Below are 70,874 nucleotides of genomic sequence, written 5' to 3'. Positions count from 1 at the left end.
TGTTATTTCATGGCCTTACTTACATCGAACTTTGGTAGAATTTGCAATTTTGCCGCCTTGAAATGATTTATTTGACTCAGCATGTTCCAATAATAATAATAATAAAAAAATTAAAAAATTAAAATAAAGCAACCCCAAACCCAAGTAACTGTAACTTTCCAGCTGAAAAAAAAAAAAAAAGAAAGCTTTTCCACTGTGATGTTCTGCTTGTTTTATACAGCAGCACAAAGACCTTGTCTCTGAACTAATTTTATTTTAGGCACAGTTTAGTTTGATTTCAGCTAGCCTCCTCCTGACTGTCTGCACTTAAGCTGCTGGAGAGAAATGGCTGCCTGGAGAGGCTGCTGCCCATCTTTGGGGAAGTGTCTGTGGTCTAGGAAGATCAGTCAGCCCTCAGACCCTGCACTGCGGGTTCCTGGTGCTTCACAAGGCTGCGAGAGGTGGGCAATTACTGGGGTGGGCAGCAAGAGGGGATGCTTCTGGCAGGCTGTCTGTCGAGGCAGAGTATGGCTCACCAGCTCTGCTCCCCATTCTGTCCAGCCTCTCAAGTGGAAGCCACCAGCTTCTGGGCTTGCCTAGGTGGGACTATGCCAGTCAGAAAGGCAGGAGATCCCCAGTGGCAAAGCCTGTGGTATCTGGCGGCAAGGTGGACAGGACAAATTTATTACGCAAAGAAGTATCAGGTCTTTGTCCTTTCTCCTCCTCACCCATCACCACCATCACTACTGTGTATTGAGACTGTGTTGTGGTTCTCCTTTGTTATATCCAGACTTTTGGGTTAAAATCAGCAAATGATTTGTGTGAGATGAGACATCGACAGGGCCAAGATTAATGCCCGGTTCTTGAGCACGAGTCACCTCACAAGCAGACGGAGTCACTGATGCAAGGATGTGTGTTGAGTCAAGGTATGCTCAGTTCTCCAGAGCACAGGCTGATGGAAGGACTGGGGGTCAGCTGTAGTACTGCTTCACACGACCTGAGAGCTGTTTACTCAGTGCTTGCAGCATTGCGGTGCCACTGTCGCCCCCTCTGCTACCCTGCTCCCGTCCTAGGACGACATCGGCTCTACTGCCCGCTGTACTTTAGTGAACTCTCTGAAAGCCGAACAAAAACCTGTCCCGTGTGAGGACACGAGATCTGGAACCGTCTGCTTCACCGTGACATCGGATCTTCAGTAGCCAGGCGGGGGCACTGCGGTATCTGCATCCACACACGGTGCCGTTCCTGCCGAGTTACCCAGAAGGCAGGAAGACACACCGTGAACGATTTTTAAGCTATTCATAGCGTTCGAGTGAGTTCACACCACATCAGTGCTTGGTTTCTTGGTGGTGATCACATTTTTCATCCGACAGCAGGAGCTCTAAAGCCAGATTTACCAAGGTGTCTAGCCCTGGTTCCAGCTACAAGTGGTTTTTTCCAAATCCTGGGACAAGTGGGGTGGGAGGAGGGAAAAGTCCTCTCTCTGCAACTTTCATCATGAGTTTTGCCTTTTTTTGAGTATCATTTGTCTTTATTGTCCGGCAGTACTCTCTAAAAGTGGAATCAACTTTATGGAATGAACAAGGAAACACTGAAAGAAGCTGCATGCTCCTTTACAGGACCCCAGAGATAAAACCCTTGCTAGTGTCTCACCTGATTTCTCTTTCACAGTGCACTCTTCAAATGTAGTCAGCTTTAGGGGCATGTTCTGCCTCCAACTGTGCATACAACACTCACATTGAAATTAATAGAAGCATGATGATACATTTGAAGTGAGAATATTGGGAAAAAAGTTAAATTCTTGCGGGTACAATCGATGGCAAAAAGTTTCTTTAATTCTCAGTTCTCACCTTAGAGACATCTATAGGTCTAAGTATGTGAGGAATCATTTTTATGGGTATATGTGTCTTAGCATAATCCTAAGAAATAAGAAAAAAACCCCATGGACTTGGAAACATACAAGGATTTTAGAAACATGCCTTTGTGGCCTCCCTCTTAACAGAGATTTGTTACTGTGTTTAACCCCACTGTCTCAACCCATCCTACGCTGAGGAATGGGGAATTGTTTGTGCTTGATGGGATCATCACAACACATGTGGACAAGGTGCTGGTCACCAATTTGTATTGGTGACCTTAGATCTGCTATTCAGAAATTCTGCTGGTTTGGTTTTGATGTGTCTTTTGCTGAGAGTCCTTCAGGAGGTCTTCCACGTGCTCATCCTTCCATCATGGTAGCATGATGGGGAAACGACACTTGCTACATTCAGGGCAGAAGGCCAAGGTCAAATTTTCACCATGCCTCGGTAATTGCTCACCCACATACCCAGGTGAATTGCTCTGTGTCATTCAGAAAAAAGAGTCAAACCTGGGCTGTTTCCAGGCAAGGACTCAAACTATAGGGAGTGGTGGAATCACCATGCCTGGAAGTGTTCAAAAAACAAGTAGAGATGGGATTTCATGATATGGTTTAGTGGGCATGGTGGCATTCAGTCGAAGGTTGGACTTGATGATCTCAGAGGTCTTTTCCAACCTATATGACTCTATGATACTGTGCCCTCCTTCCTCTCCCTGTAATGGAGGTGATTTCTGGATAATCCCATGTCTGCAGCCCTCTGCCTTAACTCAGAGGTGACTGCAGGGAGCCAGAGGCTGACAAGCAGCAGCTTCTGCAACACACATCATCTCACACATGAACAGGCTGGGTCCACAGCTGAGCCAGTGGCTCACAGTTACCTTGGCAGTGATGGACACCAGTCCAACCCAGAAAGTACATTGTTCAACCAGCGAGCAGGGGCTAATCACAGCATGGAGTTTCTGGCTCCTTTCCAATTTCCTGAGGAATAACTCTCGTCATTGTGTATCTGTGAGGTGAAGCTAAGCAGCAAAAGATCTCAGAGCTGAAACTGCCCCAATTTCTTTAAGGGTGGAAGTAAGAGGGACTCAGTGGATTGGTGGGAAGCCGAGCAGGGAGACTGTGTGTCCCCTCTTGACTCACTCCTGCAAGGTAGTGGGCAGCACGAATCCCAAGGGACAACAGCAATCGGATGTGGTCCCTGTGGGTGCAGTGCTGTCTTTTCCACTGCTCTGTGCAGTTGCTGTGACCAGTCTCACAGCAGGTGAGCATTGATCCTTGACATCCTTGCTCCCATCCTTGCAAATCTCTCTGCATGCAGAGAGCTGAATAACTTCTTACCTAAGTAGCCTCTCCATCTATTAGAACAGCCTGAGCCCCAGCAAAGCTCTCACCTACATCTGGTTTACAGGACAGAGGGGACCAAACAGGTAGGACAGCTCTTCTGAGCAGCAGCCTGACTCAGAAGGGACACTATTATCAAGGATAAGGTTTAAGATGCCTTCCTGGAGGAGGATGCCCTCTCACCTAGCATTGCTCATCTGCTTAAATGGAAGCCTCTATAGGAAAAAATGAGGAGGGTCAAAATTCCTGGATGCTCTCAGGGCATGAAGTAAGGGGATGCTTGGGATAGGTCTTCACATTCAGACTGTCCTATCCTCCCTGTCACTGACTGAATTGCAAACCAAGCATAGAAGCTCGGTGCAGCCCACACTGGCAGCTGGACTCCAGGATCTCTGTGGATACTCCACTCCAGCACTAATATTTGGCCTGTGCTGCCCTACCAGCTAGATGAAGCAAGCGCAGTTTCCAGGAACAAGCTGCATGCCTGCCACTTCTGCTGTGTAGAATCATCCAGAAACATCTTGCTGCGGAGATTTCATAAGAGGGAGGAAGTCATGGGTTAGCAGCACTTGGTCAAGGGTTTCCCTGGCTGCAGCTACGCCTGGCTGAAACTCACAATCCTTGTCTCAAGAGCTGGACTAGATTTGCAGTCATGGACAGACAGCAGGGGGAACGGGAGCATCTCACTGTCAGGCAGAATGACCTCCTGTCTCCCTCGGCAGGACAGCTGAGATGCAGCTCCCTGCACCCAAATCATCCATCCCCCTGATGCCATGATGATTTTTTGCCTTTTCTTTTATACCCCTGTTATACTTTTTTTAAACTTCTGTATTCTTTTTGCCTACATTCTTGGACTTGTTTGTTAAGCTAGGAGACTAAGCATTTTAGAAGCTTCGTAGGTAGAGCATAGTGTGCCCCAGACCCCAAGGTCCTCTCCAGAACACATTCTGTAAACTGAGATAGAACCATCCAGGGGAAGGTTCCTTGGGGGGGGGGGGGCTCATTCAAGCCTCTCATTGGGGAATATTTGATAGATATGTTAATTAGTAAGACCTATAATGTTAGATCTTTTGGGGGTGTGCATTTCGGTGCATTCGACCTGGACATAGTGCACCTAAGGATCCTTAAAATAAATACCAAGGTAAAATCCCTTTTCCCCTTCTAACAGTATTTGACTCTTGATTTTAAGACCAGGAAAAGGCATCACTCCCATTATACCATGGCCTCCTCCTTAGTGTCCATCTGTTACCCTGGCCAAGGGGAGAAGAAGAGCAAGAGTGGAATGCAATCCTGTCACGTTGTGCTGACAGTGAGCATTCATCCTTTGCAGCTTCCTCTGAGCATCTGTAGCACTGCTTTTCCTGTCTCAGCTCCGTCCAGCTCTGCAGGTGAATCCCTGAAAGGGCTGTGAACTAACTATGCTTTCTAAAGACCTGGAGAATGAGGACATTATTTACTTTGGTGTCGATGGGCATCAAATGGTGTGAAAGAAATGTATGCCTCAACTCCATCACTATCTGGGACCAAAATAACAGATAAAGGGAGGAAATCTGTGGGAGTTATCATTATATGGAGTTGCCATGGAAATAGCATGAGAGAACTTGGAGGAGAGCTGACACACCATGTCTCCAGGAGGGCATAAATCTCCAGCTAGCCTCACTCCTTTTCATCACATTAGCAGGCAATATTTTTTGCTTCAGCAAGAGGTGGGAAAACATCAAAGCACAGTTCTGACATTTTTGTCTATCCCTTGATTTCTCTGATGAAGACCTCCCTGACCCCTCAAGAAATACAAAAGTGAACCTTAATGCTATTGGTAAGTTGCCCTAGAAACCATTTAATAATTTCAGTAAAATGGTAAGAGGGATGTAATTTTTCCCAGAAAATATTACTGAGTTCCGTGAAATCATATGAAAAAAACCCCAACCTTATTAAAAATGTACTATTCTAAGAGTTTTTTTCAAATAAAAAAAATATGCATTTCATTAAAAAAGGTTTTTAAATGCTGATTTCTAAGGAAAAGCATTACAATTTGAAGGATCTCAGCATTTTGGTGAAGTTGCTGTCTTGTGCCATTGCACTGTTCTGGGGAGCCCAAATCTCAGTTGCCAAATCCCACTTTTATTCTACCTCATGCCCCCTGATCAGGACAGGACAACCAAGTCTGCTCATACATTATATCCTGAGACTTCACAAACACAGCTCCGAGGCATGACATTGTATAGGGGTGGCATCTTCCTGCACACAAGTCCAGTTCTCCACCCTGCGCTTCCCAGCAGCCCACGGGTCACTCCTCTGGTGGTCAGTCCCCACTCAGGACTGTCAGTGGTGGCTGTGGCAATCTGACCCAGAGCAAACCACCACTTGGATGCTGGCATCCTGCACCTGAGTACAGGTGTGCAAGTGTCAGTGAACAAAACCGGTTCTGTTCGCTAACAAAATTGTTGTCCATGCCTGTAAGGCCTCACATTTTGTTCTGCTACATTATTGTTCCAATTTTGCAAAATGTTTTCCCAGGATATTGCTTTCCCAGCCCTATCTTCCACCCTTTCCTAGGGCTTAGGCTGCTACAGATTGTGACTGAGCACCTTTAAAAGCAAGAAGGACCCTCAGCCTGCAGCCAGGCTCTACAGGGTAGAGGGTGGACAGGAAAGCATGGAGCAGGGCAGCAGCAAAGCCTTCATATTTTTACCTGCTCCCTTTCAGCAGAGCCCATACATAGAAAAGGAAAGATGCCCAGGAGCCTCCAACGAGACCTTATCCTCCCCACTCACCAGTACCAATGCTGTGGCCCTGCATGAGTACTGCAAGGGCAAGTGAGATGAAAAGAAGCAGAATAACAGGAGAGGAGGACAAAGAGCATGGTCCCCAAATGCTCCTTTAAGAGTCAATTCCAGTTATGTTCCAGCTATTGACCCAGGTATGTCCAAGAGCACCATCTCACCAACTGAATTTCCACCACATTTGTGACTCCACTTGCAAAACCTGGATCTCCAGGAGATATAAAGGCCTGCATTTGAAAACCTCTCTCCTACAGAATAGCTAAAGCCATGGAATTAATATGTGGGGGCTGACAACTTTGGGCCAGGCTTCTTCTTTGGCTTATAGCTATCACATTTGCCATAATGGCAGTAATTTCAAGATTTTTCCCTAAAGCTGTGTTAAAGAAAGAAAGGAGGGAGGGGAGAAGGGAGGAAGGTCTCTTTTGACACCTGCATTTCTAAGACAAATGTCTTACAATTATCTAAGAACAAAACTTGTGTTAAGTTCTTGTTGATTGTTTTGTCTCTTTGCTCAGCATCAATTTAAGATAAAATTATACACACAATTTTATAAATGCTATTTATAAAGCTGTGGATACATATTATGCATATTTTGTGCCAAAATGAATCCATTTTTACCCCTATGAAATGACAAGTCCCAAACACTGAATAATTCCACAGGGGCTATTTTTAAAGCACTTGGTGGTGCATTTGTTGCTGAGTAGCATCTCTCTGTCTATAGCCATGGGAATAGACACCATTTTTAGCTTCTCATAATTCAGGAGCTGGATTCAGTCCAGAAGAGTTTGTCACAACAGTTTGAAAGGCTCTTTATGATAAACGGATTTGTGGATTATGGGATCAAACATTTCAGAAAACAATTGTGCTTACCTTCACATCACAACTGTCTGCCAAGCTCGTGTTCAACCCCTTGCTACATCTCCCTGGAGCAGGAACTGCAGTCACAGGGAAACTCTGTTCGGGTGGCAGTTCCCAGGACATTTTCCTCATCTCCCTGGTGTGCCTGGTTGTACCTTGCTGCTTTCAGCAGTTATTGGGAAGCAGGTGCTTCCATATTGCTTCAGGATTATTATTTTCATGTGTTTCTTTCCAAGGAAAGGGAAAACATCCAGAGCCTTTTCAAATGCTACTGTCTTAGCACCAGGAGTGGGAGTAACTTGAAAGGTGAAACAAAAATCCCTGTCTGTATCTGCAATCTTTTGCTATATTATGTGCATTCTGGGCTTCCATTCAAAATAAACAAATTTTTAAAGGCCAAAAACTAAATCATACGCTTCAGAAATAAACTCTCATTTTTCTCTCTTATTCAGGAATAGCATCATCATGATGAAAAATAAATGAACTCCTGTTTCCCGTTAACAAACCAGCTCTGTGGAGAGCTGTCTCCAGCCAAATGACTCCCCTGGCTCAAGATCTGGCCTTCATTCCTGGCTTCAGAGAGATGTCCTGTGCAGCCATTTAGAAGCTGATACGAACCATGCCTGCACCTGAGAGGCAAAGTGAGGAACAGGGCACTGCCTACCTCACATGTGAGCAGTGCCACTGCCATGCCCGGTGAGATGGGAGAGGTGCAGCATGAAGCTACACAGGGGTCAACACACGAGCAGATCAACAAATACACCTGGCAGGAACAAAACCACACCTGGGCACCCTGTGTGCCCGAACCTGCACCTATTTTTTCCATCTCTATTTGCTCCAAGCCCTGTTACCCCATTTGGATCAAAACAGGACTGCCTTTACCATTTTGAAATCATCTGGGCAGGTTTCCAACTGGAGGGTGTTTTAGACCAGGTTCCCAAGACACAGTATCTCATAAAATCCTAAAATTGTAATTTCTGTTTCCCTCCCTGCCTTGGGACAGGAAGGAGTGCTCAGAACAGTCTCAGCTGCCCTTTGTGCCTCAGGATTTTGCCCCTCCAGGGAAGCAGCGCCAAAGATGTCTTCGGAAGAAGAGCATTGCTGTCCACAAAGGCGTATACCAGAGTATTGTGTAAAGCAGATGGCAACACAGCGGGAGAAGAATCAGGCAGGGAACTTCCAGGGAGATCTTTGTTCCCTGGGCCCTGCCATAGGGAGGAGACATAGTCTGTCTCAAGGCAGGGCTGGAGAAGCTGGGAGGAATCTCCAGTTCCTCTTCTGTGATTAACTGTGCTGCAGCCATCATGGCATAAGCCCTATTGAAAGGGGCTCATCAGTCTCCCTGCCAGCCTCCACCAGGGCAAAGGGCCAGTGCAGGAGGTACGGGGCACCAAAGACACTGCGTTCAACCAACCCACCCTCACACCACCCTCCCCCAAGACAGCACAACCAAGGCATCAACCTTCTCCTTCCTACACCTCCACAGGAGTTCTTCTTCCCCTCCAGCCTGGGTTTCCCACACATAGGTATTGGCATGCAGGTGTGTCATGGTTTAATCCCAGCCAGCAATGAAGCATCACACAGCTGCTCGCTGACTCACCCACCCTGGTGGGATGGGGAAGAGAAGCGGAAGAATTAAAGTAAGAAAACTTGTGGGTTGAGATAGAGACAGTTTAATAGGTAAAGCAAAAGCCACGTATGCAGACAAAGCAAAGCAACTAATTAATTCACCACTTGCTATGTGCAGGTAGGAGTTTCAGCCATCTCCAGGACACCAGGGTTTCATCACATGGAACAGTTCCTTGGCAAGAAAAATGACATCACTCTGAACATCTCCCTTCCGTTCTTCCCCCCACTTTATATGCTGTGTGGCACCATATGGAATGGAGTATCAGCTGGGGTCAGTTGTCCCAGCTGTCTCCCCTCCCAGCTTCTTGTGCACCCCTGCCCTACATGCAACAAGAAGCAGAGAAGACCTTGGCTCTGTGTAAGCACTGCTCAGCAATCACAAAAACATCCTTGTATTATCAACGCTGTTTCCAGCACAAATCGAAAACACAGCCCCACACCAGCTACTATGAAGAAAATGAACTCTATCCCTGCCAAACACACATAAAGTGGAAGCAAGGTACTGGCAAATGAGAGGCATGGTAATTACCCCAAAGAAACACCACTGAAGTAACCATCCCCTTGAAAGTGCCCCGACTAAATACTACTACAGCTCATGAAAGGTACTTCAATGAGCCAACACATGTTGATTTGGAAAGATGTTCCTTCACAAAGCTGAGTCATAAAGAAGATTGCAAAGGTCTACAATCAGTGATTAAACAGCTAGAAAGATCTACCAGCAGGGGAGAGCCCAAAATTGTCGTGCTGTACACTACTTTTTATTTCAATGCTTTGCTTTAAGTAAAAGGCTTCATTTATTTCATTTGTCTGGGTACAATGCATTTCAAATTTCAGATCTCCTCTTACTCACAGCAGCATTCAATTCTGTTGATCTTGTACTTCATCAGTTGTGTGGGAAGGTGTCCTAACTTTTTGTCTAATCAGAGAATTCACTTCAATTGCTTCTTTGGACTCCAATTAAGAAAGGCCTTAAATTAAACACTAGGGATATAAGAAAAAGTGAGTAAGAAACACTGGAAAAACACTCAAGGGAGAATAGTTGCCATGGCAATCCTCTGTTTTCATGTGCTGAAGAAGACACATCCCAAACATGAACGTCTCTTAGAGCCCACCTAACTTCCAAGTCCAGGCATGGGCAGGGTGGGTGGTGTAGCTGTCCACATGGCACAGGCTGGGCTCTGCTGCCCCACCACAAGGAGCCCCAGAGTCAGGTCACACTGCCAGTGTCACATTGCACAACCCAAGGTCACTCAAGTCACAATGCAGATCAGGGTGCTGCAGCACATGGTATATTTCAGGATGTGGTTTCTGGGATCTTTCACTTCCACTGGTACTTTTAAAAACCTGCACCTTAGGCTCCTCAATCCAGTTTTCTCACAGGGACTGCACAGAAGATACATCTCAGATTTCCCCAGGACCTTGATGATCAGTCAGACCTCACACTCAGTCTAAGAACAGTGCAGCTCCTTCCACCCCAGTCACTCAAATTTCTCTTCATGGGAGTGGGCAGCAGTGAGGGGTATTGGAGCGGCATGCACCCAACTCTCACCTAGGTATGGGGTCTGGATGTAGAATTAAGCAGGCAGATTCTCAGGAATGAAGCAGTATTTGCACTGACCCATCTTCTCCAGTAACTCCCACAGAGGACTAGAAAAAAGGCATCTGCCATGGCTGAAACCTGTCTTGTGCAACCGATTCTGCTGAGAGCAAAGCAGAGATTATGAATGAGCTGACAAAACCAGCCTGCTGTTGGCATAGGCACCAAGCAGAGACAGAGTAGCTACGCTGGAAGTGTTTCATCCATTACTGTCAGAGAAGTCACTTTTACCACTGATCCCGCTCTAATAAATCATGTTGCCAAGCAGTTTTATAGAGGCGTTATACATCCAAAGCTACTTATGGTCCTGTTAAAAGAGATGCATTTCTTTTTAGCTCAGTGTGGCTGAAATGCTGTCACAGAAGAAAGAGAGCTGCTGCTCGGAGCGCTGTTCTAAAAGAGGTATTACTGTAACTACAATAGGGAGGGATGATGTGAGCCAGGAGCCACAATCTTCCTCCTCTGACCCGTCGCCTTAGGGCAGCATTGCAAAACTGAAAATTTGTGACCATAAGCACAATAGCTGCTCACACACTCTTTGCCACAGGGATTGATGAAAATGGGGAAATAATGATGTTACTTCCTCATTCACCATAAAACACCCATCCCCTCAAAGTGACTGGAGTATTATAAGGCTGGCAAGATGTACATGGACAACTTAACCAATTAGCTCTTTTATAAAGGCTGTCGTCTTCTTAATGCAGTGTTAGATATATTTAGGCATGTGTCTACAAAATAAACTATTTCTTTCTGAAGCTAACAAAGCTCTCATTCTAGCAGTCTTGAAACTTCAGTCTGCAAAAGTTCACCCTGTGGCTGCATTCACTCTAGTGAGTTATTCAGTGACTACAGAAGCCAAACAATAGATCACAGTAGCTGGTCTACATACACACTACATATACATACATTTATACCCATATGCACGTACATGTATATATATAAAAATATATATGGTTTGCCACCATTAATACCAGCAGGAAAATTCCTTACTAACAAGTGGAGTAGCTTAGGAAGGTTGTATATCCAGCACAGCTAAATCTACATGGCACGTGTATAGTTATGCTTTTAAATTTGGCTCTGTTTAAACGTAGCCCTTGCCGTGGCCCAATCTATCGCTATCATACCACTGCTTTGCACAGCACTGGGAGGGACCTGCCCAGCTGCTAATAACCAGCAAGGGCACTCCTGTCGCTGGCAGGTGGAGATAATTCCCAAGGCCACTCCCCTGCTGAGGCTGTCCAGCCCAGCCCGAAGCACGGGCAGCTGTGGGGCTGTTCCACTGCACTGACAAGTGAGGCGATGGGCAAGGGGCCACGGGCAGCAATGCAGTCTCTGATGCACAAACCCACCACGTCCCAACAACCCCAGCATCCACCTTTCAGTTTCCCCTGCACTGCCTTCTCAAATCAACACACAACAGGCAACATCATGACGCCCATGAACAACTGAAGAGCACCAAAATCTCTCCATTTCAGCATTCACTGGAGACAGAAAAGGACATTGCACAGGCACAGAAGAGAAGCAAGGAGTTCTCTATGCAACCTGCTGCACTCTCTCAGAGAACAAATACTGCAGCGGATGGAGAAAAATTTTGTTTGTTTTAACATCAGTTCAGGAATCAACTGTGTGTAACACAGTGTCTGTGTAACTCATGCTGGCCTTGGTCAAAATCCAGAATGCACCTCTGACTTCTGGCCCTAGCACAAAGAGGTGGCTGGAAATCCTCCAGTGTCAACAGCGACTCTGGCTGTCCAAACAAACATCCACTTGCAGTGATGGAGGCGTATCAAAAAGCTGACTGACCCTGCTGCCTAAGGAGCAGAGAGACAGCCTGCTGGAAACCCTGAGACAAAGAGTATTTCTACCCTTCCATAACCAAGGAAGGACAAAAGGATGCCATGGATAGTAACTTCACCTTATTTTAGAAAGCATCCTGACAAATGCATGGGATAAAATCTACCTGGGTCCACCAAGCACAATAACAAAAATCCCTCAGTGACATTGTTCTAGAGATAGGGAAATATTTAGAGAAGGTCTGAGCCCACAGTTGCACTGTTCCTGTAATCTTGTCTCAGGTATCCACTACTGTCCGTCACAGGGACAGGGCACCAAGCTGGATGGACCTCAACGGGACAAAATGTCTAACATTTCTGGATCATACATCGTGTTGAAAATCAGTCATGAGTATTTGCCTGAACATTCATGTGTTCACTGCCTGTGAACCCCAGCCACAGGAACACGTAATTTTCCTCAGGTGAGCAGGCCCCTTGTTTCTACATTAACACAAACACATTGCTCAAAGCCTCTCAACGGCTGGAACAAATGAAGCAGATTACTCCATCACCTCCCATCTCTCACAGTCAGATAATGCAGGGCCACACCAGGATACCTAAAATAGAGATTTATTGGAAAAAGCATTATGACTATTTATAAATGCTGTGACATGATTAGTACCCCAAACACAAAGATAAACTGGCAACCTACAGTCTAGCAAATCAACAACTCCCACTGAGCTCACAAAGTCAGTGATCAGCACAGAAGTTGTAAATCACAATATTATGTTTGAAATAAATAATTTCAAAACTGCAGAAAATACGGACAAAACCTTGGCATCTTTGTGTGTACAAAAAAGCCAATTCAGTTTGCATACGGCTTTGGCATTTAACAATGTTTATGAAATTCTATCCTGCCTGCCTGATGCAAAAGGCCAGTAGCAGGGCTGCACAGGCAGAGGCTACAGATGTTTGCTCTCACTGTTGGGTCTGAAGCTCTCACTCTCTGTTCAGAGTGTATGCATTTTATAAAAGAACCCCACCATGCTGCTGAGATGTGCAGCTCTGTATATACCAGGTTTATTATTGGCATCCCTAACACCTGAGATTTCACAAGATAAATTTTGAGACATTTCAAGGTTTTGATCATTGAAGGACATTCACCACAGGTCACCAGACTGTATCCAAAAGTTCCAAAAAGAACCTGGGAAGGCTGGACAACACTGTGCTCCTCCATTTCTCACCCATACAGGTTAAAAAAATCTGGGACATGAACGGTCCCTTTGGACTCAGGTACAAGCTTAATCGGGCATTTGCCACTTCAAAAATTCCTTCAAAAGCCTTATTCTTTGTTTGTCTTGATTTCTCTTTTGATTCTTCCCCCCCTGCACTGCAGTCACTAACCACAGCCAATAGCTTTCCCTTGTTGTTGTTGTTGGTTGGTTGGTGCTTAATTAAATGATATCTGCTCTTTTTACCCATCCTGAACTAGCTGCTCTTGCACACAGGGACTGAAACTCTCCTGAAGTCCACAGCAAAGCTCTTACATGGCTCAGCAAGAGAGAAAAGGAAAGTGCATCAAAACTTCAGGTTTTCTGCTTTTACTGCTGAGCTTTGTTCTCAGAAAGCAGGTGCATGTGCAACAGCTTGACCAGCCAGAAGCCAAGATGCCATCTGACAAACGTCTCTTTCAGCTCCAGGGGAAAATGGCTTTTGGAAAGCACCTGAAGGACTGGGGCACTTCACCACCAGAGGACCACACCTCTTTTAGTGCAAGTACCCAAGTATACAGGCACCCACAGTAGCATGGTGTGTGATCGTTCCCCCTGCAGGCATTCTGCTGTCTCCCCCACAGAGCCAGCCAAAATGCTGGTTTGATGCCTGACACATTTCAACATTGCCACTCTTCCTGAAACATGACCCACACTTGCTACTGTATTTGAAGTTTTTGAAAGGCTACTCAATATTTGACCCAAGTCCCTGTTTCCCAGAACACCCATGTTTTCCTTTTCCTCCTCTAAAGAAAGGTGGTCTGAGTAGCCCTTCAAAAACTGACACCTCTTAAGAAGTTTTTTAGGTTGGCACCCATGGTAGTTTCACTATATGTTCACCATTCTTCAAATGCACCCTCAGATCACAAGTAATAAGCATCTGCCTTCTTCCCAGCCTTGCATTTCTCTAATTCAATTAGATAACCACACATATTTCTGCTTTAGCCCTTGTATAGGCTAGTTTTAAAGAAATGTTACACAAAAGTAATAGGAAGGTGAGGAAATGATCTTGAGGTCTCCAGGTCCCATTGTCCAGCTGCTAGCTGAGATCAAGACATAGAACATGCCAAAACATCTCTCCTCAAACAGAAGAAAGCTGCAAACAGAACCTGGACCTTTCTCTAAATGACATTTCTCAGATGACAGAAGCGCTGATCTTCTGCAGGCTCTGAATTAATGTAAAGGATGCTTATTTTCACTATGCTGTGTTGGCAGCAATACCCGTGTCCCTTTAGACTGTGGAATGGCAAAGATAAAAGCAGCATTTTACAGCTGCAGCAAACTGAAGGAGATAAAAAAGTCTCTGTATGCACTTTTGTCATGTTTCCCTGTCCGGCTCAGGTGAGACTAATAGTCTGCCTCCACTTGGACGTGACTCCTGTCAGGCACCAGTCAATTAAGTACTTTTGGCTTTCTCAGCACTGAACTCTGGAAGCACAAAGGTGATAAAAACAAGCCACGGTGAGATCAAGAGAGTCTATGTGGCTGAGGACCTGGTCTGGAATGAAGGAGCAGGACTGTCAGGAGGGTCAGCAAGTATTCTTCTAAAATGACTTTTATGGCCCATAAAAGACTAAGGCATAGGCATGAAGAAAGGCAGTGATAGCTTTTCGCCTCTGCTGGATTATTAGTTTATTTTAAAGAGGACAGGGACATAGTGTGGGGAGGTTATCAGTGCAAGGCAGCACCACAGGGAGCCAGATGTTCACTCCTTCACAAACCAGACCTCATTGCGGCGTCCGTAAGGCTTCATAGGAGGGTCATAACCATTACACAAGTAGAAATCCTTACGGTATGCAGCATCACTCCCCAGAGCAGCCTTCAGCTTGGCAGCATAGCTCACATAATCTGCCTCTTTGGCATAGCCACCAAACTGCCTGCAAAGAAACCAGAGAGGTGTTTCACAGTCCCAGCAAAGCACAGAAAGGAAGAGAGAGAGAACAATAGATAGCCACAGTATATTTAGACATGCATTTCGATCCAGGTCCTGCCAACACGCACTCATGCATGCACTGTTCATTGTGAACCAGCACACTTCATCTGTGACAGATGAAGTCTCACGGGTGACACAGCCAAGGTGCAGTCATCCTTTGGCAGACCCCAAAGGGATCCCCCCAAACAGCCCCATGTATGTCAGCCAGCAGAATGGCCCTGCCCTGTGAATCAACACCGTATCAGAGAAACAACTTTCTAAAACACAAGGTTATCTCCAAATCAGCCCAGCCCATAGTCCTCACTAATGCTGTCAACAACCATGTTCACTGTGGTGTGACCAACCATCTGCTGGAAGCCAGATCATGAAGGAAAGCCAAACTCTAGCTAGCCCAAGAAAAAGGGGAGGTAGGAACAGACAATTGGCAATTACAGAACATGATGCTGTTTAAAAGGGGTGGGCTGAAATGGGTCTGGTTTATGTCGACCTCCCACCAACAGGAACTGTTTCCACATCAGCCTGCACCTCACCACCCTCCCTCAGGGCTGACATTTCAGACAAAACAGGCTGATACTGCAGAAGTGACCCATGCCCAGAGCAAAGGCCAAGCAGCAGCCGGAGGCAAGAAAGAAGCTAGTTAAGAGTCAGCCAAAACAGTTCAAGAAAGTAGGCAGGGGAACCTCCAAGGGGTAAAGACAAGGTGAAGAGCTTATTGCTGTTGTGATGCTAGTTTGAGTCCAGGCTGTCAGTCAACAGCCGAAAACATTCAAAGGTGATTTGAAGCAATGCAATGGCTGCTTGTTTCCATGGTGGGGTCTGGTATGAGTCCATCTGAATGAGGCTTCAGCTGACAGTTTGATGTGAACCACACCAAAGAACATTCTTAATGACTACAAACAATCTGCAGCCCAGAAAGTGGGAAAAACAATAGATTCATACAATAGAAATGGCATCTTTCGAGGCTAGCCTCCACACTTGTTTACCCAGTGGAAAAAAAAATCCATATTCCGAATCAGTGCAGCATGATCAAGGGTAAGAAATGACATAAAATGCCTGTCTTCAGTCTAGACATACCCCTCCATCTCCTTCTACCACATGCACCTCTTGTCCAGCAAGCCACCTGGTAAAACAAACACTGCTCTTCAGAGCACCCTAAAGACCTCAGCACTTGGGACTGGACATCCCAGGACGCATTCCTTACGTGGAATAAATGGTCATCCCCTCTCTTTCTTCAATCTTAATGCTTCCATCGGTAGGACAAGGTGGGTTGGCTTGAAACTGGCTCGGGATCCGCAGAGAGACTTTCACCTTCTGCTGAAAGGAGCCATCTTCAGCAGGAAAAGCAGTGATGGAGACAGGAGCAGTCATGCCCATTCCAACCCCTGAAACAGACACACAGACATTACTAAAGAAGTCTAGGTTCTCAGGAACTCACAAAATTAACAGGGAATTCACAGAAGCTAATTTTAGTTTTGGAAAACTCCTCATATGAGCTCCTTGTCAGGAGTGGGCTCCTCTGGGGAAGTGGAACAGCCATCATCAGGCTTCTGCTTGGGCCAAGCTCTCTCTCCACAACAGGACCCTGGGGAATAAGTGTCCCAAGTGACCTCTGGAATGCTTTTTATTAATGGTGCTGCTTTTGTGGTTCTCTGAGACACTTTGATCTTCTGACAAATCAGCTGTAAGACAGCAGGGTCTGTAGCTCCAGGGCAGCCCAGCAGCATATATAAAGGACATCAGCATTTAAATTAATACTATCTGCACTTAGCCATGAGCCCACAGCCAATACTGGGGGACAGGAGCTTTCTCTTAAACCCTTCCAAATGCTTCCAGACATTCTACAATTTCCAGTGCCTCAAAACTTAGTGCTGTTACGGCTTTCAGCAGGACTGTCCATGCTGTCCACACTCCAGGAACAGCATGCTTTTTTCCCATTCATTACCACCAAGAAGTACCACATGGCACTGAAGACCATTTTTCTTCACTCTTCTTGCAGGAGTAAACCTCAGGATCAGGCAGCCACAAAAACAGTTGAGATCAAGCCATCTTTCTCACTTATCTCTCTTTGATGTCATACCAGTGTTTGTGTCACATGTTATGTAGAAGGCACCCTTTCTACTACAGCAACAGCAATCACCTTTCCAAAACATGTTGCTGCAAATGCCATTTCCCACTGCATCCACCTCCTACTCCCATGGAGACTACACTAGTCCCTCTACTAGAGGCTGGAGAAAGGTGTGCCAAGAACATGTATATGTCTCAGAGCTACTCTGTGGTCTTCTGCTATGAATGGTTAAAATGCGCACACTTTAGTAAAACAAGAATCAGAAGCAATCACCTGGAAGCACTGCCATAAAACATTACAAAATACTATTAAAAAGGAAGCTCATTGTTCATTACTCTTTCATGAATAAAAATAGCCAGATAAAATATCAAGGTCGTAACTGTTATTTCACTGCTCACAAGGGCACATCATAGAACTGAAGTGTCCCAGATACCCTGGATTTCATCAGCTACTGCTCACCCAGGGAGCTGTGATAGATACATGTCTGCCTGTCCTCATGTTATCCCAGCTGCAAGGTAACTCATTCCTGTTTAAACAAATAATTTTTGAGATTTCACCCTGAAACAGAGATGGGTTATAAGCAGACTCATAGCATGAGTTGGCTGGGCACGACTTAACCTATGGCAAGTTTACTTTTCCCAGTGAGGGGCTATCCCCATCAAAGACCCCCAGTGACGGGAGCCACAAGCCAGGCGGGCCTGCAGTGCCATTGCCTCCATCCATCCTGCTTTCACCAAGCCTCAACCACAAGCCCCGCGGGGCAGGCAGCATCTCTCACCCTTGTCATTGCTTCCTCCGACGTACTTCAGGAGCTTGACTGCCCCTTCCTTCGAGGCTTCGTCGAACGGCTTCCCCACCAGCTCCACCGCGGCGAACATCCCGCCCTCGCACGCCCTTTCCTCGTAGCTGACCTGATCCTGGGGAAGGAGATGGGGATGGAGGCGCTGCCAGGAGGAAGGCGCTGCTCGGGGGTCATACCCGCTTTCCCTCGCAGCGCCTCAGCCGGCCCCGCTGGCAGAACCGCCCGGGGAACAGCGCCGGCCGCCCGCCCCGACACACACAGACCTTCTCGCCCTTGCTCAGCAGGCGGTAGGGCCATGCCTCCACCGTGCTCAGCAGCGAGTTCTTCACCATGCCCAGCATGGTGCCGCGCGGCTCAGCTCAGCTCGGCCCGGCTCGGCTCGGCCCTGCTCAGCTCGGCTCTGCCCCGCCTGGCTCGGCTCGGCCCCTCTTGGAGGAGGTGGGAGGGCCGGGGCCGGGGCCGCCCCGCCGCCCGCAGCGCGGCCATCGCCCCCAGGGCGCGCCCGAGGCCGCCTGTGCTGCGGGGCCGGGGCCGTGCGAGGGCACCGGGAGCGGCGGCACCGCGGGGCCGGGGCGCGGCGAGCTCCGAGGGTGGCGAGCCCGCAGGGTGAAGTAAGGGAGGGCGCCGAGAAGTGTGAGGAGCCATGAAGTGCGGGAACAGGCGGTATTATCTCTGGGAGACAGGAAATATGAGAGGGAATATGAAAGGAATGAAATACAGGAAAAGGAAGTACTGGCAAAGTGTGTCATGCATAGCGTGGAAGGGCACCGTGCTCCTGGAGCTGCAAAATCATAACCTCTTGTCTTTTGGGTTTTTTGGGTTTTTTGGGTTTTTTTTAAATAAACAGAACTAAAGGGGAACATAGTTGTTTTTTTAAGGAAGTGATCTGTGTTGCTGGATGTTGTAAGCTTTAGGTGAGAGGTCGATTTTAGAAGCCCCTGATGATATTTGATCTCCCTCCACTGTCCACCCAACTGGTCACCCCTGTTTAAAAGTTCCGTCCAGATCCCTTCCCAGAAATACATGTAAATGAATGCAACAGAGAGCTTAGATGGCTTCTGTAGCTGGATACATTTATGTGCATAGAAGACTTAGACACTTTGTGACAACAAGTGGGTTTTTTGTTGTATAAGCTATGTCAAAGGACAAGTGCCAGCTAGAGGAGGTGCTTTACCCAGGATCTTTTAAGAAGAGGTCAGCAGAGGCAGAAATCAAATACCAGTCCCTAGGATCAGTGCCATGAGTCAGGCCAGCTTCCCCAGCAGATGAGACACCTCAAGGTGGTTGCTCCACTGGACTGCTGCCTCCTCAAACAGAAGGTGAACAGTGCAGAAGTAGGCTGGCACATAACCTTCCTACAGTCTTAAACAGCAAAAAATAAAATTATAAAAGAAATAGGACACTAAAACTTTTCCATCTAGAGAGAGGGCCGTGCAAAGGCAAAGAAATTAAGATGGCTGTTATCATCTGATCAAACAGGCCGTGTTCAGGTCAGGGAGCTGGGCTGGAGCCTGGCATGGGCTTTCACAGAGTGAATGACAGGGGCTGCTATCAGTGGTGACAAGGTCACAGACTAGTAATTTATTAACCATTTATATTACTTGGTTTATTCACCATTATGCAAGAAATTGCAGAATTGTAATATACATTGCATGCTGCAGCTTATCTGTTCTCTTTTAAAGCAAATGGTGAGTTTCTCCATTGTGCTGAGAAGGTTTTGCCAAGACTACAAACTTGAACAAAGCAGCATAGGAATACATGGACTGGGTTAAAACGGGGGTCCATCTTGTCCTGTCTTCTGTCTCTGGCAGAAGCTGGTGGTAGACATCTAGGTACAAAGTAAGAGTTTGCAATGATCTGGTCTGGCCTCCCACCACCATCAGTAACTTGAGGGACTTAGGGAAGTCTCATCTTTCTGTTTCAAGTAGTCCTCAATTTATACAACTTCAGGTTGCCTGATAAAATGCTTGTGTCTAAAATATGACTGTGAAAGCTAACATTTATGTTGTACTCTTCCTCCAGATAGGCCAAAATAACCAGCAGTCCCTGCAGCCCCAGGCAAAGCATCCCTTGGAGGGATCAGCAATCTGTGCAAGGATGCAGCTGTTGCTACAGCACAGCCTAGAAACTCTGAATGCAGAATAACAAGAAGTTAGGGGCCTTTCTCTTCTGTTATTCCTTGTAGTTTATGTAAATATATTCTGAGATCAAAATGCTCTACATTTCCTGAGAAATTATGATGACAACTTCAACAAAGGCACAACTCTATCCTTTTATCAGCCTTTTCACAGTCTTGATTTTTCCCTTCTCTAGCTAAGCAGTGTTTGAAATTCCCAAGCAAAAGCCAAAGAGAGCAAGTTAGAGTTTTGTTATTTTCTGAAAACCCGAACGCAGAGAATTTACATTTGGGAAATATTTATCAGATTGTCTCATACACTGCTCATACCTCCCCCACACAACTAACTCCCAGGTTGCAGCTAAAATTCTTACTGTGTTAATTCTTCTGGTCCATTCTGAAAGATTTCATATGAAACTAGTTTTTTTCCCCTTTTCTTTTGGAGGTTATTGTAGTCTCACTGAATTTCTTTCCATAAACTCAGGCTTTGGGAATCCTTAAATAGCTAGTCTGCATCCTCACTGTAACTGGAGAGTGTTTTCAAAACAACTGTCATGCCAGACACCCCCACAATCATTTAGACGTAATCCATTCTTTATTTGTGTTCTCATAAATTGCTTCATCCAGACCTTAAAGAAAACCTGTTTCTTTTCCTCTCTGGCTCCCCTTCTTATGTTTCAACACATTTCATATACACAGTTGACTGCAATGCTGAATGGAAATCTCTGTATTGGATTTATCTTTAGAGACCTGAAGGGCAAGCCCACTCTATCCTCTGTTCAGTGCATAATTTGATTTATGCACTCTTTTTTATCACCAGCTTCATTGTCAGGAAGACATAGGCAAAGACAAGGTGAAGGCAGGGTATTCTGGGTAATCCCTGAGGGACCAAAGTCTTTGGAGTGCGTGTTTGTTAATTTTCTACAGATCTTAATTGTGCTAAAGGATGTTAGGAAATGTCTGGAGGTCAGTGCAGGCATGTGGAGAAAATAACTCTGAATTAGACACCAGCTGAGTTGTTATCTGTGATTTTGGGGACTGAAGAGTCTCTTAAGCTATTTTGGAAAATCCTTCCAGACACCTATCTTTGCCATTAGGTATCTAAATAGCTTTGAAAAAAAAAATCCATGGGTCTTGGCAAAAATCAGTTCAGTGTGTTTCAGAGTGCTGGAATTTCTGAACATATCTAGTGAATAACACCATTCTGAGTGCACAGTTCCAGGTATCTAGAAAAACACTCCTTGCAGAAGGTGGATGTTAAGATTTGGCCCCTAGCAACTGATATATCTTCAGCGTCGAAGTGTGATGTACAGACCAAGGTTATCCATCCCTACCCACCCTCTGAACATGTGAACATGGACAAGAGGTTAAGGCTATATTTTGAAACATAACTTCCTCTCCCTCTCCCTGCCCAGCTGGAAGTGCCAAGCACTAATCCATCTTTCTGCATTCATCAGTTGTTCAGCACTCTTGAAGTTCAAATTCCCCAGCTGTTTCAGATGGAGTGCTTTACAAATAGGGCAGAGAGAGAAATTCACTTGATCTTTATAGAAAGAGCTTCCTCTGGTAAGCAGAAGGAATGCCTGTATAGACTAAAGGTATTCACGCTCAAGTAGACTGAGCTTGTCAACTTTTTTTCACTTGGGATACCAAACAGCCATCATTAAAGAACAGGGTCAGGTTTCATCTACTGACCTAGGTTTGGATGGCAGCAACAAAATGCAGAATTTCTGGTCTCCTTAGCAAAGCTGACTTGTGTGTGTGCTTTACTTTTTTGTCTCCAGCAATGTCCCATTGAGTAAGGCTTAAGCAGATGAAAAAAAATAAAGATTTCTCTTTTTTTTCTGGTAGAGATTTAAGTGCTCTGAGGTCTCCTGCGAGCATACAACCTTCTCCTGTGCACCGGGAGTCTCCGCAGCTGAGTATTTCCACGCCTCTGGCTCTGCAGAGCATTCAGTCGAAGGGGAAGGACAGTTTTGCTGATGACATTGAGACGTTCGTTCAGTTCTTCCAGCCTTTTCCTTATAGACTGGACTTCCCTCACAAGATTGTCCACAGCTGCAGAGACAGGGCGGAGACTACAAAGAGAGTGATATAGAAGAATTACTTGATTAGGGAGTGTTTATGAGCATGCAAAGTAACTTACCATGACCTTTGTTTCTTGGTGGGTAAGGGCGCTTGATGATGAAAGAGTTGCAAGCAACCATTAAAAGATGCTTCAAAGTTACTGTGCCCTGTCAGTGATGGGAATTTATCTGAGGTGCCCCATCTGAACCCTGGAAACCACAAGGTTCGGGACCAGCATGAGCAACGTGGTCTTTCCACCACCTTATTTTAATTAGTATTAATTAACTAGGAGTACACATGGGCACTAGGCCAGCGATTGCCATGGAGTACTGTTAGTTCTCAACATTTCTGATGAACCAGTCTGTGTCCTTGCCAGCAAACTCATTATTCAAAGCCCAGTACAGGATATATGGCTGGATAGTCTCATTACATCTTCCTGGACTAAAGTTAGAACTCTCCAAATACAAGACTGAATATCACCCCTGAAAATCTGAGGCACCAGTGAATTTCAGCACTGTCAGTGTGAAAGTTGTGATGAATTCTGTGCTGGTAACAACAGCTACCATACAGCCAGGGAGAAATCTACTTGATGCCAAAAGCCAATGTATAATCTGTCAAGTATAGCCTCCTGAACCCCTGATCTGTACAGATACTATGTGACCACATGACTAGTGCCTTTTTTATTCTTCTAGCTTTTCCTCTTGAGTTGGTTCAATGTGTAGCATTTGCAAACATTTTTTTTTCTTGTTCCTAAAGAGAACAATGAGTTAAGGAAGACAGCCACTTTACTTGCTTTATGAACAATTCTGATTTAAGTGATAATTAGGTTTCTAGTAATTCCCAGTATTCCCCTCTCCTTGCTTTCTTTCACTGCCTTTCTTTCACTCTCTTTCACTCTTTCTGGAAATAGGAGATTGAAGTAAATTTTGTGAGTTTGCTCAACAGTTAATATTTCCTGCAATGCAAAGGGGGAATATGATGACATGAACTAATGAATAGCTTTCTCAGTCTAGGTGTTAGAGACTGAAATAAAAAAAATCCATGACAGACCAAATCAGCTTCTTTTCCCTGACCTGTGGCCAAGCCCATGTGTGGATTTGTAGCACAATTCACTTTTTCCAGCCTGCTCTCACGAGTGTGAGCTGCCAAGGGCATTTTCTTTAGGAAGATTCTTGTAATACAGTGATGGCAGTTGAGAATGTTTCACAAAAATTAGGTAGCAGAGTATTCAGTTTACTAATCAGAGCTGGTAGCACAACAGGTACTGAGACAGTGTGTTTTATTTCCCCTCAGCTGAGAAATATGAAAATTAATCTTTAAGAAGATGAATCATGGACACCCAGGAGGACACCCAGGAGAGGACTGAATCCCACCTCCAGATGAGAGGAATTACCTGGAGAACTCAGGCAGGAGAGCATTTGGGTTGTTCAGCAGGGTGTGCTTCATTTGCCAGAAGATGTCGTTTCCCCATTTCTCAAGAGTTTGAGTAATGCTGTTAACACCTTCTATGTTGACCTTGTCAGCTAGGTTAGCAGGATGTCCATGGAAGAGAGGAAAACAAATGTGTCAGAACAAGAAAATATGAGCCAGTGCTCCGAGTTTGATTCCATTCCCCATCACAACTCAGTTGCAATGAAATGCCAAATATTAAACACATGGAGGATATAAATTAAAAAGTAGATAACTGTCCCTCGTGGTGTAATTCTTGGCCTTGGGTGCCCACGTTTTCTGCTGTCACTGGATACCCCAGCTGATCATTTCTAAAACCATTTTTTTCTCCAGAAGTCTCAGCAGCTACCCAGGAATCAAGAAAGAGCAGTCGTGAATGAGCACTGTCTATCTCACTCCAAGGGCAAAGTAAGTGAATCTGCAGCTACAAGTTACTGAATGCCTCCCATGCTGAACCACCACTGTGACCTCCTACCGCCTTCTCTGTAGTTCCATTTCTGATGCTGGTCCAGAAAGTCCTCCTGAGATTTACTGCAGGGCAAAAGGATGAAGAGGAGGAGAAGAGGAAGAGTCATCATGATGGCTGTTGTAGGATCTTGACTTCCCCCTGTCTCTGTGGAGACAAAAAGTCTTGCTAAGTGCTTTATTTCTTTTTTTCTTCTCTTTCTCCAATTACCATCTGTCACCACAACACCAAATTTCTCTTTGGTGATGTTTTTATTTAAAATGTTGTTGAAGTTGCTCAGTCTAGGTTTTACAGAAGCACAAGGACTTTTCTTTTTTACAGGTATGAACTTTACTTCCATTTCAAGCAACAGAGGGGTACTAAGGTGCTTCATCAACTGGCAGCAGCTGGGGAAGTAGCTTTGTTTCATGTGTAGCCATGTTGGGATAGCACATTATAGCTATAATTGTTCTAGCAGTGTCAGGAGGAGGTACTATGAGGTATGAAAATTGCTGCATCCCTACTTTGTATTTGGGAGAAACAGGGTAAACAAAAATTAAAGAATTTATCAAGTGTCTCATATTTATCAAGTTTCTCATCGTGGCCAGAATAAAAAAAAATGTTCTTTTTGATCTGATCCACTAACCAGTGGCAATATCTTAGATGCTGCCCAGTGATGGAGCCTCAAAGGCAACCCCACCCCCATGTACTATCTCCACCTTGCCCTGGTGTCACGGGGTCAGTTCCTCCAGAGCAAAGCTGCAGAGGCTGCAAGACAGGTATATGAACTGATGGGAACATTTACCTCACTCCTTGTTTTCTTTCAAGTTGACAATCATTCCCAAGCCAAGGAAGTCAGCCCTAACCTGCAAGCCCTCCTGGGCAAGTACCATCTCTAAACGCAAGAGGATAGATCAGTCTCACCACAGCTTACTCATGCTAATTTGTTATTCTGTCCTAATAAATTAGTCCCTCTGTGTTGAATCTGGTATTTGAATTTTTTTTTTTCAAATGTCATGAACAGCTGTTCTGCTAGAAATTGGCTGAAAATATCCATAATGCACATATTGCACATAGCAAAAACAAAAAATGCATTGCCAAGTTCATGGGGTTTAGTAATGATTTTGGTCATCTGTAGTCACAGTGATGGAGGGGCTCATGTGAGAAGCAGGCACATCCAGAAAATCCAAATTATTCTCCTATTCAGGTACATGCATCAAAAGCCTGAGATCTCACTGCAAAATATGAGGACATTAAATTTCTTTTTGAATGTAATATAGCCTTCATCTCCTAACCATCTGGGAAGAATTCAGTCACCTCAAAACCTACCAGAAGCTGTAGTAGATAAAGCAGTAAATAAATAATTCTTTTCACTTTGTGCCTTTCTTGCATTTGATCACTAGTGCATTTTAATTGAAACTGCATTTATTTTTCCACTATTTAAAGCAGCAGTATGAATATAGCCATACTAATGGAAAATGTCATGGTACTTTAAAAATATTACTTTCCACCTGTCAGGATGTAATTTGTATTTAGTATTCTTCATCTAATTGGAGTATTCATTTAAAGGAAAAATAAATTACCTTCTTCCTATCTCACACATGCATACACCTTTTTTTCCCCCTAACCCAGAGCTGCCAAAATAAAGATCTTTAAGAAGGTCTGACGATATCACCAAGGCTCATAATGAAAAGGTCTTCATGGGCCTTCTTGAAACTATTTGCATTGGTACCACACCTTCTCCACCTCTCATCTTTTCCAGATGAATGCTCCAGCCTTTACAGCTTTTTTTCGCTTTCTTTGAATGACTGTGCCCTGCACATGCCTTTTTAATCTTCCCTGATGGGAAAGGACTTACCAGACGCCAATGTGTCTAATTGCAAATGATTTGAAAATGCTGCCAACATCAAGGGGACAGTGTGGCTTCCAAGCTGATTGGAAAACTTCCTGAAGAGATTGTCCATTCCTTACTCTTTTCACCTCCCACTTGTTTCAATACCTCACAGCTGGGATACTTTGATCTTTCTGTATTTGTTAAAAGAAGGGTGGTAATAAATTCCACCTACATCTGATACTGAAAATCCACCATACTTGAGTTCAAACTTTTTAAAACATCAGGTGTCCAAATGAATCACAATACTGACATGCTCTATTTGCAGGGCCCCTCACAGACCAGTTTCTTTGTAGCTTTGCTCCCTGCATTCCTGAGGGTCTACTGTAATTTATTATCACAGTAAACATCAGGTTATAATCATCTTTGAAGTAGATTCTCATACCTCAGACACACAGAAAATGAGCAATCTTCCTTCTCTTAAGTGGAATTGTAGACAGAAAATGGATATTCACTAACAAAGTTCCTAGCTGGAAAAGTCTGCAGGGTAATCTGTAACAGGAATCAGATCCCCAGCCGATTCAAATATGTCTTCTGCTCTTTTGCAGAGGTGCACTGGAAAGTACTATCAGGGTAGAACACAGATGGACAAGCAGGGAGAACTCTCTCACATCTGTGGATGGAAACCCTTTTCTGAATACAGAGAATAACAATAGCAACATACTAGCTTTGTCATTGTTACTATTAATTACAATAATATGCAGTGCTGTCAGAAAATTACATCACATTCTGCCCTTGGAGCAGGGTAGGCTCAGTGATTCACTGGACAGTCCCTTCATCTGCAGGCAGTGAAGACCAACATATTTGTCTCATTATTACACAATACTTTTTTCATCTTTTAACCTTTTGATTCCTCACTTCAGCATTATAAAAGAGCTCAGCTAGTTTAATACTCTGAGCACAGCCCTGCTGGGATCCGCAGTTGTGCCATCCAAGCCAGAATCCTTGCCCCAAAGCAAAGGAGTACTGCCAGGATTTGAACTCCCATCACTGTTCCTCTCCCATTAACCCCTTTGGTTTCTTGTTGCTCCATTTCCAGTGCTCATCCCTCCTTACAATGTAGTGGGCAATCACAACAGAACACTGAGATTCCCTTGGTATTTGCCCCAGACTTTGACAACTGAGGTCAAGCATGATGACTGTTCACTACTGCTTGTGGCCTGTGCTGCCTTCCAGGGTCTGGGGGATTTGCCCAGGTTACCTGCTTCTGGTACCAAACACAGCTTCATTACAGAGAGCCCTCTCTCCCCTGAAGCCTGAAGAGAACAGACTCATCCTATTGCAGACATGTGAGTTGTTGCTTTACGATGCAGAGCTTGCCTGCCCCTTGTACATCAAGAGGGCTTGAAACCTTCCCCTGTGCTTCTGACTGCTCTAAACACATGCCCTCTCCTGAGTGCATGAGCATCCTGGTGTGTTAGCTCAAGCCCATGCTTGCTTTGAGAAGAGGATGTTGTTGATTAGAGCTATCAATCACTGTAGTGATACCTAAAATGAAGGAATTTTTTTCTGCATTTGAACATTGAACTGCAAGTAAATGACATTCATGCTTTTCATTTAAGGTCTGTTCTCCTCTCATAACTTTTTCAAGTTCCTTTTGAGCTACTTTCAGACTGAAGCTGAAAAGTGATTCTAGATATTGGGTTGTTTGTAGAGAAATAAAATATACTTTTAAGTGAATCAGGGAGTTTGATCTCAGAGAAATCATAAATACATAAAGTGTAGCTCTCACTCCAATGATAATGGATATTTAAACATCAAAGTATGTTTAAGATTCTCTATTTTGTAAAGGATCTCAATAGATAATAAAACAATTTTTGCAGACTGTTGAAATTCCTCTATCTCTTTTTCCTTCTATCTCTTTTATTTCCATTGCAATATTTTAAGGTTATATTACTTACCCACATCCAACTAAAATGTTCTGGTTTATGTACTAGGTTCAAGAAGGTTTATGTTATATAAACCAAACAGATTCGTATTAAAAAAAAAAAAAGCATATTGTAGCTGCATACAATTTCTAATGCCAGTTCTGTGAGACTCCCAGCCTGGGATCTTGAAAGGTCTCTGAGCTTTTAGAGAAGAAAGCTGCCAAGCCTCTGAGTCCAGAACAATCAAAGTATTTGCAAGCTCTACTTGCAAAGCGGATGGCATTTGTTAGCTCTCCAAGCAAAAAAAAAAAAAAAAAAGGAAATATTAGCATATGCTTGTAGAATTATGTAATGGTGGAAAGATCGTGAAAAAGGCCAAAAATAATTTTAAAAATTAGATCCTACACTATTAACCCAGCCACAGTGGTATAGCTAAAATATCACCTGTTTCAAAAGTCTTTGTTATAAATCCATTGTAATGGAATATTCTTCAATTTATGTGTGTGGGCATAATGCTGTATGTTGGTACACACACACACAGAGCCACAGTTTGGGGTTGGAATAACGATATCTAAGAATAACAATATCCTGAATTTCTCAAGTTTGGTAACAAATTTGAGTTAAATAGTGCTTTTTCATATAACTAAGAGTTACACTGCTCATTTTCTACCTGGATGTTGTGTGAAAGTGAAGAGCATCTGAATCCCTGGAAGAGCCTGACCACCCTGTCAAACAAGGAGATCTGATTGACAGCCCCGATGACAGACAGCTAGGGTGATGCTGTTGCCAGCAGGCAGCCATACTGGTGATAAAGGAGAAAAAAAGCCATCCAGGTGCAAAGCATACATCTACTGCAAGATATCTGCTGCAATTCATAACATTACTAAAGTACTGTTGGTTTTGAGGAGGTAATATTCACCTTCTGCCTCTTCTCCAGGTGTGCCTGCTTTTTCAGGATATGTCTTATGTTCAGCTCTCTCTCATTTAGTGCTTGGTCCTTGCTCTTAGGTAGTTCCCTCTCTCTCTTTACATAGGCACTCACAAACCTTGCACTCTCCATGTCTGTCTGTCTGACGGTCCGCCTGACTCTAAGTAGATTTGCTTTCTCTTTCTTTCTCCCTACTTCTCTCACTCTGCACACCCCTGTTCCCTGGAAATGTAGGTAGCAATCCTCCAACCTCCACGTCCATGTCAGTCTGCACATATTCCCTCCTCTCCTGGCTCTTCCCACAGGTGCCTTTAGGGTCCCTCAACACAACAACCTCTTTCTGAGGTGTATGGATATGTTTCCCCCAAAGGAAGAAACAAAACATTCCTGGGAAAGAAGGCAGAGAATTGTATACAAGCATTACCTTTGCTCTTGAGGCCAGTTCTTCTGTGATGAAGCTTCCAAATCTCTGCCTCCCTGCTCCTTTCTTCCCTTACTACCCCCTCTGCATTTCAGCTTGCAACGAGTGACGTGTCCCTCTTCATTTCCCTGCTTTCCACATTTCCACAGTCTTTCCGTGGAGCCTCCTCCAGCTGTACCTCTCTTACCCCTCCCTCCCACTCCTGCAAACTAGCCATCTCTCCCCACAGATGGGAGCCTTATGGGAAGGAAAGCCTGGGCGATGGAGCCCTTCTCAAAACCAGCTCTGTCTCCAAGAACACCCGTGTTATCTTTGCCCCCGGTTCTTTTGGGCAGCTCTCAACTGCTGGCTCTCTGGCACAGCTGTATGACTTCCCGTACTAGTCACAGTTTCCACTATGCAGTGCTCCTCTCTGGCTGCTTGAACCCTCCAGCCATCCAGTCATGAATTTGTTCACCACGTTCTTCCTGCCTTTTAACTAACACGCCAATTAATTCCCTGCTGATTAGTTCATTCCTGATGCACTCTGCCAAATCTATTTCTAGTGGAATAAACAAGGAGGGATGAATCGGCTGCAGTGTTGTTGTTTTTTTCCTTTGACCCCCTCCCCCAGGTCTGCACTTGCCAAAGCAAACAGGCTTTGGTCTGGTCAGTACTTAATAAAGAGATTTCAAAACAAATGCAAGGCGTTAAAGGGATTAATTCTGTGAAGCAGGGGGTGAACCCCTGATTCTGGTCCCATGTCCATGTCGAACTGATATTTTGCTGTGATTTGAGAGGATGTGCAGCCGACACAGCCCGAAGCTGCAGAATTGCTGCACACATCAGCTCATGACTAGACCCATGGCACTAATTGCGACTGCCTTGGCCAAATCTGCATTCTTCTTGATATTACTTCTCCAGTATCAACTGGCAAGAACACCCTCTCTGTTTCCTGACCAGCCTATTTTTACTTAACTCAGTTTTCCACAGCCAAGATGCTGCACTATACAATGGGAAAAAGATGCTTTTCTCACAGGGTGAAGGACTGTTCAGCCACTCAGAATAAAAGCAAACACCCAGAAGTAAGGAACCAGAGGATATGTGCAAGTGATAACAGATGGAGCAGTTAAAAATGCCGTATTGTGATCACAACGGAGTGATGCTGGTGTAAACCAGTTGAGGAGCTGATTGTGAGGGAAGTTAAGTGGCTTTTAAGCACAGTCCATAAACATCAGCCAGCATCATTATTTAGTCAGCCACTTAAATCCAGTCAAGGAGAAGTTCCACTGAACCAGACTCAGGGATATCTGCTTCTCTGACATCAGAAGCATGTGGTTTTGGCTGCTCCTGCTCCCCCAGTCCCACTGGCTTTGTGGCAGGGAAATTTCTGAGAAAACTGCCTTACTTATGGAGCCTTGCCACTGAAACAGCAGGACACTCATTTGCAAAGTTATAAAACACCAGTTTTAAAAATCAGTGCACAATATATAGGCTTAACACAGACTAGCCTCCAGAGGAACTGAAAACATATTTTTTCAGGGCTCAAACAAGCAAACAAAATGTCCAGGCAACAGGCAAATAACCCAAACAATCATCTGCCTCCAGCTGTTCCCCATTCAGCATGTGGCAAACACAGTCCTGTTATGCCTTTGCATCTCCCTGCTAAGAGGAAGTGAACTGCTGATGGTCAGTGTGAGATGGGGACACCAGCGTGAATGTTCCGAGCAAGAAGCCCTCCACAGGGGCATGACACAGAGACACTGGCTGAGCAAACCTGATGGCACTTCACAGCACACATCAACCCACTGTTGGTAGATCCAACTGCTCAGAGGGAAGAGGGCAATTCCCAGTGGCACATTAAGATGTATGCTTGCTGCTGGGCAGTTTGTGGGATTTTGCAGCAGATGCTGCCTTCCCTCTTGTATAACATATCCCCTTCTTATCTACCCTCTCCTTCTCTTTATTGCTGCTCCAGTTCATACACCACTGGGCACTTCCCTCTGGGCTCTCAGCCAGAGTGCCCAGCACTGGCAGAACAACATTGAGACTAGAGACAGACCCATCAGGAGTTTGGCTGGGGCAGCCCTCTGCAGGAACTCCCTCAACTAACACACTCCATGCCAGCCCCTGTGATGGCAGCATGTGGGCACATCCCACAACCTCAGGTGCTGCACAGCTGAAACTTTTGTACAGTTCTGACCACCTTTTGGCCTTTTCTCATGCTGGGATGAACTGGTGTTGATTTTACTGCATGGGTTCATTAGAAACTCCATGGTCATCTGCACTACTTAAAACTTCCTGAAGTGTCCCCGCTGTTTTCCACCTGATAGAAATGTTATTATCAATTTCCTGAGTTTAATTGCTTTTATTGTTTCTTACTGTTATCCTTCATTGCTTGGTTGTTGTTTGAACAAGCATTTCCTATTTATTGCAATGTCTACTCCTGTGTGACAGCTCTGTCATGGAAGGACTCAGCCAGGCACAGGAGGAAAGAGGATGGTTTTCCTGGCCTTGTCATGTAGCCATGCAAAATAGGAGGATGGGATGAATTAAACAGGTAAAAGTATTAGCTTACTACTAACAGGAATGCAAAGACACAGGTTATTTCTTCCCTCTGGACACCTGGAAAAAGGTACAGCTGAGAACAGCTCCTGCCCCAGCAGCTCGTCAGGAGGTGATTGCCCCTCTGACCTTACAGCAGAGCTGTGTATGCAATCACTCCATTGTGCAGCTCTGCATGAGTGACCTTCTCTAGCTGGAGGACCTTAAATAGCAGTGTTTAATGTGGCTCCTTTCAGGGTCAAGGAGCAACCAGAGGTTTCTGTGCCAGCAGGCTGGAAAAGGTTGTAATCTCTGGCAGACAGGTGGCAAGAAGCAAGGGGTGGCACAGGCTTAACACTGATGAGGGGCCGGTGGCTGTGTATTTTCATGCTTTTTGGCTTGTAACATTTTTCTAAATGACCACATTGTCTACACAAAGCTCTCAGAATTCCAAGTTTAACCCCAAGTATCTCATTTTTTGGCATCTGGCTTTTTCAAACTGCTTTGGAAAAAAAATAAATAAAATGAACAGTGACATTCACATAAATTAATGATCTATTTGCGACTTTTTGATTGATACTAGAACACTTGACAGGTCCAATTTATATGCAAATCAGCTTACACTCACAGCATAAAGAAGGAAAACTTCATTTCTCATGCTTTGCAAATCATTAAATCCTCTGAACATATCGCTTAGTCATATGTTCCTCAAAAGCATCAGTTTAACCACAAATCACTTGTCCTTGCAATCCATTAGCCTCCCAGTGAATTTTGGGCTTGGGGAACAAGCCATTTTTGCAGGGAGGCATGAAATTAAGAGTGGGTTATGCTGTACCACGAATGTAAAAGCATTGCAAACTATGGGCTTTTGCACTGTATGTGTGTGTGCCAGATGTTAGAAGATCACAAATGAGGACACCAGACGTCCCAGCTCCTGCTTCTGGCTGTTTTCTGCCATTCTTTTGCTCCCAGCTCTAATTGGTACCAGAAGCATTTTCTTAGAAGGAGTCACTCTGCTGGACAGCTCTTGCCCTGTCTATCACAGGCTTTGCTAACTGAGACTTGTAAAGGATCCAGGATCTATCCTGTAAATATTTACATAGATACAGGGCTGTCACTGCTCTTAAATCAAAGCCTGGAGGACAGGAAATGGCATATGGAACAGAAAACCTCTGTATTCAGAAAGACCTGGAAGGGAAAGAATAACAAGAACTGTGATGGTTTCTCCAGAGCTTGCCACCTGGGACTGCCCCCGCAAGTGCTGTGTTCTCAGGTAGGTCTCTCTCTGAAGCCTTGTGACATCAGTGGAAAAAAACCCTCTGGTACCAAAAGATTTTGGATCAGAACTATTCTCTTTCCCATTCGTATCTGAAAAAAAAAAAAAATTCACTTCACCAGCTAGACCACTTGGTGTCTCTCTTCTGCTCCTTATTTGTTGTTACTATTTAAGGAGTTCCAAGACAGACCTGGACACGAAAGACTAAGTACATTATTTGCAGAAACAGCACCTGAAACAGGGGAGAGCAAGAGCAGCAGCAGATGCTGAGAAAATGTGATGTGTTCATTAGCCAAGCGGAGTCTCTTTTGATGTATTTAGCCAGTACTCCTTCCTCTTATTCAGTGACAAAGGACATTGCCTTGTGAGTTCTCACACAAATCATGACTTGAAGAAGTGGCAGTGTTAGATGGCCGCTGTGTGGGCCTGGGAATCAGGAAGCTGGAGCCTTGTGGCTTTGGGGAAGCCACAAAACCCTCCTTGCTCAATTTCCCCATTGTGGGAAAGGGAGAGTGCACTTCATCATGTACCTCGGAAGGCTGCGGTGATGATTGAGGACAGCTTTGGAAAACAACCTGGCCGTCTTTTGTAATTAATCAATGACAACAATAAAATAAAATAAAACAAAATAAAATAAAATTGCAAAATAAAACGGAAACAACTAGATTTCTTCCAACCAAAAGCTTTCCAAGAATGAAGGCATATATTTATAGCAAGAACAATTTAAAAGGACTGGCACTTTCTGTGCAAACCACTCAGGATGACAAGCGTATTTTCCATGTGTTTGTGCCCACAGAGTCGCGCAGGCTGTGGAGATCCGGGCTGTCCTCGGTCACGGCTCGCTGCCACCGGCCCGCCCCTCCCTGCGGGTCTCCGCCCCTCCCGGTCATGAGGAACACGAAGGGCCACGGGCCCCCTCACGCCTGGGAACTACAATTCCCAGCAGGCCGCGGGGAGGCGCGGGGAGGCGCGGGGCGCGGAGGCGCGGGTCGCGGAGGCGCGGGGCGCGTGCGCACTGCCGTGTCAAGCATGGCTACGGTGCTGTCCCGGGCGCTGAAGCTGCCGGGTAAGGGCTGCGCTCCCGCGGGAGGGACCGGGCGCCGGCCGGGCCAGGCCGGGCGGGGCGGGGCGGGGCGGGACGGGGGCAGGTCAGGCCAGGTACAGCCGCGCCCGGGGCAGCCCTGCTCACGGGAGGCGCGGGTGCCGCTGCCTGAGGGCTGCGGGGCGCGTTGCCACAGTGATGTGGCGATGTGGGGTGAGGCCCGGCGGTGCAGGCGGCCCCTGGGCTCCGCGGGGGGCCCGCGGCCGAGTGGCGGGACCCAGGGGCTGGGGCAGCGTCTCGGGGCCCCGAGGGCGTCGTGTGTAGCACAGGGAGCCTGGGCCGCGGCCCTGCGAGGCGACTGCGCGGGAGGAAAGAAAGCGCGGAGCCTCTCAGATCTATTCCTGCCGGCTTTTACCCACAGAAGCCAGGCCAGGAGTTCGGTAAGTGCCACTGCGATTACCCAGGTAAATGTTTAAAGGCTGCCTGCCGCCACTGCACCTTCCAGCCAGAGATTTTCAGCGAGATGAAGGGATATTCAAGCATAAAGGGCTATTGTGTGTGGTGAGCAGCAGTCCAATAGCCATTCTCTTCAAGTAAGGAGATGAAAAGGGAATTAAAATACCTTGCCAAACCAGATCTTGGGAGCATGCTAGTTGCTGGTGGATGTACTGTAGATGGTGCCAATGCACCTGGCTGCATTAACTTCAATGCGAAAGTGCCTCATTGCTCTTCTGAAAAGTGTCTTGCATTTGGGACAGAGACAGGGCCCAGCTGTGTGCTGCTGGGGAGGGCTCCTCCTTGGCACTACACACCGCCGTGGCCCTGCACTGCCCCGGTCTGTGAGGCTGCACTCAGTGGACTGACTGTACTTTCTTCCTCCATCAGTCCATGAAGGTCACATTAATGTCATCATCAAGGTCCTTCCTGCCATCTTTTCATAACCCTTGCCAGGTGTTAAGGGTTACTTTTAGTTTATGTGGTGCCTGTTGAGTCTCATTCAAAGAAATTTTGTTTGCAAGTCAGTTTCTTACTGGTTTTACGCATACATGTATATATATATATATATATATGTTTGTCAGAGTGGGAAGGAATACATTACCATGAGGTCTCAGATCTCTTCTGGGACCTTTGGAACCAGCATGATCTGTTTGATATCTGCTGCTGGGAGACACTGATTTGGAAAAGATCGTAACAGGCCTTGCAGCTGCGCTTAAGAGAACAGTTCTTGCATCAGTCCTTAGGTTAAACTGCAGAAATCATACTTTTATTGTGCATTTAATTCTTGAAAAATGCAACTTCTGACAGCAATGAGAAAGCAGAAAGCCTGTTGCTATATCTGTTTTTCCTGCTGCATCTCATTAAATTAATTAAGAATCAATATGTGGCGACTTACCTCCTCATGGGCTTAGAGATATGTCTGCAGTATCCACTGACTGGTGCCTGCCAACTGCCAGAAGAATAAACAGAACGTGAAGTGAGTACAACAGACACTGGAACCAGTGTGAAAATTGCACTCTTCTGAAGTTCAAAATCTGCTCTTTTCACTCCAAAGTGAGTGCAAAGAAAAGCCTTTCCAGTCAGTTGAAACCAGAAAAATAAGATTACAATTAATATCTTTGAAGCCATCAGCACAAGAAATTAATATTTTATTATAACTGGGGCCTCATTTCAACACAGATCACCTCACGGGTGCCTTCTTTCCAGATCATGGTCACACGATGATCATCTGTTCTTCACTGAGAGGCCACATTCTTCTGCTGCAGTAGTTGCAAGAGCTGTCTGTGCAAAAACAGCATTTGGCAAATACACAGGGGATTTTCAAAGTCATGAAGTGCAGTTTAGACACCTACTGCCCTTAAAGGCCAATACGTTTGGGGCATTTTCCCTCTGTTCTGCCTTTGAAAACCTCTATCATCAGTATTTCCTTTTCTTCCAGTGGCTGCAAAAAAAAAAAAAAAAAAATCCCGGGTGATGTGACCAGTAGCTTCCTCTGATTGTAACCATGGGCCTCTGAATGGGAACCTCTGTTTTATCACTGATGCTGTGGAAAAATGGAATATGATTCAGAGCAGGTCAGAACAGAAGACGCTTTGTTGACTCTACCTGCAGGAGGGAGGGAACACAGAGCAGCAGGAAAATGGACTGCTGATCCTGGCTCCACACCTGTAAAGTGGATGCAAGGTTTATATACACTTGGAGTCTCTTTGGAAGACAGATAACAAAATGTGAGTTACACAGATTGGTACCTACATAAGGCCACAGAACTGCCACTTTCTTTAGCACAGAGACTCATTTCTCATGAAGGCTACACTGTGATTATCATTTCAGGAGATATGGTGAGAGTTTGACCAAGAGGCCAGCTCAGATCTTAACGTCTCTACTTCCACAATGGAAAACTGAAAACTGTATGTATTCCCTGGCAGCTGATTGCTTGCAACAGAGGCAGTTTTGGACAGACTGTTTTCCCCCAGCCTGAGCCTTGTTGTTAACCAGAAAGGAAAGAAACTGACTTATGGAGCACTTATAAATAAATCATCATTCTCTAAATGATGTGAGACTGCCTCTGTTTTCACACATTCTTTACTGGGTTTTATGTTTGTTTGTACTTTCGTGCTGAAAAATCATCTGGGATTGATTAGCCAGATGTGTTATCTCTCCTTCCCACAGTAAGTGACCTAAAATTTGGATGAAGAGTCGTGTTTCTTCTGCTCTCTCTCCAGCCAGGTGAATCATGAGTTACATGTTCTCTGCACCACAGAACAGCCTTGGGAAGCTGAGCTGAGCAGATCCTTGCCAGCATTCCCAGAACACCCACAGATTGGTTAAGGTTCTCTATGAACAGTGGGAGATAAGCGTTTGAATCCTCTGAGATTAGATATATAATTGGGTTTGACATGTGCTACATGAGTGCTCCAACAGCCCTTCTTAAAGGGCAGTACCTTCCCTTATTTTGGCTTAAAAAAAAAAATTCAGCAGGGCACTTTATGCCTGACTTTACTGAGTGGCTGTGCCTTGTGGGCATGCCAGATAACCTTTTGAGGAAAGATAGGGCAAAAGAGTGCCAGTTTGTGATTCCTAGTCAGGCTTAGACACAAATTAAGACTGAGCAGCTCTCTGCTTTATAGCTCTCTTATAATTCTGCAGATTCTTTCCTATGTAGATCATCAGAAGCTATCATTACTGTGTAGTAGCTGTTTTCTAGCCACTGATCAGTGGTTTTCAGTAGGACAGGTGTTCCTGTTACAGATTGTGGTTCACACCACTGCCAGCATCTCAGTCCCTGCCATTTCAAGGAGTGGGTGAGCCGTATTTTCAACGTCCTTTCTGTCTCGTAGGGATCCAGAACAAAACCGTTCCAGATAAATTTAATTGGCACCAATGCTTTTGGTTGCTTCAAGAATGAACAGCCGGTTCCAGTCTTTTGGTTGACGGTTTGGAAATAAAATAATTAAATCATAGTATATCTGAAGCATAAGTACACTTTGAGTTGTTTTACTGAAGGATCACCAGTTTCCAAAATTGGGAGCAGTCTAGTTAACATAACTGTCCGACTTTGACTTCCCAGGCTAAATACCATTTACTCTTGGGCCAGCCACGTTTGTTTTTCATGCCAGTCTGACCTGGCTTGAACTGGCACATCTGGATCTGTTGTGAGAAGCCACAAATACCCTGGCAGTGAGACCTCTCTGGAATTTTTTGTTTGACTGAGTAGTCTTTCGGTCACTTTTCAGCACAACCGACGATATAGACACCTGTGAAATTTACGCTGCAGCCTCTGAGCAGAGAGCTGTGTGCCACCAAGGTCCGTGGCCTTCTGTGCACTTACAGGATGGAGCCAAGGTTATCAAGACTTCCTGAAAAGCCCACACTTTTGAACACATGTATAGAACAGACCTATGTGAAACAATGCAGTATGTCACAGGGATACACCAGACCAACCCATAAGAATGCAGTGTCTCTTGGTTGGGTGCTCTGCCTACACAAGGAACTGCTTTTTGGACTGTGTATGTGCACCAGATTTTTGAGTCTTTTGTAGAAGCCCCTAGTTCAAAAAGGAAGAGTCTGACTTAGATATGTGAGCTTGTTGGATATTTTTATTTCCTTCTGTTCAGTGTAGGTGAGTTGTCCTGGCTGTTCCACTTAGTGTGGGGCATTTGGTTTTTAGTGGGATTGAAAGCTTTTCTTAAATCATAAAAAAGAAGTTGAATACCACTTATAAGTAGTAGACAGAGGGAAAGTGAAGGTCCTTTTGTGGGGTGAGAAACGAGGAAGAAATGAGATACTTGTGCTGCAAAATACACTCTAGATTATGCAAAATAGGTGTGTTGCACTAACTAGGTACTACTATACATCTGTAACTTGAGCCTGTCTTTAACAGGAAAACCAAAAGTAAGGTATAGTATCGTAGTTAGGAAGAATAATCATGAAAACCCTAAAATTTCCACTTTGTAAAGCCTTCCCATCGTCTTCCTGTCTGAGAGGGGTTACAGCTTGCATGTTTTTGCTTATTAGTTATGCCTTGCATGTATCATGTCAGGAATCTTCGGGCACAAGCTGGTTCCTGTCTCAGATCAGCTTTAAACAAAAGGAAATGAGACAGATACCTCAGATAGCAAAGTCCCACCTTGGAATAGGAGAGAGAGAACCAGACACTGAGACTCTGCAATCATCAGAGCAGTGGCTGTGGCTCCATGCCCAGCCTTGTGGCACAGGGCAGCTCCCTGAGACGTGACCCTCCACTCGTAGCTCAGGGCAGTGAGTCTGCGTGATCTTTCCTGTCACCATAAACAGATGGCACTGGGCTTATGCCAGGGTGTGTGACTGGCCTCTATACCTGCCCTCACCACACTCCCTGTGGCTGTCTAGGGCTTGGGGGAGAAGTCGTCTGTGTGCTGGGCATCTGTGCAGGAGACACGTAAAGCTAAGCTACTTTCCTGTACCACCACCTGAAGCGATCAGTACCAAGTTCTCTATCTGGGACAGGCTAAGCACAGGCTGTTGGCTCTGGTGGGAGCAGGAGCAGAGCAGGTGCACTGTGGTTGCCTGCTGCAGGGGTTGGAACGTTCCCTCACACAGAGCTGAGCCATGCAGAGAAAGTGGTGTCTTGGAGGAGCAGCCTGATCCCTCCAGACGTCAGCATGTTATTGGCCTAAAGGGGCAAAATCACTTTTCCCTCATCTTCAGGGAGAGTTCATGTATCTCTTTACCAGTCAAGAAAGTATTAGAATTAAATCGGCCATGAATTCCATACAGACATATGCATACACATCCATATATGTATACACACACACATTTGGCTGAGGAAAATAAACTGTCAGCATCTTTTCTCCCACAGCTGCTACTGTGAAACATGGAGAGACCCTGTCATTTCTCTCACACGTCTCACTACTTGGATCCATGCAAAATGCAGACTACTCTGTCATCCCTTCTGTGTCACTCTCCACTGCAGCCTTTTCTTCACTGAGATCCTGCAAAAGTGAGGAACTCATGTTTGTCTCTCTCCATCTTTTTTCTCAGGAAAGAAGAGCCCAGACCTTGGGGAATATGATCCCCTCACTCAGGCTGACAGTGATGAAAGTGAAGATGACCTCGTACTCAACATCCAGAAGAATGGGGGGGTCAAGAACGGGAAGAGCCCTCCTGAAGAGATACAGGACCCCGATTCTGATGTGGAGATTGGGATGACAAAGCAGCACACGTCAGAGACCGCGCCCGAGGGTTATCCTGCAGAGCCAGCTGGGAGTTTGGAGCAGAAGGCTGCTCCCTCCCTCATGCCATACCTGCGCACTGCGATCTTTTTGCTCACTGTGGTGATCTCGATGATTCTTGTGTTGGTGTGCGCATTTCTAATTCCCTGTCCCCCTAGAGACTTGCATAACACCTGGAACCGCAACCTAGGTCAGGGAGCAGGTGAGAAAGCCCCAGGAACAGCATCTGGCATGGGGGAGGTGGCAGCTCCCAGGCTGGGCATCGGTGGGAGAGACCTATCTGGGAGGGCAAGGTCCGAGCAGAGGCCATCCCTCACCACTGCAGATGCTCCGAGATGATAGACAGGTCGCTGTGTTCTGCTCACTCTTGAAGCTGAGGCCTGTGAAATCTGGCATCAGTAGATAACAATGCCACAAAATTTTGTTTCTGCCAACATCAAAAATTATTTTGACTCTTCTCCATCCTGCCTTTTTGTCTGGATGTTGTGCTCTGTTCCAGATGGAGATGGCCCAGCCCACTTTAAAATACAGTGCCTCCCTTTCTACAGCCTGGACTTTACCAGTACCTCCATGCTGAAGTATGTGGTTGTGTTTGAGAGGAGAGGGTTTGAGGTCTTTGTGTCTTCTAACTAGCTTAACTAACCTTATTCCATTGTCTTTTTGTCCTGCTTGAATTTATAAATCAACATTTGAGATCTTCTGTTATCCTGTATGGGCCACTGGTAACATGTCTAAAGTATCTCCCATTCTGGCTTCTGCAATAAAGTAACACTGTATTGTGAAATAATTTCTGCCAGGTCTAGATATGTCTCTCCCTCCTTGCTTTCTGCCCCTGGCTTCCAAATCTAAGCTTTTCATAAGATACATGGCTCCACATCACCCCAGAAATTGAAGTGGGAAACATGAATCTTTTTCTGTTAGCTCCTCCATTTTTCCTTTTCCTTTCTCTGACCCAGATGCTACATTTCTGCCTTTCCATGCAATGAAAGATCTTACCATGGTGTGAGCTGCCTGCCCTTGGTGGTTCCTTAGCAGACTTTGTGAGGCTTGTCTACCCACAAGTCTCATTTCTGGGCCAGCCCTCCTCTCCCGGTGTGAAAAAAGAGGGTGGCCTTTTTGACATGCGGTGACTCTGTGTAATTGTTGCAGGTGGTGTGTTATCCCCACTGGAACTGTGTGATGTGAATGGTGATGGCCTCCCTGACATCCTCATTGTCTTCACTGCCTTGATGAATGCCAGTGTCATGGGTAAGCACTGCAGCTCCTTTCCATTCCTCTTCATGTGTTAGTATGGACCTTTGTATGTTTGTCTTACACACAGGAAGAGCTCCTGCCACTGCAAATCCACTGCATTGCTCTTTTCAGAGTTCCTTAAAATTGCTGTGCCTGTGGTTGGTCATGCTTAAAATTTGCATTACAAGCCTGTGCTCATATGCCTTTTGGTCAACATCATGTGTTTGCCCTTACCTCATCTTGGGGCAACTCCATCTCTTTGTCCTGCATTTGTGCACACTTACTTTGTTTGTAGGTTAGTGTTGTAGCAAACACCCTCACTTTGCTGCCTTTTTCTCCAGGTCACTCCATATACTTGCCAGGCTCCAAATCATTGTTAATTCACAAATAATAGACTGATGATGGGGAAGCTACTGTGCCTGGCTGTTTCACAGGTATTACCCTGCTTCCTCCTCCTGGCTGCCTTGCTCTCTTTATTAGCCCTCACACCCTTCAGGTAACATAGCAGAGCCTGCTGATACTGGCCACCATTACGCAGAGGCTGCCAAATCTGGTGGCATCCTGTTGCCCTGGGCTTCTGAAGTCCTGGAGATTCCCAGCTGCCTGCTGTACTGCATCTGCTTATCCTGGCATCACCTGATACTGGGTGAATCTGTTCAGTCTCAGAGATGTATTCAGGGAGCAAGCATACATTGCACAACCTGAAGAAAATTCTTGTGGGAGCAAAATGCCTTGGCTGTTCAAAGCGCTAATAAAAATATTGTTAGAGGATAGGGAAGATGCCTTTCTCCATGGCCCAAGGAAGGCCCTCGGTATTTCACAGCAATTCCTATAAAAAGAAACCTATGAACATAGAGAAAACTGTAAAGTAACTTAAAAAATAAGTGAGAGAGGAAGATACTGTTGACATAAAGGCTGTATTCAGTTCATATAGTCTGTCCTTGCATTCTGTATTTTTGCCATTGCATTGTTTTTATTTTTTATCCCAGATATACATATAGTCAGCATTTTCTGAATGAAACTGGTTCATACCTAGTTGCATCCTGGGCTGGAAGACAAAAACCAGACACTAAAACAGGTGTAAGCAGATCACAATCCAAAACTCACATAGCTGGATATCAGCCCGCCTGTAGCTTGTGCTTGGAGCATTCACACAGTGCCAAGTAGAGATAAGCTTGGGATAGGCACCTGGGGGAGTAAACTGTGACATTTTTAACTGTTTCTCCAGCTTGTACACACAACGGCTGTGAGCTGCATTCAGGACTTAGTTATTCTTGGTCCCTATCAATGTGATGAAGATAACTTGATCTGGGGCAACCCCTTAGCATAAGCCACATGATGTTCAATTTGAGAAGAGAGTTAGTCTGATTTAGAGAGTGGACTCAGACTTGTATTTAGCCAGTGGCCCATATATGCCCTTTTTGTTATCAGATCACATGTTGTATGTGTTGCTAGTAAGACAGAAGTTGACTGGGTCTGTTGTTATTTTGAAATGTGTGGGAGTTCATCTTAAACTGTGATACGACCATACTAGGTAGAGATTAATTACAATAACCACTCTGATAGCTGAGGGCAGGCTGAGCTAAAAGTTGATCACATTTGGAGTCAGAGACAACAGTCAATTGAAACAGCATAGACTACTTTATTTCACAATTATTTTGTGCTAACTGGTGAATTGGAAAAAGAATGCCGAGTTACGCCAATTGGTTTCGTTCAGTCTGTTTCTCACAATAATGAAACTCCTTTGGAAAACAAAGGAAAAAGCTCTCAGACCACCAATCACCTTCTGTTGCTCCAGAATTACAAACAAGCCAGCACTTTCATATGAGGTGACATCTACCTTGGGAGTCACTTAAAGTTTCCCCTTGGTGCTAGCTGTTTTGTTAAGGGAGGAGGGGATCAGAAGAGTCAATCTGGTTTGACAGCAGTAAATTTCACAGGAGGAAGTCAGCACAAAGTCAGCACAACTGAGCACATTGTCCCCAGGAACTTGGTTCTCTCTGCCCAGCTGACCACATTTCTTGCTATGAGCTCAGGTCCAACCTCCATGATTTTCTGGGCTGTTGATGTTCAGCCCAGCTTGTTTGGAGATCACTGCTAGGCTCTGTGGCAGAGAAATTCAGCCACAGGGTGACATTTGACCTTTGGTTTCAGGCAGTGTGGATTTGTCTGTCTTGAACTGCTCAATTCCAGGAGCTAGAGCTGGAACTCCAGCACAAGGACCCAAGGCAACGTGGTCATAGTAATCCCTCTGATACCAAGGGATTACATCCTCTTTTTCCTGCCTCTTCTAGGTGTCTCCAGACCCTCCGTAACTGTGGTGGCACTTTCTGGTATGAATGGCAGCACCTTGTGGTCCATCCAGCTTCCAGAGGAGACTCGGAGTCTGCAGTGCAATGGGCTGTCACTGGGGGCAGCTGCAGGGCCTGTCTGCCTTGTTACAGGAACGTCAAAATTCCTCAGCCTTCTCAGTGCCTCCACAGGTAAAGTCAACTACCAGCATATTAGAAATATGCTACTGCTTTGTTGTTTTCTTTGAAGGACTAATAAACATGAATAATTTGGTTCTAGCACGTCACAGTGGCTGTTAGTGGCACACAGGAAGGAGTCAAAACACTAATGAGTTTCTAGTTACACAGGATAAGAGAATCCAAAACATTTCATCTCTGCGGCAGCATCTTCGTCCTACATCTCAGAATATTTCAAAGTGTTAATCTTATCCTGTAGCATCCCCATGTCATAAAGAATATGTAAAGTCTGTTCTCATTAGCATTGAGCTGCTGGTACAAGTCAGGACCTACCTAACAGCACCACAGAGCTGAACAGCATTCTTGGAAAAGTTATATAACGATATACACGACATCCAGGAAACCTTGCAGAGAAATTAGGCCCATAGTTGAATTGATTAGATGTGAATGAATATTGCTTTTTTAATCACTTGATCATGTGAACCTTCATTCTGTGATTGCTGTTTGTTCTACCACATTAATTCATTGGCAGAAATATTCATAGGTAGGTATAGGGTTGTTTTTGGAATCGACAAAAAGGTACCTTGAAGGCGGGTAACTTTGGGATGGAGGCATGTGTTAATATTACAGTTAGGTTTTAGTGAACCAAGTTCATCCAAGGAGAATGATTTCACCACAGTTACTGGCTCAACAACAAGACATCTTCTCCTGTCTCCCCTGGCTGACAGATGCTATGCAGTTTTATCAGCTGCAAAGTAACATCAAGTTCCCCTCCCTGCAAGGATTTCTACAGTCTGGCCGTGGTATTCCCACTCCACTCCACCCTCTGTTCCATCCCCCTTAGCAGGTGCTATGGTTGCAGATTGGGGAATCATGGTGGAGTAGGTTTCGGGCATGCCAACTGCATTCCAACCAGGGAGCAGCAACTGTATTTTATCCTATAATTTCCATACCGTTAGAACTTCTGTTAGGATGTGAATATAACTTCTCAAGTTTCCTCTAATTTTACCCGTAGCTATCTTTGCATGCTTTTCAAATGCTTTTAGGGACCAGGTTACTTGCAAAGTGTTTGCATGGTCAGGACCATGAGTTGCCTCCTTTACCAGCAGTAGTAGTGTTATTAATGTACAAGTTTGGCACTTGGTTTACTTTATCATACAGGGGCAAACCTTATCCTACAGAGCAGCAGCAGCAGAAGAGCATTTTTAAAGATTGAAAAAGCAGAAGTGTTGGCAAAGAATGATGAAAAAGTAAAAGCATCAAATTTAATTGTTGCCTTTTTTTGATGTTTATTTGCAAGTTTGCAAATCTGGTTTTACTGAGTTCCCAGGTGGGTCCATGCTGGACTGCTGAACCATTTGACATCCTGTCTGCTAACATGCTTTCACCCTGAGGTGGAGTGAGCATGTCATGCTGGAGTGGTAATTTGCTGCTGGGAATATAACTGAGACACAGATTTGCACTTTGAATATCAGAACTATCCATCTGTTCCCTTTCCTTGCATCTACCTAGCCTTTTCTGCTGGCTGAGGCAAACAACTGTTGTCCTGCAGAGCAGCACTCTCATTTAGGTTCTCCTTCCAAAAGTGAACGTTAAATATTCTCTGCTATTTCAGAAATTGTTTAGGGCTCAGGTATTTTAGAGAGATGCTAAGAAGGAAGCAGAGTAGGACTTGAGGCCTGACTCAAAGGCAATCTGAAGAAATGCTGGGAGAAGAATTGCACTTGTCTGCAGTTTGTAGGTTTGTCTTTCCCCTTCACACAGAATGGGAAAAATAATTTCTCTTGCTCCCTTTTCAAGAAGGTTTTGTGGAACCCTCTAGGGATGCCCTCTGGTTGCCCTAATACGTTAGGTCCCTTTTATCCTGTTCTTCCCACAGGCAAGACCATGTGGACACTGAACTCCATTCACCTTTCAAGTGGGATCCTGGCTGCACCAGCTGCAACTCTTCCAGATGTAGATGGAGATGGGATTAGGGATATTGTTGTTCTGGCTCTCAAAGAGACACAGGTACAGCATATCCCTACTCAAGGTTTGGAAGGACCTTTACTCTTTGTGTATAGGCAAAACAGCCTGATGTGGAAGGACTGTAATGGGAACCGCAAGAGCCCCTAATTTTCATTCCCTTGGATTTTGCTGAAAAGCACCCTTTTTCTTCCAGTAGGTCAGAGCAGTGAGATCAAACAATAATGACACTACCTGCATTCTTGACAGCTGGGAATGAACAGAAGGGTCATTATTTGCACCTGACTGAGACTTGAGAATTATTTGTTTCTGTTCAGTGCATGTGTGGTTTGAAGTGTAGGGATGGATCTCTGAAGAAAGGAGCATTTAGCTTATCCGAAAGAAAGAAATACTTGTGTGATTGATTCAGATGCAGATTTCCTTTACGTTCATCCCTCCCCACAATCCTAACATTGATGTTGTTAGAGGAACTCAGGTTTTTGAAGTCCCTTTTATATTTGATGCATTTGTGTCAAGAGAAAAACATTACTGTAAGATGCCCAGGAAGCTGGACTGAGCAAAGAGAAAGCAAACACTATCTACGCCTTGCTGAGGGGGAAAAGATCAATGGAGCTTCATGCTGTGGGGCTGGGGGAAGATTCTGGGTGCAGAAGTGCATGAAAGCACTTCTGAAAGATAAAAATCTCTACCTCTCTCTCTTTGCAGCCCGATGTGTTTTTCATCTTGGTATCAGGAAAGACTGGAACTGCTTTGGGTGGGCCTGTGAAGTACAGCACCAATGGAGAAGGGAAAGTGATTGGCCCCCAAGTCCACATCACCAGCCGGGGAGCCATCTACATCCTGTTTGGTTTTGGTAAGGTGCACCTTGGGTTTGCAGCACTTCACCTTCCTGAGAAAACATTTGTTGTACCTAAAATGGTCCAGAGCATCCCTGGAATATTTCTGCCATGCCTTCTGCTGTAAAAGCTAGGAGAGCGAAAGCACAAGTCTCACTGCCATGGTGTGGAAAAGTCCAGGAGCACCAATACCTGCTAGTCTCAAAAACCTTGGAGTTTCCCAAAGGCACATCATGCCAGGAAAGTTCCAGCTCTGGGCATTTCGTTGCCTTCTACCACAACTGCAGTGGTCCCAATCACCCTCTGTTCTACTAGGTTATCTTTTGCAGTCAGGACTCTTCATCTTTGCTCTTCCTGGCAGGTAATGTTCAAGCAGTTGCCCTGAGGGATATCTTTACCCAAGCCAGAAACCGGGACAACTTTCCTGCAATGCTGCAGCAGGAGGAGCCAGAGTGGGAAAAGCACAGATCTGTCAACCTGTCAGAGCTCATTGGCATTTACAGGTAGAAGATGGACTTGTCATCTTGCTCCTTCTGGGAGAGGAAGGGAAGGGTAGGCACTTACTAGTGCTCCCAGAGGTGGTCGCTTCTACTTCAATACTGTCCTTCCTTCACTGTCCAGTTGATAACTGGGGAATATTGTGGGGAGCTCATCACTTCCTCCCTGTCCTCTGGTTGTCCTAGCCAAAGAAGTGCAGAGTATGATAAAAGGGAGACCTTAGCTTCTCCTGTTCCTTATTCCTTTCTTCAGCCCCATATGCATAGCTGAAGGGAAAAAAAGAAGTGTTCCCAACTAATGGAGTCTCTTTGAGAAGCTCGGTCTATGTGGGCCTAGATTTCTCGGCTCATTCTTTTTTACTGCCAAATTGTGGAACAGGCCTCTGTAGGAATAAAGGGAGGGAGCAAATGTGAACTCGCAAACTTCACGCTTTTTATAGTAACTCATGATGTTCAGAAGACCCCATATTTGAATTAGCTCACTTAACTGAGGAACCCACGTCACTGGGGAAAAGATGGACTTCTCCAAGTACAGTTCAAATCTTTGGTAGCAATTGCCATGTGGAAAGGCAGCTACTGCTGAGATGTGCAGACTCAAGCCTTGATTTCCTCTCTGTTTTCCATTTGTCCCAGTGAGGGGGTTGACTTCCTCCAGACAGTGAAAACACCTGACACAAACTGCAGCAACCTGCTTATCACAACCAAAGAGAGCTTGATCCTGCTGAGGGGACAGGACCTGGAGCCCCACTGGACCCTGGAGCTGCAGAATATCAGCAGGTAACTTACTGGGAACATTTTTCTGTCCTATTTCTTCCTGTAACATTTCCTGACTTCCAGTTGGAAGCACATGTGTTCCTTAGAAAGCAATTGACAGTAATTCTCCAAGTCTGCAGAGGAATCTAAGAACTGGAGGTGTGTTTTTGAGCCAAGTGAGGAGGGCAGGGGGAGCAAGGAACAGAAGGCTGGAAACTTGAGCTGTGCTTGTGAGTGACCACAAATAAGGGGCTTGATTCAGGTACGCGACACTGAAGTCATGGGAATGATGGGGCATTGGAATTCAGTGAATTACTGATGTGTGATTCAGCCCACCTGCTGTCCAGGGCTTCAGTGGAGAGGATCAGTTACATTAGTGATGTTAAGAATTTAGAGCAGGTGAATGAGTATGGCCCAGAGATCTTAATGTTCCTTGAAAGCTGAAAATGAGCGTTCTGATGACAGTTAGCACACCATCTATACTAAATGTAAACCTTAAAATAATACTGCTCATCCTCTAATTTCACACATGGAAATTAAGTCATTTTCCAGATCTTGTGGGTTGGTAATAACCAGCAATTTCAGCTTGCCCAGTATTAAATATTTGCAAAGGGCAGTTGGGCACAATTGAGGGAAATTATATGGGAAACAATTGCTTGCTCTAGTATTGAGAATAAAGAAAGCAGCTCTCAGCTCAGTTTTACCCAACTGTCAAGAGCATAAATGGGAAGAAGGCACTGGAACTTCATTAAGAAAAAAAAAAAAGTGTGTTCAGCTATGTTTGATATTCAGGTAATGTCCACATTCTTGAGGGCTGATGGGTGACATAAACCATGACTTTAGGAATGGGTTATGGCTAGTTGATCGTGCTATGGGGAAAGGAAATGGACTAGAAGTGTTTTGGGCCCAGAATCTGCAGACTTCTGAATGTGTCTGGCATCGAGTTTAAAGGGTAAGTGTGTACTGACTAAGCAAAGCCACTTCATAGGTGCTGTAGAACCAGTTATACACAAGAAATTTCTAAATGGATGCAGTAATAAATTGGAAAATACAAATCAAGAAGGGTTGAAAACTTCTTTACCAGTGTGGTTGAAGTTGGAAGGCTTCTCTGGAGATTGCCTAATCCCACCTACCTGCTCAAGCAGACTCAGCTAGAGCAAATTACTCAGGGCTGTGTGCTGTCAGGTTTTAAAAATCTCCAAGGATGGAGACTTCACAACATCTCTGGGCAGCTAGTATTCAAGGTTGCTGCTTCTTCCTGTTTCCTGACCTCCTAGGGGACAGAGTACAATACATGTAGAGGAGCTGTCTGATAATCATTGAAAAATAATGAAAGCAATTTGTGTTCTAGGCCATTGTGCTAAAGTCCTGGACTACCTGTTTTCTCAGAGTTAAGAAAGACAAAATTCGCTGCACGGAATGTATTGTGGGCAAGCATTTAATTAAGAGGGTTTTTTGGATTGTGTTAGAACTTAAGTTCTACTTAAGCACCACAGGCTGAGGGACAAATTCAGCTCAGGGATGTTACCACAGAGTCAAACTGACTGAATTCCTTGTTAGACAAAGCTTACAGAGTCAGCTGTGAGCGCCCCTTTTCCGGGGTTAACCTGCCCCAAGTACACCACGTCATCCAGGCAGACTAAGTCCAGACCTGTGGGAATAATTTCTGAGAAAACCCACATGGCTACTGCAGATGTGCTGCATTTCCAGATAGCTTTTGACAAGATCCCTGGAAAACCATAAAGGAGAATCAGTAGTCATAAAACAAGGGCGAAGTTCCAAGACCATGAAATTGAGTAAGCAGTTGCAAATTGTGTTGTAAATGGATGTTTCAGATGAGAGAGGATTAATAGCAGGTTGCTGTGGGGATTACTGTTGGGCAGAATAATTACTAACCTTCTGGTTCATTTGAGAAAGTGCCCAGGGGATTTTTCACTTGATTGGTAGCATCCGATGTACTTAAGTCTGTCTGCATTCAGTTTGTGGGATCTGCCACTGACTCTAACCCATAAGGGACATGAGAAGAGGCACCTTAGGAGATGTTTTGAGTTTGTGGTCATAGGATAGAATTGCCTGCTACTTCCTTTTGTTACTGGAGAGCTTTCAAGCTATAGGAGTGTCTCATGATACTGCCTTGAAAGCAACACCTGGTTGCCAAAGGTGTCTGTCAAGCAAATGACGTTGTTTGATGTCCTAAGTATAAAGTCAAACCACTGCAGTACTGTGGGATTGCTGTTCAGGAACCGTTCTGTCATGCACATTTTAAAGGAGAAGCTGGAAAAAAACTGAGAAAAGGTCTGGAAAAAATGTTTTAGCATGGAAGATTTGAATTCCTGAGTTTATATGATCAATGAGAAGCCCGAGAGGTGAGTTCATAAGCATGTGTAAGAAACAGAAGCTAACAGGCATAGCAAGAACAAGTGCCTTGAAGCAAAAGCCATTCACGTTCAAGAAAATGAAGATGCAGGAATGTTTCTTTGGGTGAAATTAATCATTAGAACTGACTGTCATGAGAAGTGATGAATTCATCTCATCAAAGATGAGGCAAAGTCAGCCTACTGATACTTGGTTAATTGGGTGAAATACAGTAATCGGTCATAAATAAGAGGAGAGAGGATATACTCTGATGATCCTGCCTTGCCATAAAATCTCTGGTTCTGTGAATTTTGTGGACTCAACTGTGCTTATTTAGAACTTTGTGTCTAGCTGTGGTGAATTGAAGGAAGACAGAGGCAAGGCTCAGAAAGCCAAAAGCAAGCAAGATGTTTAAAAAACAGTGTAATGAGAGATATTAATGTGTTATGTCACCCAGAAGTGAGAGGATGAGAAGGGACTTCATTTAACCTGTTTAAGGTCATAAAAAGGCTTGTAAACCTGCCAGCAGTAAGCATACAAGGAATCATGGGCTGACATTAATGGCGAGTATATTAAGATCCATTTCACACAGCTAAGGCAGCCCTGGAAATCCACTTTCAGCAGGAGGTCAAATGTGCCAATGCATTTTGGAAGGACTGGATAATTTTCTATAATTACAGCAACAGTTGTACAGGTTCTCGTGCAAAGGAAAGAATGATAGAGTCATGTACAGGGAGATAAACAGATGTCTACACAGCCCATCAAGGGATGCCCCCCACACGGACAACTCTGAAGAATGGCTGACAGGCACCATGGGCTGCTTTACCATTTTTCACTTTTCTGATCCACCAACAAATGATTCCTGGCAGTCAAAATAATTCTGAGTGAATGAAAGATCATATTTAGCATGACAAATCCTGCCATTTTAAGAGGCAGAATGGAGGATGAAGGCAATTTATTCTGCCTCCATCTGAAATGGCTTTTTTTCTACCATGGGGCTGAGTGTTTCTTTTTCCAAATTTACAGCCAGCCTGTACCAGGTTACTTTGGTGCTGACCAAACTCTGGACTTCATGCTGCAAGCACAGACTGGAGATGGGAACAAAAAGGTAAAACAGGTGAAGGCAAGGAGGGCAATGGCAGCATAGGAGTGGGGGAGGTTGGCTAAAAGGAGACAAACATTCTCTGGTCCTCGCTTTTCCCGTTTCTTTGGCTGGCACTCATTACTGTGTGGCCACAGGCATGAAAGGGAACAGCACAGGCCATGCTTCTGCAAGGGGGCTCTGCATACCCATGCCTTGACACCCATTAATGCTCGATCTCTCCATGCCTTGAGGTGGTGGTGGTAGACGGCAAATCTGGCCTCCCTGTTTGGAACCAGGAACTTCCGTGGCAGAGGCAACAACTCGATGCACTCTCAGTCATGACTTTGGACAAGAAGTCTGTTTTTCTCTTCTGGGCTGATGAAACACAGCCTGTGTTACAAAGTTTGGTGAGCACGCATCCTTTCTTCACTTTGAGGTTTCTCTGTGAAGCACATGCAGTCTCTGTCTTTTATTCCTATTGTCATTGAACTTGAAACCTAACATATAAGAAGGCTGTCAGGGACATCTCTTACTTTGACATTCTGACTTCTCTGAGCCTGAACACAGGAGGTTTTGTGTGTAAATTCTTCACCATAAAGCTTTGTTGACAGAAATTTTGCATCCACAAACCCAAAAATTTGTGAATTTCATTTTTCATGCAGCACTGAAGAGTTGTTACTGTAGATTTGTTCCCAGCCCAGAGTACTTCTTCTGTCCATGCAGGGGCACAGTTCAGCATGGAGACTCAAACTTCCTGCCTGTAGCTTTGCCCATCAGGCTGCATAGGACAGAGCTAGATTTCAGTCTTACCAAATAGAAGTTGTGGAGCAAATTCTGTTTTAGGGAGAAAAAGATGTCAGGATTTCATCTTTATAAAACCATAGATTTTCATTCTCTGATCCATGTGAAAACAACACAGTGTCAGAAAACTTTATTTTTTGACAAAGCTAGACTCCCCTTTGCTAGCCAGCTGTTAAGTTTTTGTCTCTTGCATTCCAACAGCAACCTGGTCCCAGACCTGAGCGCCCAGGGCTGCACCACCTCTATCTCCTCCATCCTGTTTTTCCTACAGTCCTTTTGGACCTCACCAATGCAACAGACAAAGTCATTGCTTCAGCAGGTGAGTACAAATGGAGGAGAAACAACCTGGGCTAGAAATAGGGAGAGAGGAGAAACAATGTGAGAAACAATGGGCTGTAGCTGTGCCTTTAAAGGTAGCACCTAAGGTCCATCACATGTAGGATAACAGTGGGAAATAAGATTCATCTTCCTCCTGTCCACCCCCTAGTTTGCAAGTAAAAGATCCACAAAGTTTCTTACACATGTTTAACCAACGAAAGGTTCAAGTTTGATTTAATGCATGTTTTACACCAGAGAAGTTGCGTTGCTTTCCATGGAGCTATTTATAATTTAGTGCAGTGCATGGAGAATCACTATAAAACTTTTCTCTGTCACCTCAGATACACTTCTGCTTTTGTTGGCCATCTCCTGCTCTTTGGGATAGCAGCTGTGCTACTTCTTCCTCTTTCTTTTTGTAAGGGGGAATCCAAAATACTTAAGCATATTTTCAGGGAAAAGTAGATCTGCATTTAACATCTATACAAGGTTGTACAGTCCCTGTTGGATTTCCTTGCTCTTTCTAAAGCGGTTCGGCAAATAGCCAGCCTCTTGTGCATGGCAGTGTGGGATAAAAGATCAGTTCATCCAGAACTGAGAGAAGTAGGCCAGGAAGCATAGAAAAACTGCTGCATAGTAATAACATCTAATTGGACTTGTATCAAAAACACAGTTCAATCAAGAACAAATAGAATACTGTTTTTAGAGGGGTTTTTAAGAAACTGGGATTTCTGAGGTCTGTACAGATCATTCAGTAGTGACTGGAGGCACCTGACTTGCCAGTGCTTTACAAATTTCCCCTTTTATAGAGGTAAACAATAACTACTAACAGATGTGGGAAGGAAAGCTGAAAGTGAACTGTATTTTTGAAATATGTTCATATCCTATGTCAAGCCCAAAAGCATAACCTGTAACAAACCCTTCCACTTCTGATCTATATTTCGGTTTCTTTCCATGGAAAAATGTTAAAATAATTTTTTCCTTATCAACTGAGGTACATGGAATTGTAAAGTCAGATTGAATATACCCTCAGTCCAGTGGATGTTTTGACTGAGTAAGGGCTATAAAATTCCTTTTGGAAGAAACATAATCATTTACTCTTCACCACTATTTTCTTGCCCTTTTCTGATGGACCAGTTGGAATTAATGATCTCCAAAAGGATGCATTTCACATCACTGTGACAACAACTGCAACCTCTGAAAAACAGCCAGGATTTCTCTCGGTCAGCAAGCTGGGCCTGAAGTGGGCCATGATGAGTCAAGGTCGAATGGTGTGGTTAAAGGACAGCAGGACTCCAAAAATCAGCCGTGGAGAAGTGAGGCGATTTCTTGCCCGGATGAAATTTGCTGACTTTCCTCAGAAGGTGAGATTGTGCAGGAATCCCTAATGAAATCCAGGCCTTTGAAAACATCTGGTCTCTTCCCTACAGACACAGTTAAGGTGCTCTTTGGGATGGAAAGAGACTGGTGGGATGCAAAGAGACTGTTTGCAAGATGACTGGCTGCCCCTTTGGGCATAAGCTGGACAGATTGTGAAGCAAAGATGTACTTTGGCAGTTGAACACAGCACAGGATCTTAGAAAGAAACAGGGGTGGTGATCATAAGAGACTGAGAGACTTGCAGAGGGATCAGAGAGGTGGGACTGAGATCACTTGTTTTGACATAGGCAAACAAGGGTCCTCCACATAGTGGTGCCCAGGTTCTGTTGCCGACTTGTAAATTACTACCTTACCAGACTGGATGATAATAGATTTTTGCTTTAATGTTTGTTTACCTTTCCTTCTTCAGCTCTAGCCTGGTGGTTCTTCAGATGTTGGTTGGACCTGTGGCCTATATGGGGAATATAGGAAGCTGCTCTGTGTATCTTCAGGAAAACGGCTACATAGAGGGAATGGGAGCTAAAAGCACTTCCCCTTTCTTCAGCTATCTGGGGAATGCTGCTGGAGGCAGGTTTGTCCTAGGCAGACCTGTTCTGTACCAGAGAAACCTTGTTCAGCAACTCCCCCTCCATATGCTGTTCTTGCATGCTTCCTTCCAGGTATCACAGAAATGTGAATTTAGAATTTATATACATATATATATAAAATCAGGCTTTATATATATATGTGTTAATTTATACAATATATGTATATTTTTTGTATGTTTAATTTATGAATGAGATTAGGACACACCTTTTTATGTCCAAATACTGTTCCCAAGCAGTCTAACAAGCTCTATGCCTAGAGTGGGCCATGATGAGTCAAGGCAAGTGGTGTGGCTAAAGGACACCTTTAATCTTTTTATTTTTGGAGAGAAGCCTCTGACTCTTGCAAGGTTAGTCTTATCTACAACTTCCCGTATGCTCTCAGCTCTCTTGTCCATGCTGCTACCAGACTCACAAACAAACTAGTTCTCTGGCTGAATTATCTGATCTAGAGAAAGATGGTCTCCACAGCATTTGCCAGCCCCTTGCACTTGTGTCTTTCTTTCCCAGTTCCAAGTTCAGGACACCCAAGTTCAGGCGTATGCGTGTGATGTAGAAGTGAAAGGTTCACAGCTTATTTCTCTCCATCCTTAAGCTTTGTATGAACCCAAATTGTAACATCACACTGCAGTCCAGTGGGCAGAGTCCCCCTTTGCAAAAGTATCACAGCCCTCTTGGGATAGAAGTCCAGTAGATCCTGACTGATCTAAAGTGACTAAAGGTCACTCAGTCTAGTCACAGAAAAGCTGATTCTTACGCTGCTGCTTCAGGATTTAGAGGCTCAGACAGAGACAGAACTAGAAAGCTTTTCTGTGCATTTTAACCCTATTCTGGGCTCAATATTGCCATTCCCTTGCCAGCCTAGCCCTGTGTGTAGCTCCAGGAAGAACAAGGTACCCCTGGGACACATTTGCTCACAGTGTGTTAGGTGTTTTGAACTGTGCCCCAGAGTGTGCCATCATTCTCCTGTATTGCATTTGAAGAGCATCTGTATGAATTTTCTTGTCATAGAAAAGACTGTATAGAAAGGAATCATTTTGGTGCCCCAGTAGTTCCCCACAGTTTAGGGCAACAATATAGGAACTGCATTCCTAGTATGCCATTCTAAGTTTGGCCTTTGACATTAAGCAGAGCCAGGCTGAGATGAGGATTGCAAAGGACTCTTCTGTCTAGCATGTGCCCTTCCAGCCTCCCCACATTTCTCCATGAGTGGTGAAGTGACAGCAGACTTCGACCCTCCTTCCAGATGGGCACATTAGCCATGGGTTTACTCTCCTGGGCCTTTGACACCTCTCTGTGCTGTATCACCCTCTCCCCTCATCCCACATCTCTATATAAAGCTTCCAGGATAGCCCTTCAGGATTAGCTGCAAGCCCCAAGGCTGGTCCTTGGGCCCTGATCTCCTAATGTCAGAGCCTGTGAACAGTTTGTATATGTTAAATGGTATTTTCATGTAAATAGCTTTGTACATATTAGCACAACTGTAGCAATGCCTCTAGGCCTGGCATTTTCCTTCAGACAGGGTTTAGTGTTAATAGTGTTTAGTTAATAGAGCTGCATAATAGGACTGAAAGTGTGAGGACCAGTAATGTATGAGGGATTAAACAGGAGTGCCTCTTCCCTCCTGTCCAGCCACCACCTTGCTGGGAAAGGTGAAGCGGCTGTTACCTAAGTAGTTACTCTTCTGAGATTCTTCCTGAGAGAACTGATATTCAAGAGCAGTGATGTTAGCTCCTCCTTAATGTGAATTCACCCTGCCCACACCCCCCACCCCTACTGTGAATAAAGAGTCTGTCTGTATATTGTTGGGAAAATGTATTTGAACTGCAGTGAAGCAAAATAAATACTGTGTACAGCATGATGTGTCATATGAGCCAATGTTTCACCTTTGAGAGATTATCAGTTTGCTTGGGGTTTTGATTAGTGGGTTGTTTGCAAAATTTTTACAAAGGGCAAAAAGGAACCGATGAGTAGAAGTAATGTAAAAAGCAAAGTCCAGCCAAATTCTTAAAGATTGTGAAGAAACAGTAAAAAGAGGCAGACAGCAAAGTACCTCAGAATGGGAGATTTTTGGGCAAAAAGCAAGAAGGGAATAAGTGGGAGTCATTACAGGTAGGAAAGAGGGGAGAGATGTCTGAAAGCTACCCCCTATTTCTACTGCAGCAGGATTTTTAATCCAGGGGCAGGGAGAAGAAGAGTTTGGGCTTGGAAAGTAAGAATAAACAGGGTGTTCAGAGAGGGTGACAGCCAATCAGTATGAACACTGATGCCCTTCACCATAGCACTGAACTGGAGTGGTTGATGGAAGGTCAATGTGACACCACCCAGCAGTGCAATTTGCCATCTGGATGGTGCTATCTATTCCCAAGTGCAATACTGGGATTAGGACATCTGCCTCAACTCTGAAAGTGCTTGGAGACAGCTGGCACCAGCATGTCCCTCCAGTTTCACCCTTGTCAGATGAGGGCATCCATCACACTATGTATGACCAGGGAGGACCCCCAAACTGCTACTGTAGCTGCCCTGACCCAGTGCCTGCCTCCTCACTCCCCGAACTGTAGAGAAAGGAAGAGCTCCCCAAAACTTGCCAGTGCTTGGTTCAGAGCTCTTGTGCCTCCCAAACCCCACTGCTCTGTTCTTGTGCACTCATCCCTAACAGCGATCCTCCCCGATTGTCTGGGCCAAGACTTCATCCAGGTCCAGCTCTGGTTCCCGCTGTAGTATTTTCTGCTGCAGATCAGTGTAGAAGTCGACTCCCTCAGAGACTGAGTGGAAGGCCTTGCCTTTGGGCTCATAATAGCCACTTATTTGCTGTATGAAGCACTGGTGGTGCTGAGGGTGATCCTTGAGGCTCCCATCGTATCCCTTGATGTGGTTCCTTTTGAACTCCAGTATCGTCTTGGTGTAGGTATTGAGAGTGGTGACAGCAGAGGCCATGCAGCAGGTGAAGGAGGCCCAGGCCATGCTACCAGAGACACACAGAAGAAGCACATGCTGTGAAAAGCCATGTAGGGTAAGGAACACTGTGACACACCCCAGTTCTCCCTGGTTTGCCAGGCAGAACCTACTGGGCACAGACATGAACTAGAATGACTAAGGTTAATAGCATTAGTTCTTAGGGGTTATCCCACCACAATAGCCTTCTTAGATCAGTGGGATAAATATTGGTCATCCACATCACAGGGAAGGGAGTGACAGAGGGAAAAAGGCAGCAGGAACATCTGTAACTGGTCAGAGCAGGAGAGCACAGCTTGGAAGCAAGTTCTGTATTGCAGAGCTGCTCTTACTGTGCATGAGGCTTGTCTACCTGAGTGTAACCAAATTGCCATCCAGGCATTTGATGTCCACGGGTGACACACGGCACTGGGGTGTTTAAGAATCAATGTGGTCATCAATACAGCATTGCAAACTGAACTTGCACTTTCCATGGGGACCTGCAAGGCTCATCCAACTGTTCCTCAAGTCAGGTATGTCACATCAGCTGTGTTTGGCTGCTTTATCCTTTGGAGAAAGCCACTTGAGCCACTTGCTTTGTGTGGCTCCTCTTCCTGGCTCACAAGTGAGGCTGTGGTCTATCGCCTGCTTTCTCTCCTTCCTGCACGTAATACCATCTTGAGGTGACCTTGGCCTCCAGTGCAGCTGCCAATATATGGCCGGGCCAGCACTAGAGAAGATGGTGTGACTGCTGGCTGGGGGCTGAGCTGTGCCCACATCTTTAGGCACATGTCTAGGCTTGGTGTTGCAGGAATGGGCCCTTTGGCCTAACACTGGTTAGTGAAGATGCCAACCAGCATGCAACTTTCTAAAATTGCAGAAAACCAGAGTGTGTTTGGGAGCATCATCACAGGTGTGACACTGGCCTCTGCACACAGGGAAGAGCTGAGACCAAACAGGGCAAACCAGCCGAGGGGCAAGCCTGATTAGTCAGCAGGGCTGAAGGCAATTGTTTAGGTGTGACCCCATTGTTTTGCCAGTCCTTTGGTAGCTATTCATTTAAGTAGCTCAGCCACTATTTATTAAAACTGGGTGAGGCAAAGACAGGACATTAGTAGTAAGAGAACCATGTCTCTTTGGAACACATAGAAGGTCAAGAAAGGAGGAGGAAGCAGGTGGCATGGCTGAAGCTCTAAAGGTTGGGGAGGTGAAGATGGCTTCAGAGCTCACGTACTAGAATGCCCAGCCATAGTCCCATGTGTGCGGTCTCCAGTCCTCTGGTCCCAAATTAACTGTTGCCTGGAAGACTTGAGTGTACATCATGTGTGCCACCATCCCAAGGAGACCTGGACACAAAAGACAAGAAAGCAAAACAATTACAGTAGGAGCCAGAGCAGCATACTTCAGCCTTGAGTGGAAAGCAGGCTCTCCAGTGCTGAGATTCCAAGACCACAGTAATACACTCACCTGACAGCACCGAGAAGACAGCAGCAAAAGCATTGAGCTTCATCCCACAGACAGGATTGCCAGTATGCAGAATTTCCAGCATCAGGAGGATGAAGCTGATGAGCAGCAAGCTGATGTACAGCATCTCTGATCCCAGTGACAGCCACAGGATTCCTGCCAGGAACACCGGATGAAACCATGTTCAAGGGAGATTACACCCCTCTCTCAACCCAATCCTGAAAGGATGTCCTTTGGATGGAAGGGAACGAGGGAAAACAGCAAACACCCAAAAGCAATCTCACTAGCCTGTGAGCAAGGGATCAATGGATGCTGTAGGGGACAGAGTGCCTGTCACACAGGATGGCTTGGCTCCTCTAGCATGGCAGAGCTGAGAGGAACTAAAATGCCATCTGTAAACAAGCCAGCATTATTCATAAACAGCAAGGAGGAAAGCAAAAGGAAAAAGACTGGGGAAGGTGTTGACTATTAGCATAAAACCTAATGGTCATAGATTGGCCATGAACACATCTGAGCTCTAATCACAACATTAAGCAAACAACTTTTAACCTGGGACTCAACTAGTTAAGAACTATATGGTGCATCCATGACTGGAATGTGGCCTCTGGAATTCAGGAAGCCCCTTGCAAGCCTGTATTTCTCACTGAAACCCCAATGAGAATGAAAGTACATTCCTTGGGGTTGATATCCAGCCAGGGCAGTAGCATTGACCACTCACCCTGCTTCTTGAACAGAGTACAGGTACTTTCATGCTGGGATTTTGAGTGGGATTTAAGTGATACCAGATTCCAGAGCTGAGCTGAGTTCTACAGCTGTGCAGTAGGAATTGGAGGAGAATGAAGAAAGGCACTCTGTAATGCTGTGCTGTGGAAAAGCACAGGATTCACTGAGGAAGAAACATTAATCTGACAAATGAAGCAGCACTGTGAACACTACTGTTAGCAATTATAAATGGCTGTAGAGGAGACATTCAGCTGGGGAAAAGAAGTGTGAAGAAAACCCTCATTAATGTGGCACTGACTTGAATACTCAACATCATTAGCGCCATAGAGTCACCCAGCTCTTTAGCAGAAATAGATGAGCTGCATTCCCTGCTTAAAGGGGCTGACTTGCTTGCTGCAGCACCATCAAGGAGAATATTTCATTAAAGGTCAGACTGTCAAAAGTATTCTGAAGGTTGCAGGCACCACACATACAAAGAGACCTCTGCATCATCTTCCTTGTGAGTCCAGGCTTCCCACTGCTGATATGTCATTTGGTCTTGTAATGTTGCCTGTGTATTGTGGAGCTGCTCTGCACACACCCAGCTCCCCAGCCCATCCCACAATCAGCAGTCACGCCACCTTGTCCAGTGCTAACCCAGCTATACAATAGCACCTGCACCGGCCATCTTAAGATGATACTATGCACAGAAAGGGCGAAAATAATGCTTGCAAATCCCCAGCATTTATTACACCCTTGCTGTCAAGGTTTGAACGCTGACGCAGGCTCTGCACCCCAGGCCTTTCCCTTGACATATGAACATCTTCTGAAACAACTTGCCTCCAGCCTCCATCTCAGGGAATAGTTAGCAAGCCCACATCAATTGAAAAGCCTTCATTAAGTAAAATCTCCGTAGCATATGTACACATACATCAAAGTATACTGAGGCTATCTGCACGGTGCTTTGAAACATGTGATAATGACAAGGAGGGGTGATCTCTCTTACCCAAATGTAGTTTTGTATTTAATGAGGCAGGGACTTCACCTTGAAAACAAAACTTTCAGATGTCCTGTTTATTTACCACAAAGTAAGAGGTGATTCAGCTTCCAGATTCATCACATTAGACCCCAAAACTGAAGCACTCAGTTAATATGTAGCCTGTGTGTGAGGAACTGCCCTGAGGCAGCATCCGTCCTCTTTCCCTTTACAACAACAAGATGACAACCCCAGACCAGGACACTTACTACATGAGACAAATCACACTTCATATGGGAGGGAATCTGAGGTTTCTAGCACTGACTTCACAAACGGCAGTGGTTTATGTGAACATCTGGGAGGAAATCTTTGTCACGAGGACAGGATTTCATGCCTGGCTCTTTGGGGACTCACCCTGCTGTCTCCGCACAGGCAAAATGTAGCAGGTGCCCTGTCCCAAGGAGGCACACTGGGTAGCTACAGTGAGATACAGGGATTTGCTCTTACCTCTCTCTGCTGGTGGTGAAAGCTCAATAAAGCTGCGGCATTTCTCTTCTGAAACACAAAACCAAAGCTTTTAGTTTACAAAACAATGTAGGGAACATAAGGGAAAAGAAAATCTCTTCATCTCACTCTTTTCAATGCATACATCCAGTCATCCCTGAATCTTCCCATCAGACCTTCTCACCCCTGGTCTTTTTCTGACTTTCTTTCCAGACCTTCACTGAGGCAAAGGATGGGAAGGCAACATTTGCCTGCAAAACTAGAAATGGCCTTTTCAGAAAAAAAGCTTCAGCAATTCATAAATCTTACTTGCCTCTGCTGGATATAACAATCTGTTGCTAGTCATTCACAACATTACTGATGATCAGGTCTATTAAGAGTGTAGCTTGTAACAGACTGTGCAGATCCACCACTTCTGCTGAATTCCCACACACCCTAATCTCAGAAGAGCATTTCAAGCACTGCTTCTCAAAAAAGAAGGCAAAAAAAGAACTTCCCAAATGAAATACTTTATGACAGAGATGTGAGTCCCCCTTCTGTGGCAGAGACTCATAGAGAAATGTGGTCCTTGGTCCTCACATTTTAGGCATGCTATTTCAACAAATGGTGTTAAATATTTGCTTTGGCTTTTTATGTTGGCCAGGTGCAAACTACTGTCTCAGATGAGGGTCCATCATTATTATCTGTCAGTCTCTGTCCCTGCATACTGCATTACTGCATTTGAGGGTCCTCTCCTCCACTTGGCACAGTATTTTCTCTCAGACATTTCCGCTTCATAAAGGAATCTCATTTTCTTAATTTCTATCCCCAGTTCTAATCTTTCCAAATCTCCTGTGTTACTTCTGTCATCCACAGCTCTCAGGATGCTACCCAGTTTAGTGCCATCTGCAGTTCTCATTAACTTGCAATTTGCTACTTCACCTAGAACTTTAATGAGGATATTCAGTAACGGCTCATCTAAACTGATCCTGAGATTAGCCTGAATAATGAAATCCTTTCTCCAGCTCAACTCAAACTCCTTTTGTTCAGAGTAGTCCCTTTTTTGTTGTTTTTATTGTCTATGCACTTGCTTCAAAGATGCACAGTGGTGGGTGGGTTGTGCTTGATTTACAGGAAGCAGGAGACTGAGACTGACTGTGCTTCTACCCTGTGCTCTATCCCATGTTCTGCTGTGATCCAGATGTTACATACTTTCTGCGTTCCTTCAGGCATTGGGGTTATTCCAGGACTGCCCAGTGGCCAGATAAGTCATTTAGAGAAATCAGTCAAGGGATGTAGTTTCATTCCCACAAGCATTGTGGAAACACAATCCAACCCAAACCAGTCCTAAATAAACACATCTCCTTCCACCGCCTGTCTGGAAATGCTCATAACAAACAAAAAGCAGCCCACTTGTTAGGACATGAGAGTTTCAAGCACATTCCCTTCTGTTCCAGCCCCTCCTTCTGTCTGCTTTTCTTCATCAGTTAGTTATTTTCAAACTCTGACAGCAACAGAGATGAAAAATACCTTACTGGAAGGATGGCTTGGTTAAAGAAGGTGAGATGTTTGTACTTGGGCAGAGCTGAAAGGAGGATGGTGGGCTCAGGGGAATAGGCCTGATGAAAGTGACTTTCATCACTCTATCTTTAGATACAAATCTCCCTGTTGGCCACCTTCTGGATTAGTTCTGATCCTTGATGTGTGTGCCAGGCAGCAAAGGGCATCTGAGCACTGCAGAGCACCCACCTGTGCTGGTGTGGCACAGGTTCCAGCAGAAGGACTTGAGCAGGTCTGGGCAGGAACAAGTCAAGGGTGAAGGGAAGCACCAAATGGTTCTAGTACAGGTTGCACAGCCAGTCCCCAGCACTCCAGGATTTACAGTGCCAGTCCCACATGGTCAAAAACCACAAATGAAACCTGTCACAATATCACAAAAACTAAAAACAATTACAGTATTGCAGCTCTAATCCTCAGGTCAATCTGCCTCCTGGCTTTAGTTCCTTTGGGTTCAGATCCTCCAGGTTTTTTCTGTATCTACAAGGTAGTAGTTCTATTTCTCTGTTTTATTGGGGTTTTTTAAGAAAAGCCCAGTCTCTGTTTAATAACACAAAACCACTCAGTTTGGTGATTTAAGGAGAACACCAACTATTGTAGTCCTCACAGTGATAGCTAAAAATTGACATCTGCATAAAATCACTGTACTTAAATTTCTGAGAGGACATGCACAAATTTACCCTGAAGAGCATGAAGTAAGCTGTGTGTAGGAATGGAGATATGGGGAAAGGAAAAGGAGGCTCATGGCAGTTCCCATCAGGATGAACAGTGCCATCACAAAGTCATTGCCATCACCACCATCACTTGCACTTCACAGCCCCTATTCCAGGCCAAATGGCACACCAGAGACAACCATTTTCCGTTTCCCTGCTCTGTGAACATTCCAGTGAAGGGCAGAAATATACTGACCACACCAGTGCCCAGGGCTGATACCATCTAGGAAAAGGAAGAAGACTTTTCTCCCAAGTGTTGTCAGCCTCCCACCTTTCAGTTTCAAACTTCTGTGGAGTAAATACAAGGGAATAAGTTGTGGCTGCCTGAGCAACACACTACCTGGCCCTTCCATGCTCTCTTCACAGGAAAGCCACATCCCTGTGTGGAAGTATCTGAAGGCAAAGCGGTCATCTCCGGTCTCCCAGCTGTAGTGCACTATGTCCTCAGACGAAACATTGCTAGCATCTGCATGAGATGGCATGGGGACACCCACGCACTGGGAGGCTTTGGTCTTCCCACACAAAGGCTTGGGTACTTTCTGGGTCCCGGTGCACCAGTAGCTGCCCAGCAAGGCAGTGGTGGAGAGGGTGAGAGCCAGCAGGTTCAGGATGACAGCCAGGAAAGTACGGCGCAGTGGCAGTCCCTTCAGCAGCTCCATCTACGACACACGAACAGGAGGGACCGTCACACCACTTGTCCCACCTAGCCTTACGGATCCCACCTTTTCCCAGCATGCATCTGTGGGGAGGGGTTATGAGCACTCTGCCCTCCTCACAACATCCCAACAGCTCACTCAGCATGGAAGAACCATTTCTGAAAGCCAGGGCAGTGGACCAATAGGTCAGCTTCTACCATTTCAAGTATGCTGAATATCTGTACTGGGGAAGAGAGGGTGACCCAGCAGACATAGCCAGGCTGAGTGCATTGAGGTGTCTGAGCAAAATGAAAGGAATATCACATTCATCCACCTCAGAGATGACGGGGAGAAACTGTTAACCAACTTCCCTGAATACCATGTGTTGCCTTTACATGAAATACAATGAATGTTCTCTCCAACTAAATGAGAAATCTTGCTGCCAAGTGTCCCACAACACTTATTCAAGCAGTTCATTACTGTACCTAAGGACATAGAGAATATAGTGATATCACAGTGGGAAAAGGCAGGAAAATGTTCCCGCCCATCAAAGCAGTGACCTGCTCAGAGAGGACACCCAGTTACCCAGGCCTGGCATCTTGAGTACAAGCTCCAGAGCAGCACCTTCCACCTGAGCTCTCATCTGCACATCAGAAATTTGGTAGGGTGATGGGATGACAGTGTCTCTGCTTTCACACAAAGTGCCAAAGGTTTTTTTTCCTATAACAGTGAACGTTGCCACAAACATTCTTACTGGTTTCATCTCATCATTAAAAGTAATTCAGAAAGCAGTTTGTGAACCAGGGTCCTGTGGACTTTCTCAGTCAGAGGGAAGATAAAGACTTTAGGGTTCCTGCAAAACCCTGCACTGACTCCTGAGAACCCCAAAATATCACTCCATAGATTGATTAGATGTCATCTACCCACACATCAACTTTCATGTAATCAACGCATGTCTCTTCCCACATGGCACTCCCTATGTTTGGCACAACTTCATCCAGATACTCCCACCCTTTCCTATTTATGACTCTGAAAATCTATTTACCCATGAATAGATTCAGTTTGTGCAGACTTTGCCTGCTGCTGGTCCTCTTCACTTAACTTCGGCTGACTCACCCAACGCTGAACGTGTGAGAAAGACCCAGCGTTCTGTGGACACCACTATAAATAAACAATATGAGACCAAGCTTTGCATTGTTTGTGACTGCACCACAGCTAAAAGTGGTGCAGTTAGAATCATTTTTTCTGCTAACTAGCAAGCTTGGAAACATGGTCAACAAAGACGATGAGCTGGAGCTCCTCTTGAAAAGCAGGACCTTATTAGCATCTCATCACACTGAGAAAGCAGTGCCTGACCCCAGACACCCTCATTGAAAGCAAGAGAATATTCAGCTCCTGAAATTTTCCTGTTTTGTTTCATACTCTGGATTCTTTTGTCTCTTCAGCAGGACATTTCTTTCTGCACCCTGGAGATGGTAACATCTTAGTGATGCCATAACTAATGACTTTCATGATTTGAATGTATGTTGAATATCACCATTTTTGCACCTACTAGGAACAGTTTCTGGCTAAGGCTAGTGGCAAACTTCTCACTGGAAGTTTTTTTGGTGGAAAAATTGGCTTATGACTGAAAAGGAAATTACAGATGAAATTGCTTTCCTCAAAAACATAATTTTTCACCTGAAAATTGAAACCTCCAGCACACAAAGTTTTTCAGTTTTTCATCACTGCTTGATTATAAGATTTTCTGTCATCAGGTTTTGGGTTGCTAATGCTTTTATTTAACAAAAAAAAAATTCCACTCACAATATTGACAAAAATCATCTTTCTAATTTAGATCTTCAGTAGTGGGAAAAATATTCTCTCCAGTTGATTTATGACAGTAGTTGAAAGGCTGTATAATTTCAGGATGAGTGTTAAGAAAAAGACATAAAAAATACAAGAAACAAATGAGTCAGAAGTAGGAAGTGGATCAAGGATGCAGAAGACATATGGAATGAGAAGCAAATCTGAACTACTTCCTGAAAACATTGTTAGAAAAGCTTCCCTCCACAAAAGCCAAGCACTCACTGACAATAACCAACCATAGTATCTAGATAGCCCCAACAGAAAAGATAGTTGAATTTACCTTAGCAGCAAGTCTTTGAAGTACTGTTAATTTGGATGAACAGCACAGAAGTTGGACTCACGCTTTGTCTGCTGTTTTGCTCATCTCTATATCCTCCAAGAAACCCAATAGCTGCAAAACTCCTTCCTCCTTTGTCTGGTCCCCTCCTCCTTTGCCTCCCCAGTGATTATTAAATGCTATCCTTCTGATCAGCAGCTGTTTTGTGGAAAACGGTCATTTTGTAATCCACAATGCAATCACAGCACAGCTGTTCTGGGAGATTATATGGGAAGAGATTGGTGCTGTGGGTTGGGATTAAGTGCAGAAGAGTGACCTGTATTGCCTGAGTAGAAAGTTTCTTTAAAACACTGAAAGATTCCAGCCATCCCCATGTGGAAGTTGTTTGGGAGCTTGTATGGAGCAAGCTGACAACTCTGGCAAATGCTATAGGGGAGGAGTGACCTTAGCTTGGAAACTGTCAGCACCCTGGGCATCAGGCCACCCCTTGTCCTGTGCACTGTCTCAGCAGCATGGCAAAGACCAAAGGCATCCCAGCCCTAGAATACCTTCCTGGCCACACCTGATAGTTGCAGAAAGGGCAGAGTAACAAAATGGGGAGAGGAAAGTTTATGCAACTGCATCTGCTCTGAGAACTGAGGATTTCAGTCCCTGAAGAGATGCCAATGCAGCTCTCCCCATGGGCACTGGAAATTTTGATGCCAAAAGGAGCCCCTTAGCAGAAGAGCTGCTGAGCAGCAGACTGACAGCATGGCATCACCACCATGAAGTAGGTATGTGAAACAGCAGCAAGTCAAGCCAATACTCAGAGCATGGGAGAATGAGGTAGACTGTCAGTGTCACTTGTAGCGGCAGCTTTTACCAAAATGTGAAGTTCACACAGAAGAATCCCAGCTCCCAGCAAGTTCACTTTGGATGAATTTGGGAACCTAGTAAGAACAGACAAAGATTCACATTCATGCGAAGTCCCCTCTGAGCTCTTGTTCTGGAAGTTTAAAGGCTCCCAAAATGTGGTATCAAAACCATGAAAAGTAAGAATGACATCACCTCTCATGAGAATGTACTAGAGGCCAAGGAGCAGAGCTGCACTGAATCAAACTGCAAGGGAGAGGAGCATCCCAAAGGTACACATCCTGTCTTGCCCATGAGGACTTTGCCCAGTGCCAAGCAGGTGAAGCTCGCACCACCGACTGGGAGGGAACAAGGCAGACTTGCTGCATGCTGCTCTGCCAAGACAGAGGAAACCAGCGGTCCATCCATTCTCATCCCCCATGTCCAAGAGCAGAGCCCAGAGGCTGGGGGCAGGTGCAGGAATAGCTCTGGGTGACAGCACAGCCTGTGACAGCCCCTCACAGCACGGGCAGCAGACGGAGAAGTTCACGGTCCAGCACGTGGGCTGTGCTATCCCGGGCTCCTGAGCCTTCCTGCCCTGAGCAGAATGGGCAGTGGCTCTGTGGGTATTTTAATCCCAGTCGCTGCATAAACTCTTCTAATATAGATAAGCATTTCTAAGACGGACTAACTGAAAGCAATGCTAAATGTCCCTGTGCTCCACAGACTGCCTGCAGGTTTTTGATTAATAAAAAGGTTCTGTTTGAAACAGATGTACTTAATTTACTGAAGTAGGTAGAACAACAGCTGATGCTGTTTAAAAGCAGAGTGATTTTTTTTTCTTTCTTTTTTTTTTCAGTCTGTTCACATCTGGACACCTTAAATTTGACTTCTAAATGCTCAGTTAAAAAAAAAAAAAAAAAGCCTTGTTTACAGGCTCAAGAATAGATAAAGTCCATGTCTACTGATAATCCTGAACACCTTCCTAATTTTAAACTTGATGAGAGTATCATTAAAACCCAAGATTCTATGTCAGTTTCTAACTCTGGGTTCATGGCATATATATCGATGAAATGAAACTGAATTAGTTTTACATGGATAAGAATTCATGTTGGGAGATAAATTTATCAGAAATATGCTATGGTTTAAAAAAACACAGCAGGTTTAGTGTTCTGAATAATGGCAGATATTTATCCTTCCAGAAGATGGCGATCTTTCTCTAGTCTTCTTTTTGGGAGTCTCTGCTGCTCACGTGTATGCCGGGGGGTGGAAGCAACACCCAAGTTTAGACTTCTATTCCTTCTCTTGAAATTCCACCCCCCTCCCTCTTGTTTTTGCATTTTTATGAAGACAAACTCTTTACCTTGACTGTGAAACGGGGTGTGAGTCCGTCTCTTGGATTTATCTGAGCCTGGGAACACTTGAAATCACTGGGAAAAGGAAAAAAAAGATGAATGATTGCAGGAGCTTAGCTTTTGTTCACCTTCTGCCCTGCATGAAATGATTCTTTCTAACACTTTTCATAATATTTTGTCAAGTTTCACATTAAATTTCCCCAGATTATTGCACACAACTCATAGAACACCAACACCAGAGCATGTTCCCTGATGTTCAACAAACTTCCCTTAGGAAAATTATGGGGATTTTATCTGGTTTTGGTTTGGATTTTGGTTGGCTGATTGTTGTTTCTTAAATCTCTATTTTAACCTCACCTCCATCTGACCTATTGTAGACAGGAAAGTCAAGCTGTATCTGTCTTTCACCCTACCGTGCCTCCAGTTTTCTCCTCTTTGTATCTGATATTTCCCACCATAATTTGGCTTGGCTAGAGTCTTTGGATGTTTCTTTCTCTTTGAACTCAGCAGCAGCCAGTCCCTGGTGACTCGTTTAAAATTCGCCCATTGAAGTGAATGCCCACAGCAGTTGATTTCCTGTGCAATCAGCCAAGCACTTGACTTATAGAAACAAAACAAGGAAACAAAATGCAAAAAAAACCACCCCAAAATCTTTGCACAGCACTGCTATGGAGATTGCCAAGCCTAAAAAAGCCTGGGCGTTGACAAGTGATGCGTTTTTACCCTGGCTCTATCACCATCTACACCCTGGCTTGGGTGTATCCTGCCCCAAAGTGACACACTCAACGCCCAGGGATGTCGGTGGAACAGAAGGCCAAGGAGACCTTGCCAGATAGGGCCCAAAACTTGCAATATTTAACTGGAGGGTCTCAAGAGGCACACGACTCCTCCCAGCCCCCCATGCAGTGATCCTCCAGGGATACCAGGGATCATTTGCTGTCCTGACATTGGCTCTTCAGCTGACCTGAAGAGGAAAGGGGAGGAGGAAGGGTGGCTATTTACACGCATGGAGTCACTCTGTGAAAACTGGACAAAGATGGGCTCATACTCACCCCTCATTCCACACATTCCTCGCACATGACACTTCCCACCGCTCCTGTTTTTGCTGTTTTTACAGGAAGTTCATCCAGAGCCGTAGTCCCCTCCCTCACTGCCACACAGAAAGCAGGATGTCTCCCGAGTGACAGCGACATGGAGAGAGCCAGACTTCTCAAACCCAGTGACAGACTGCAAATGCCAGATTTCTCCCTGAGCTCTGAATAATTCCACTCAGATTGTAACCTTTATTTAGCTGTTTGCATGATGCATTAACTCTTGCTCTGAAAATTACCTCACCAGGCATATTTTTTCTACTCTAAGCACATTTAAAGGTGAATTCTGTTTTCAAAGATGATCAGCTTACACTGCTAGACACTAAGACTGTGACAGAAATAAAGATTGAACTGGACTAAGTAAATTCATCTTAAAGATGGACAAATAAGTTGGCCAGTTTGGACCTAATTACTTTTTATTTTCCTTGAATGTTTTTTTTTCTCAAAACAAGTCTTAGTTGGCTGGATTTTTTTTTTTTTTTTTCTAATCTTTATGGTTATCAGCCACTCAAAAAACACACAGAAAGCAGACATGAAAAGGAAAAAGATCAGATGCAGCAACGAGGACTTTGAGGACTCACTAGAGATTCTAGGTGTCTCAATTTCTGGATAGGAAATACAAGATATTATATATAAGGCTAGGGGGTTGTTTTTTTGTTTTTCACAGAGTACTTAAACTCTAGGATGTGTTCACCTGAGCACACAGAAGAAAAACAGTATTTATGTAATTTAGCTAACCATAAACTGTAAACAGGCAAGAAAAACACAAATTTTTATATAGCTCTATAAGGATATTAAAGAGGTGGGAGACCAGAAAAGGATCCATACAAAACTCCAAGTAGACAAACACTTACCTTATCCACTGCTCACTATTCCCATCTGCTCTTCTGAGGCATCCAGTGAAATACCACAAGGTGATCATGGACTCTCCCCCATGTCTTTCGGTCTGACTGAACATGTAGTAGCCAAGAAATTCCATGAGATCTAACCAGACGCTTTGAAATGCACCAAGTCTGGCATTTTATTGATGGTTTCATTCTTTCTCAGCTCGCTAAATCATCACAGCATATTATATCAGCTGCAAGATTGGCAGGGCGTCCACTTGTGCAGAATGAGTCTTTGCAATTTGGTAGTCCCCTCTCTGACAATATTTGCTACTTTTGAATCTACCACTTACGAGATCTCAGTCTGTTACTACACAGAATCACAAACACCCAGACTCAATGACTACCACAGGCTCATGGGGTTTTTTATCACCAAGAGGAACCATTGCAACGACATAGTCTCCTCTCAGACGTAACAGAACCCAAAGAACTTTGGATAATCATTTCCAGTGTACACAGAACTCCTGCTGGAGCTATGGCATGTATTTTATACAACTAACTGGTATTGACTGTGCAGCAGAATATGATGTAGAACCCATCATATCCTTAGAAAAGTTATTCCAATGATTAATTAAGCTCATTCTTAAAATTTTGTTTGTGCTCTCTAAGCAGTGTCTGCTTGAGTTTTCCAACCTCACCAGGCTGCTCCAACACATAAACAAACACCTAGTGATTTCCTAAAAACGTTATTGTAAGAGTCACAAATCAATGCGTTTCATTAGAGGCACACAGTGTGATCTAACCAGCTGGCTGGTGGCCCAAATTCCTTGTTCTGTACTTGGCTCTGACATGTAATTTTCCCCTCCCATCGGCCAAGTTATTAGTGGTGCGTTTACACTGCAGTCAAAGCAGTGGCAATGATGGGGAGTAAACATTCAGTGCTTGTTTTAATTGGGTGTTGCTAGGAATTTCACTCCAGCACTACGGAGCACAATGCAGGGTACAAACCTAAGTCCAGAATTGGAGTACGCTGTGCTAAACTCCACATTACCATGGCTGGACTGATAGTTCAAAAACAGTCCTTGTTTCCATACACTGTAAGGTTGGGTCTTTGGAGTCATTCCCACAGATGCAGATCTACAGCACAGGGAATCCTCATTGGTATTGGAATCAGCACAAAGACATCAGGAGACATTCTGTTTTGGTAATAACAAAATTTGAGGGTCTAAAATTAATCCGTGCAAAGAGTATTTCACTATATGCAGGTGATCTCGGAGTCAAGGATATGTTTAAT

At 44.8% G+C, this 70,874-nt stretch overlaps 4 protein-coding genes across 4 annotated transcripts; 1 reads left to right on the top strand and 3 right to left on the bottom strand.

The window, feature by feature from the left end:
* Window positions 1-14,790: 14,790 nt before the first annotated feature.
* On the bottom strand, window positions 14,791-18,279 carry HEBP1 (heme binding protein 1; the record flags this gene model as incomplete). The annotated part of the gene is made up of 4 exons (XM_082280524.1): window positions 18,149-18,279; window positions 17,862-18,000; window positions 16,220-16,400; window positions 14,791-14,962 (listed from the first exon to the last, which is right to left on the bottom strand). The coding sequence occupies exons 1-4, from the start codon at window positions 18,224-18,226 to the stop codon at window positions 14,791-14,793; spliced, it is 570 nt and encodes a 189-aa protein (XP_082136650.1). The 5' UTR covers window positions 18,227-18,279.
* Window positions 18,280-21,004: 2,725 nt separating this feature from the next.
* LOC309572395 (uncharacterized protein) lies at window positions 21,005-29,161 on the bottom strand. Its single transcript, XM_082280636.1, has 4 exons — window positions 29,074-29,161; window positions 23,993-24,130; window positions 23,462-23,591; window positions 21,005-22,079 (listed from the first exon to the last, which is right to left on the bottom strand). Exons 2-4 carry the CDS (start codon window positions 24,093-24,095, stop codon window positions 21,857-21,859), a joined length of 456 nt encoding a protein of 151 aa, XP_082136762.1. The 5' UTR covers window positions 24,096-24,130; window positions 29,074-29,161; the 3' UTR covers window positions 21,005-21,856.
* Window positions 29,162-33,891: 4,730 nt separating this feature from the next.
* Window positions 33,892-53,959, top strand: FAM234B (family with sequence similarity 234 member B). The gene is made up of 13 exons (XM_082280099.1): window positions 33,892-33,935; window positions 39,429-39,821; window positions 40,769-40,867; window positions 43,147-43,335; window positions 45,200-45,330; window positions 45,991-46,138; window positions 46,483-46,624; window positions 47,252-47,395; window positions 50,753-50,834; window positions 51,062-51,217; window positions 51,813-51,930; window positions 53,064-53,290; window positions 53,716-53,959. The coding sequence occupies exons 1-13, from the start codon at window positions 33,899-33,901 to the stop codon at window positions 53,719-53,721; spliced, it is 1,872 nt and encodes a 623-aa protein (XP_082136225.1). The 5' UTR covers window positions 33,892-33,898; the 3' UTR covers window positions 53,722-53,959.
* A 2,583-nt stretch (window positions 53,960-56,542) lies between these two features.
* Window positions 56,543-63,378, bottom strand: GSG1 (germ cell associated 1; the record flags this gene model as incomplete). The annotated part of the gene is made up of 7 exons (XM_082279862.1): window positions 56,543-56,855; window positions 58,059-58,170; window positions 58,292-58,444; window positions 60,474-60,521; window positions 60,655-60,729; window positions 62,199-62,243; window positions 63,060-63,378. The coding sequence occupies 7 exons, from the start codon at window positions 63,376-63,378 to the stop codon at window positions 56,543-56,545; spliced, it is 1,065 nt and encodes a 354-aa protein (XP_082135988.1).
* Between the last annotated feature and the right edge of the window lie 7,496 nt (window positions 63,379-70,874).

This window comes from Coloeus monedula, assembly GCF_965178545.1.
Source record: "Coloeus monedula genome assembly, chromosome: 4".
Lineage (NCBI taxonomy): Eukaryota > Metazoa > Chordata > Aves > Passeriformes > Corvidae > Coloeus > Coloeus monedula.
This window is presented reverse-complemented; position numbering and strand designations above follow the sequence as displayed.

What these genes read in the sequence shown, in the direction of transcription:
- LOC309572395 (XM_082280636.1), bottom strand. Translation starts at nt 24,095, where the DNA reads ATGATGACTCTTCCTCTTCTCCTCCTCTTCATCCTTTTGCCCTGCAGT. An exon ending in ATGGAACTACAGAGAAGGCG is followed by an intron (nt 23,592 to 23,992) that starts GTAGGAGGTCAC and finishes CTGCTAACCTAG; the next exon opens with CTGACAAGGTCAACATAGAA. An exon ending in CTCCTGCCTGAGTTCTCCAG is followed by an intron (nt 22,080 to 23,461) that starts GTAATTCCTCTC and finishes CTCTCTTTGTAG; the next exon opens with TCTCCGCCCTGTCTCTGCAG.
- FAM234B (XM_082280099.1), top strand. Translation starts at nt 33,899, where the DNA reads ATGGCTACGGTGCTGTCCCGGGCGCTGAAGCTGCCGG. An exon ending in CCGGGCGCTGAAGCTGCCGG is followed by an intron (nt 33,936 to 39,428) that starts GTAAGGGCTGCG and finishes CTTTTTTCTCAG; the next exon opens with GAAAGAAGAGCCCAGACCTT. An exon ending in CTGGAGATGGGAACAAAAAG is followed by an intron (nt 50,835 to 51,061) that starts GTAAAACAGGTG and finishes CCATGCCTTGAG; the next exon opens with GTGGTGGTGGTAGACGGCAA.